Genomic DNA, 72089 nt, shown 5'->3' on the forward strand with positions numbered 1-72089 from the left:
CATATCCTGGAATGTCAGCAGTCCCTGAAATTAAAGGTACACATGCCATGTGGCCATGGGAAGAGTTCATAATGTGACCCAAGAAGAAAACAGCAAGTTAAGAGAACTGGTTTTAATTTAGAAGAGTGTTTTCAGTTATCCACTATATATATATATATATATATATATATATATATATATATACACTTATATACTTATCTGGAAAAGAAATGATAAAATGATGGTTTCAACACAGGCATATACATTTTGAGTGTTTTATTTATATGAAATTGGATAAAATGTGTGTATTTCTCAGACACAAAAGACATGTAGAGGTAGAAATGTACCTTTCAACTATTCTTGGGTACACAAGTACACTGGGGAGATTGTAGAAGTGCAGATTGTGATTCAGTAGGTCCGGTGGGCCTGAGTTCTATTTTTTTTCACAAGCTCATTTTTAACTAGTGATGCCACAGTCTCTGATTCATTAACGACAATTCTGAATAGCAGAGACATAATTAGAAAGGTAAAAATTCATATTTAATTTTGAACTTAAAGTGTTTTATGGATTTTACACGTTTAATAGAATAGTCAGCACAGCAGCAACAATCATTTGTGAATATTTACTATAGACCGTGTATTTTTCTAACTTTTTTGTGTAGGATTCCAGGAAAAAGGCCTGGGCTGCGGCTACAATGGGCGGGGCCCCCAGGCCGGGCCGCCCCTCCAGGACCCCCGACGGGGCCCTGCGCTCCTGGCGGCTCCCTCCCCCGGCGCCCCTTTCCCTCCCGGAAGGCCTCGTGGCAGAGCGGTCCCACCCCCTGCGCCAAGAACGGAGCCCGCGTTTCCGCAGAGCTGGAACTCGCGGCTCGGAGTCTCTTCCCTCTGCCGTCATGGAACTGTCCCGGAGCCTGAGGGGAGGGCGGCCTCACTGAGGCTGCCGGCTCTGCAGGGGCCCCGGCGGCCGAAGCCGCCACAGTCGTGGGGACGGCGGGCCGGGTAAGTGGGCGCCGACCCTCCGCCTGGTCCGCTGCCCGGGCGGCAGCGCAGGACCAGCTTCTGAGGGGCAGGGGTTCGCTGCCACCCGCCGCTGCTGTGCAGAAAGAGCGGTCCCCAGCGTCTGGCCCGGGAAACTTCGGTCCCTCCTCTCCCCCCTGCCCTTGGCCTGGCTTGCGGGGCCTGGGGGTCGTGGGAAGGGGGTCGGCCTGAGCGTCCTGAGGGGAAACGGGGCAAGGGAGGCACAGGGTCCGGCTGCAGCGTCAGCGCCCCTACTCCCGACTGCGGGGAAAGCGGCTGAAAACTCCTCCCAAGGCTCGCAGGCCCCTTATTCAGCTGAGTCCCTCTGCGCTCCTTCCTCCCTGAGCTAAAGTACCGAGGTGAGGTGGGGGGACAGGGCAGGGGGCTGACGCAGGTAATGGGGAACATCAAAAGGTGATTGTTAACTAAGGAAAACCTGCTCTCCCAACGTGAGGAATGTAGCGCTTTTCTTTGTATGCGAAGATGCCAGAGTCTGGGCTCCCTGAAATCCTTCCTTTGATATGCACCTCAGCTCCCTGGGGCCTGCCATCTGTATTTGCATATCCTGAGTACCTCAGGGCCCGCGGCTCACACTGGAGGGCTGCAAGTGCTGATGACTGTGACATCCTTTGTCTGCTGAGAAGAAATATTCCGTTTCTCACAGGCTTGAGGGGCAGACAATGAAACAGTGTCAGAGAATCTCATTCAGCTTGTACTTTAGTTTACATATAGATAATATTTATACGTAACTGTGTTAATAGAGGTTCTCAAGTCCAATCAACTTGTACTACTGCCCTCTATGTATTCATTTCATCAATATTCATAAGAAATGCCTATAGATTTGACTTAATCCATTTAAATAGGATAATGATTTTAAAGGAAACAATAGAAATAGAACAACAAAACCTTTACCACTAAAGGCTGGGTCTGCAACAACCTAAATAAATGTTCCATTGTTAAAATATTGAAAGATGTATTTCAGTAGAAATATCAGCAAAAATGACAAATAATAAGGGCAGCAGAATGTTGAAATGTTCTATCTTTATCATTAAAGTGGCAGAAAATCATTTATTAGTAGGCACTGGGGGCAGAAGATGCCTGATTTTATATCTTTGTCATATTTGTACAATTGTTTCAACAAGTTACTTAAAGACAAAATGGAAAAACAAGGAGGTTTGTGCCTGAGATCACGTTGATGTGAAACCGGGGGTGGCCACCTTGTGCCAGGTGAGTTAAGTTTACCTGGCAGGTAGACCGCAGAGCTCCTGAGAAGCAAGGGTTGGAATTTTTCCCCTGGGTGCCCCTTAGGTTCTGTGACTTGACTGATTGTGAGTCATGTTTCGGGAAAGACCTGATCACAGGAAAAGGGTGAGAATAGAGTGATTTGGGGAGCAGCTAACAACATTCATCACGGATCATGGCCTGAATGAATTTTAAAGAAACAGAAAAACAAATGCTTCTTATGGAATCAGAGAATGTGAGGGCTGGACAATCCCAGAAAATGAGGAACACCCGTCCCATTTTCCAGATGAGAAAACAGAGGCCCAGCAAGGTGAAATACCTCACCCAAGTTGCACCCGTCTCTCCTGTCCACTACGTGGTTCATGAAAGCAGGACTCTTCCTGTCGTGATCACTGCTGAACCCCAAAAAGGGCTAGGCATCTAGCATTTGCTCCACAAATTTTGGTTGGCTGTAAGAACAATGCTATTTCTTTCATTCTCACTCTTATTCAGGACTGTGCCAAGAACTCCCCAGTTTTCAATGTAATTCGATAAATGTAAATATGAATTGAGTTTTTTTGTGATGAGGACTTAGGCTTTGAAGGTAACAGACTTGGTTCAGATCTTGGTTCTGCGACTCAATAGCTGTTTGGCTTTGGGAAAATTACTAAACCTCTCTGAGCTTATTTCCTCCTTTGTAAATTGGGGATAAATGTATCTGAGCCAGCAGAGCACCTGCATGAGAGATGTGCACTAAATATTGGTCTTTCTCACTCTCCCATGCCATCTCTCTGTTCTTCCCAGAGAAGTTGTACAGACGGATATAGTACTTCTTTTAAAATAATTAATTAATTAATTAATTTTTGGCTGCGATGGGTCTTCGTTGCTATGCGCGGGCTTTCTCTAGTTGCAGCGAGCGGGGGTTACTCTTTGTTGCGGTGCGCGGGCTTCTCATTGTGGTGGCTTCTGTTGCTGTACCTGCTGTGGAGCACCGCCTCTGGGTGTGCGGGCTTCAGTAATTGTGGCCTGCAGGCTCACTAATTGTGGCACATGGGCATTGCTGCTCCGCGGCATGTGGGATCTTCCCTGACCAGGGCTTGAACCCATGTACCCTGCGTTGGCAGGCAGATTCTTAACCACTGAGCCACCATGGAAGTCCGATATAGTACTTTATAAAGAGGGGTTTTAATTTATTTCAGATAGTGTACATTTTTCTTCTTGTAGAAAAGATTATTCCACTATAGAAACATTAACATGCGATACCACTACAAATGCAGTATTCTATGGGCTAGATCTTATCAGTAAATTTTATAAGTAATTGTGCAAATGCCAAAGCACTAGGTACTGGGGATTAAGAAGACTCAAATATGGGGTGCCCCCCCACGTCAATTTTAAGAGCAGGGTGTGTTTTGCAAATCCATGTTTCATCTGGTCTTTGTTTCTCATCCATCCTCTGTGTCTGCCTTTCTCAAGAAGGCTCAGATCCTACACTTTCACACCCTCCCGGCTGGCTGTGCCCCAGCTCCCGTCCTGGACCCTCTGCATGCATGGGTGTGCCTGCTCTCCCTGTGCATCACCAGCTTTGCCAGGGAGCTGCTGTATCGTGCACTGCTCGCTGTACCCCAGGGTACCTAGACCCTTCTGGTACATGAAGTACACCCTCATCACCATGAGTGCACGCCCATCCCCTTACCTTATATCTTGCCTCTAAGCCAGGCTTGGGGGTGACTACAGTGTGCGTTCAGCTAGGTGAGCTGCTGGGATGAAAGCGAAGTTCCCAACTTTTGAAGTTGCAGGCTTGAGGGGCACAGAGTGATTTAAAGTCGGGTCACTTGACTTAAAGCGGGGGCTGATTGATTTAAAGCTAAGACAGCTGACTTAAACCCTGTGTCCCTCAGCTGCAGGACGAGACCAACTTTGGGGGTGCACGGGTTCGCTTCAAGCCAGCACTGCTGTTCAGGAAGAGCTTCCAGTAGCGCCTTAGTGCAGGGGGACTTGGTGCCTTGTCTTGGCCCTGCCCTCAGAGGGGGGCCACCGGCTCTTCTGGAGGAGAATCAGGGAGGGGGAAGTGCAGAGTCCCGGCTGGAGTTGAGGCACCCCTTGTCTGATGGCAGGGAAGGGGGGGCGGGGCTGTGTGGTGTCCTGGGGCTGGACTCACCAGGTCGACTCAGCTTCTCGGCCACCTAACCTACCCCCACACACCCCACAAGAGCTTCCAATAATATGTAATTGCGCCTTAGGTTCTCGGTCTTCAAACTCATACCCAGGCTCCCAGTTCGCTTGATTCATCCAATTCCTCTGTGCTCTTTCTTCTATTATATATGGTCCCAGAGGGAGGGGCTGGAGGATGGGACTGGAGGGACCCCGGCAGCACTTGGCTCAGCTGACTGAATAGATCTGTGGCCTGCGCTCTCACACATGTGTGAGGACCCTCAAGGCGGAATCGAGGGGGCCAGTTAGAGGCAGTCCTTGCTGCATCAAGTGAGTATGGATCACCGTTGGGTGGGGAGCACGCTGATCCCTGAGAAGTACTGTTAGGAGCATGTGTTCCTCTCTGGGCTTCAAGGACGTGGGTGGACTTCAGGGCTCCAGTTCCCCTCCAGGCCTCCAGGTCCGACTGCTCCCCAGCGGCCTTGCAGACCTGGCTTCCTGTCCCAGAACTTTCCAGGCTCCAGGAAGAATCCAGACTGCAGAGATGGTGCCTGAGGGCTCCCGCTTAAGAAGTGCTGCCCCTGGGGACCCAACAGTGGAGGGAGGAAGGCTGAAAGGAGTATGGGGGTGGGGTAGGGAGGGGTGGCTGCCCTGGGAGTTGTTGAGAGAGAAATATCGCCTTCCACAGCCCATGCCCCCTGCAACTGACGCACTGATGCCATAGGATCTCAGGGCCGTTTAGTCAGAGATGCCTCTGCTTCTTTACTCCTGTGTTCAAAACTATGCAAAACCAACTCTTCATCCTCTTGCTGCCTTGCCAGGACTTTTAAAGCACTGTTCTTTTGAAGCACTCATTCCCTAAACTGCAGTTTGGAGCTGTCCCAGTTATTTAAAAGCGTTCTCCTTAAACTGAGACTAAATCCTACTCTTTTGGCAAACCGACCTTCACTTCAGAGGAGATCGTCTTTTCTGCCCATTCCTTCCTTCTACTTCCCTCTTAAGAACCCCTGTGCTCAAAGAGCTTGGTGATTTATTTTTTGCTTGATGTCAAAAACAAACCTTCCCCATGCACCCCAAAAAGCTTTTCTGGAACATAGATGTTTCAAAACCATGACAGTGTTTTGCAGTTAGTATACACTGGGTAGACTGCCTAGCAATCCCTCCAAGAGCCAGAGGTGAGCGACACCTTTACTTATTTGATTGGCTGTCCTTCAAATTTAGGAAGGTCCCATTCTTATGCCCCAGCGGATAAGACAGAGCCCTGGATGGCTGTGGCTGTGATTAGATAATTTCTGATGATTTTATTTCCCTTACTGAGCTGCTGCTTCTAGGTTAAATTCATTTTATTACCTGTCCCTTTTTTTTTTTTTTTTTTTGCAATACACGGGCCTCTCACTGTTGTGGTCTCTCCAGTTGCAGTGCACAGGCTCTGGACGCTCAGGCTCAGCAGCCATGGCTCACAGGCCCAGCTGCTCTGCGGCATGTGGGATCCTCCCGGACCGGGGCACAAACCCGTGTCCTCCGCATCGGCAGGAGTACTCTCAACCACTGTGCTACCAGGGAAGCCCTACCTGTCCAGTTTTAAAGAATGACTGAGAAAGTCACTGTAATAGGTCAGGAGTCTGAGCTCAGGGTTGGTCAAAGGTACTCACAGGGAGGAAGGTCGATAAAAATAGGTGGGTAAAATAGGAGGGTTGGCAAGTACAGCCAGGACCACCGTGTTCACCGTGTGTACTAATAAAGGCCAGAATCTCCTCATTTATCTCTGGTGGGAAGCTCTGATGGTTTCACAGGATCAAACTCAAATCATATTCAAACTAGGGGGCTTCCCAGAGGGCGCTGAAGCACCGGCAGAGCCCACCTGCACTCCCACTTTGGCACTCCAGGGTCAGAGTTGGGTTTGGAGATGGGGTTGTTGTAACCCCAAGGAGGTGAGCAGAGAGGAGGAGTTGATTACCGGTCTCCTCTGACTCTGTGGCCCAAATTGCCTGGCTTCACAGGGGGGACAGGGTTTTGCTTTCAGCAACTGATGGGGCACTTCCAGGCTGGTGGGGTTGCCCAGTGGCCCGACAGCCTGACAGGCTGACTGCGCTGTGACCGCCCTTTGTTTCTCCAGAATCTGTACATCAGGTGCATGGCTGCGGGAGCCCATTCACTGCCCCCCCACAAGGGGGATGGCACCTTCCCTGGCTGTACCCTGTGATCACCAGGTAGAAATGAATGCAAGTTTTTTGAATTCAAGAAAGAGCTCACATAACCCCTTCTGCCTCATAATGTGTGGGATTTACTATAATGGAAGGACATTACAAAGAACAGGTAGAAAACTCACCTGTTGGTCTTCATGTAGGAGTTTATTTTGCACGAATCCCTCCTACATGAGTAGATAGCAGAGGTTTATTTTTGTTCCCGTGTGTGTAGTTGTGGCAGAGGATGTAGGTGTGGTGATTTGAAGCCCTCAAAGAAATATTTTCAGAATTCTTAAGACTTCTCTTGATTGGAATCGAGAGAGACCTGGAAAAGGAGGAAAAGAAAAGGAGGAGGGAGAACGAATGACTGTTTCTCAGTAAATTCACCTTCCTGGTTGATTGTTCTGTCTTCTCATTTCTTTTAACTTCTATGTATGTCTAATGGAATAATGTAGAAGATTTTACATCACAAAGAGACTAGAAGTGGCTAACAGAACTTATTCAAATCAATTTTACATAGAGACTTTGGTATTAAATTTGTATACTAAAATGGGTTAATCCAAATTTTCTCTTTCTTTTTGAGTGAAAATTTGTAACATATTTTTATAGATAATAATTTATCCTAGATATAGAAAATTATGTTAATGGGTACCATTTTTCTCCACTTAAATGAATAGGTTGTACACTTTAAATGCCAATGTTGTGTCTTACATGTTGTTTTTTAATTCCTTGATTTCCAAAACTTGTGTTTATTTAATTGATTTCTATCTAATAATCTGTCTCCCCTTTATTGTTTCTTACTTTATATTTTATTGATCTATAGTTAATTTACATTATTATATTAGTTTCAGAGGTACAACATAGTGATTCATAAATATTTAGGTTGTTCTCCATTTATATTTATTATAAAAGAGTGGCCCTATCCCCCATGCTATACAGTACGTCACTGTAGATTATTGATTTTATACATAGTGGATTCTTCCTCAGAATCTCCTACCATTATTTTGCTCCTCCACCCTGTCTCTCCCTGCTGGTAACCACTAGTCTGTTCTTTAATCTGGGAGTCTGTTTTGTTGTTGTTGTTGTTGTATTCAATTTTTTAGATGCCATGTGTAAGTGATGACCTACCAGGCTTGTTTTCTCTGCGGCTTATTTTACTAAGCATAATACCCTCCAAGTCCATCCATGTTCTTGCAAATGGCAAAATTTCATTTCTTGCTGAAGTCATCATAAAAAATCTTTTTTATCCCCTAACCTATTAATGAACACTTAGTTTAACTCTATATCTTGGCTATGACAAATAACACTGTTATGAACATTGGTGTGCAGTTATGTTTTTGAAATAGTGGTTTTGTTTTCTTCTGATATACCCAAGAGTGAAATTGCTGGATATTATGATAGTTCTATTTTTAGTTTCTTGTGGGAACTCCATTCTGCTTTCCACAGTAGTTGCACTACATCACATTCACATCAAGAGTGTACAAGAGGCGAAGACATGGGGGAGAAGCTGGAGCTGAGCCTGGAGTCGCTCTTGGGGACCTAGCCCGCCGTCTACCCGTGGCCGCTGCCGTTCTACATACACCAGAAATACATCTACACGTGGAACAACTCCTACAGAACACCTACTGAACGCTGGCAGAAGACCTCAGACCTCCCAAAAGGCAAGAAACTCCCCACGTACCTGGGTAGGGCAAAAGAAAAAAAAGAAAAAACAGAGACAAAAGAATAGGGATGGCACCTGCACCAGTGGGAGGGAGCTGTGAAGGAGGAAAAGTTTCCACACACTAGGAAGCCCCTTCGCGGGCGGAGCCTGCGGGGGGCGGAGGGGGGAGCTTCGGAGCCGCGGAGGAGTGCACAGCAACGGGTGCGGAGGGCAAAGCGGGGAGATTCCCGCACAGAGGATCGGTGCCGACCGGCACTCACCAGCCCGAGAGGCTTGTCTGCTCACGCGCCGGGGCGGGCGGGGCTGCGAGCTGAGGCTCTGAGACCCGGGATTCGGTCTCCGACGGAACGCAGGGAGAGGACTGGGGATGGCGGCTTGAACATAGCCTGAAGGGGTTAGTGCACCACGGCTAGCTGGGAGGGAGTCCGGGGAAAAGTCTGCACCTGCCAAAGAGGCAAGAGACTTTTTCTTCCCTCTTTGTTTCCTGGTGCGTGAGGAGAGGGGTTTAAGAACGCTGCTTAAAGGAGCTCCAGAGACGGGCGCGAGCCGCGGCTAAAAGCGCGGACCCCAGAGACGGGCGCGAGCCGCGGCTGAAAGCGCGGACCCCAGAGACGGGCGGGAGACGATAAGGCTGCTGCTGCCGCCACCGAGGGGCCTGTGTGCGAGCACAGGTCACTCTCCACACCCCTCTTCCGCGGAGCCTGTGCAGCGCGCCACTGCCAGGTTCCCGGGATCCAGGGACAACTTCCGCGGGAGAACGCACAGCGGGCCTCAGGCTGGTGCAAAGTCACGCAGGGCTTTGCCGCCGCAGGCCCGCCCCGCACTCCGTGCCCCTCCCTCCCCGCCGGCCTGAGTGCGCCAGAGCCCCCGAATCAGCGGCTCTTTTAACCCCGCCCTGTCTGAGCAAAAAACAGACACCCTCCAGCGACCTACACGCAGTGGCAGGGCCAAATCCAAAGCTGAGTCCCTGGGAGCTGTGAGAACAAAGAAGAGAAAGGGAAATCTCTCCCAGCAGCCTCAGAAGCAGCGGATTAAAGCTCCACAATCAACTTGATATACCCTGCATCTGTGGAATACCTGAATAGACAACCAATCATCCCAAATTAAGGAAGTGGACTTTAGGAGCAAGATCTATGATTTTTTTCCCTTTTCCTCTTTTTGTGAATATATATGTGTATGCTTCTGTGTGAGATCTTGTCTGTATAGTCTTGCTTCCACCATTTGTCCTAGGGTTCTATCCGTCCATGATTTTTTTTAAAAAATTTTTTTCTTAATAATCAATTTTAATTTTAATAACGTTATTATACTTTACTTTCTTTCTTTCTTTCTTTCTTTCTTTCTTTCTTTCTTTCTTTCTTTCTTTCTTTCTTTCTTCCTTTCTTTCTTTCTTCCTTTCTTTCTTTCCTTCCTTCCTTCCTTCCTTCCCTCCTTTAGACAACGAATCATCCCAAATTGAGGAGGTGGTCTCTGACAGCAAGATTTATGATTTTTCCCCCTTTACCTCTTTTAGTGAGGGTGTATGTGTACGCTTCTGTGTAAGATTTTGTCTGTATAGCTTTGCTTCCAACATTTGTCCTAAGGTTCTATCCGTCCCTTTTTTTTTTCTAAATAAGAATTTTTTAATTCAATAATTTTATTATACTTTATTTTATTTTTACTGTATCTTCTTTCTGTCTGTCTTTTTTCCTTCTTTCCCTCCTTCCTTCCTTCCTGTCTCCCTCCCTCCTTTCTTTCCTTCTTTCCTTCTTTGCTTCTTTCTTTCTTTCTTCCTTCCTTCCTTCCCTCCTTTCCTTCTTTCTTTCCTCATACTTCTACTAATTCCCTCTACTTTTTCTCCCTTTTATTCTGAGCCGTGTGGATGAAAAGCTCTTGGTGCTCCAGCCAGGAGTCAGGGCTCTGCCTCTGAGGTAGGAGAGCCAACTTCAGGACACTGGTCCACAAGAGACCTCCCAGCTCCACATAATATCAAACGGCGAAAATCTCCCAGAGACCTCCGTCTTAACACCAGCACCCAGCTTCACTCAACGACCAGCAAGCCACAGTGCTGGACAACCTAGGCCAAACAACTAGCAAGACAGGAACACAACCCCACCCATTAGCAGAGAGGCTGCCTAAAATAATAATAAGGCCACAGACACCCCAAACACACCACCAGACGTGAACCTGCCCACTAGAGAGACAAGATCCAGCCTCATCCACCACAACACAGGCACTAGTCCCCTCCACCAGGAAACCTACACAACCCACTGAACCAACCTTAGCCACTGGGGACAGACATCAAAAACAGCAGGAACTACGAACCTGCGGCCTGCAAAAAGGAGACCCCAAACACAGTAAGATAAGCAAAATGAGAAGACAGAAAAACACACAGCAGATAAAGGAGCAAGATAAAAATGCACCAGACCTAACAAATGAAGAGGAAATAGGCAGCTTACCTGAAAAAGAATTCAGAATAATGATAGTAAGGATGATCCGAAATCTTGGAGATAGAATGGACAATAGAATGGACAAAATGCAAGAATCAGTTAACAAGGACCTAGAAGAACTAAAGATGAAACAAGCAACGATGAACAACACAATAAATGAAATTAAAAGTACTCTAGATGGGATCAATAGCAGAATAACTGAGGCAGAAGAACGGATAAGTGACCTGGAAGATAAAATAGTGGAAATAACTACTGCAGAGCAGAATAAAGAAAAAAGAATGAAAAGAACTGAGGACAGTCTCAGAGACCTCTGGGACAACATTAAACGCACCAACATTCGAATTATAGGGGTTCCAGAAGAAGAAGAGAAAAAGAAAGGGACTGAGAAGATATTTGAAGAGATTATAGTTGAAAACTTCCCGAATATGGGAAAGGAAATAGTTAATCAAGTCCAGGAAGCACAGAGAGTCCCATACAGGATAAATACTAGGAGAAATACGCCAAGACACATATTAATCAAACTGTCAGAAATTAAATACAAAGAAAGCATATTAAAAGCAGCAAGGGAAAAACAACAAATAACACATAAGGGAATCCCCATAAGGTTAACAGCTGATCTCTCAGCAGAAACCCTACAAGCCAGAAGGGAGTGGCAGGACATACTGAAAGTGATGAAGGAGAAAAACCTGCAGCCAAGACTACTCTACCCAGCAAGGATCTCATTCAGATTTGATGGAGAAATTAAAACCTTTACAGACAAGCAAAAGCTGAGAGAGTTCAGCACCACCAAACCAGCTTTACAACAAATGCTAAAGGATCTTCTCTAGGCAAGAAACACAAGAGAAGGAAAAGACCTATAATAACGAACCCAAAACAATTTAGAAAATGGGAATAGGAACATACATATCGATAATTACCTTAAATGCAAATGGACTAAATGCTCCCACCAAAAGACACAGATTAGCTGAATGGATACAAAAACAAGACCCATATATATGCTGTCTACAAGAGACCCACTTCAGATCTAGAGACACATACAGACTGAAAGTAAGGGGATGGAAAAAGATATTCCATGCAAATGGAAACCAAAAGAAAGCTGGAGTAACAATTCTCATATCAGACAAAATAGACTTTAAAATAAGGACTATTAAAAGAGACAAAGAAGGACACTACATAATGATCAAGGGATCGATCCAAGAAGAAGATATTACAATTGTAAATATTTATGCACCCAACATAGGAGCACCTCAATACATAAGGCAGATACTAACAGCCATAAAAGGGGAAATCGACAGTAACACATTCATAGTAGGGGACTTAAACACCCCACTTTCACCCATGGACAGATCATCCAAAATGAAAATAAATAAGGAAACACAAGCTTTAAATGATACATTAAACAAGATGGACTTAATTGATATTTATAGGACACTCCATCCAAAAACAACAGAATACACATTTTTCTCAAGTGCTCATGGAACATTCTCCAGGATAGATCATATCTTGGGTCACAAATCAAGCCTTGGTAAATTTAAGAAAATTGAAATTGTATCAAGTATCTTTTCTGACCACAATGCCATGAGACTAGATATCAATTACAGGAAAAGATCTGTAAAAAATACAAACACATGGAGGCTAAACAATACACTACTTAATAATGAAGTGATCACTGAAGAAATCAAAGAGGAAATCAAAAAATACCTAGAAACAAATGACAATGGAGACACAACGACCCAAAACCTGTGGGATGCAGCAAAAGCAGTTCTAAGGGGGAAGTTTATAGCAATACAAGCCCACCTTAAGAAGCAGGAAACATCTAGAATAAACAACCTAACCTTGCACCTCAAGCAATTAGAGAAAGAAAAACAAAAAAACCCCAAAGCTAGCAGAAGGAAAGAAATCATAAAAATCAGATCAGAAATAAATGAAAAAGAAATGAAGGAAACAATAGCAAAGATCAATAAAACTAAAAGCTGGTTCTTTGAGAAGATAAACAAAATAGATAAACCACTAGCCAGACTCATCAAGAAAAAAAGGGAGAAGACTCAAATCAATAGAATTAGAAATGAAAAAGGAGAGGTAACAACTGACACTGCAGAAATAAAAGAGATCATGAGAGATTACTACAAGTAACTCTATGCCAATAAAATGGACAATCTGGAAGAAATGGACAAATTCTTAGAAATGCACAACCTGCCAAGACTGAATCAGGAAGAAATAGAAAATATGAACAGACCAATCACAAGCACTGAAATTGAAACTGTGATTAAAAATCTTCCAACAAAGAAAAGCCCAGGACCAGATGGCTTCACAGGCGAATTCTATCAAATATTTAGAGAAGAGCTAACACCTATCCTTCTCAAACTCTTCCAAAATATAGCAGAGGGAGGAACAGTCCCAAACTCCTTCTACGAGGCCACCATCACCTTGATACCGAAACCAGACAAGGATGTCACAAAGAAAGAAAACTACAGGCCAATATCACTGATGAACATAGATGCAAAAATCCTCAACAAAATACTAGCAAACAGAATCCAACAGCACATTAAAAGGATCATACACCATGATCAAGTGGGGTTTATTCCAGGAATGCAAGGATTCTTCAATATACGCAAATCTATCAATGTGATAAACCATATTAACAAATTGAAGGAGAAAAACCATATGATCATCTCAATAGATGCAGAAAAAGCTTTTGACAAAATTCAAAACCCATTTATGATAAAAACCCTGCAGAAAGTAGGCATAGAGGGAACTTTCCTCAACATAATAAAGGCCATATATGACAAGCCCACAGCAAACATCATCCTCAATGGTGAAAAACTGAAAGCATTTCCAGTAAGATCAGGAACAAGACAAGGTTGCCCACTCTCACCACTCTTATTCAACATAGTTTTGGAAGTTTTAGCCACAGCTATCAGAGAAGAAAAGGAAATAAAAGGAATCCAAATCGGAAAAGAAGAAGTAAAGCTGTCACTGTTTGCAGATGACGTGATCCTATACATAGAGAATCCTAAAGATGCTACCAGAAAACTACTAGAGCTAATCAATGAATTTGGTAAAGTGGCAGGATACAAAATTAATGCACAGAAATCTCTGGCATTCCTATATACTGATGATGAAAAATCTGAAAGTGAAATCAAGAAAACACTCCCATTTACCATTGCAACAAAAAGAATAAAATATCTAGGAATAAACCTACCTAAGGAGACAAAAGACCTGTATGCAGAAAATTATAAGACACTGATGAAAGAAATTAAAGATGATACAAATAGATGGAGACATATACCATGTTCTTGGATTGGAAGAATCAACATTGTGAAAATGACTCTACTACCCAAAGCAATCTATAGATTCAATGCAATCCCTATCAAACTACCACTGGCATTTTTCACAGAACTAGAACAAAAAATTTCACAATTTGTATGGAAACACAAAAGACCCCGAATAGCCAAAGCAATCTTGAGAACAAAAAAAGGAACTGGAGGAATCAGGCTCCCTGACTTCAGACTATACTACAAAGCTACAGTTATCAAGACGGTATGGTACTGGCACAAAAACAGAAATATAGATCAATGGAACAGGATAGAAAGCCCAGAGATAAACCCATGCACATATGGACACCTTATCTTTGATAAAGGTGGCAGGAATGTACAGTGGAGAAAGGACAGCCTCTTCAATAAGTGGTGCTGGGAAAACTGGACAGGTACATGTAAAAGTATGAGATTAGATCACTCCCTAACACCATACACAAAAATAAGCTCAAAATGGATTAAAGACCTAAATATAAGGCCAGAAACTATCAAACTCTTAGAGGAAAACATAGGCAGAACACTCTATGACATAAATCGCAGCAAGATCCTTTCTGACCCACCTTCTAGGGTAATGGAAATAAAAACAAAAATAAACAAATGGGACCTAATGAAACTTCAAAGCTTTTGCACAGCAAAGGAAACCATAAACAAGACCAAAAGACAACCCTCAGAATGGGAGAAAATACTTGCAAATGAAGTAACCGACAAAGGATTAATCTCCAAAATTTACAAGCAGCTCATGCAGCTCAATAACAAAAAAACAAACAACCCAATCCAAAAATGGGCAGAAGACCTAAATAGACATTTCTCCAAAGAAGATATACAGACTGCCAACAAACACATGAAAGAATGCTCAACATCATTAATCATTAGAGAAATGCAAATCAAAACTACAATGAGATATCATCTCACACCAGTCAGAATGGCCATCATCAAAAAATCTAGAAACAGTAAATGCTGGAGAGGGTGTGGAGAAAAGGGAACCCTCTTGCACTGCTGGTGGGAATGTGAATTGGTTCAGCCACTATGGAGAACAGTATGGAGGTTCCTTAAAAATCTACAAATAGAACTACCATATGACCCAGCAATCCCACTACTGGGCATATACCCTGAGAAAACCGAAATTCAAAAAGAGTCATGTACCAAAATGTTCATTGCAGCTCTATTTACAATAGCCCGGAGATGGAAACAACCTAAGTGCCCATCATCGGATGAATGGATAAAGAAGATGTGGCACATATATACAATGGAATATTACTCAGCCATAAAAAGAAACGAAATTGAGCTATTTGTAATGAGGTGGATAGACCTAGAGTCTGTCATACAGAGTGAAGTAAGTCAGAAAGAAAAAGACAAATACCGTATGCTAACACATATATATGGAATTTAAGAAAAAAAAATGTCATGAAGAACCTAGGGGTAAGGCAGGAATAAAGACGCAGACCTCCTAGACAACGGACTTGAGGTTATGGGGAGGGGGAAGGGTGAGCTGTGACAGGGCGAGAGAGAGTCATGGACATATACACAGTAACAAACGTAGTAAGGTAGATAGCTAGTTGGAAGCAGCCGCATGGCACAGGGATATTGGCTTGGTGCTTTGTGACAGCCTGGAGGGGTGGGATAGGGAGGGTGGGAGGGAGGGAGACGCAAGAGGGAAGAGATATGGGAACATATGTATATGTATAACTGATACACTTTGTTATAAAGCAGAAACTAACACACCATTGTAAAGCAATTATATCCCAATAAAGATGTTAAAAAAAAAAAAGAGTGTACAAGAGTTTCTCTTTCTCCAAATCTTCACTAACCTTTGTTATTTGTGACCTTTTTGATGACAGCCATTCTGACAAGACTGAGGTGATATATCTCATTGTTTTGATTTGCATTTTATTGCCAATGAGCTATGTTTAGCATCTTCGTGAGTTCTGGCTGTCTATCTGTATTTTCTCCTTGGAAAAATGTCTATTTAGGTCTTCCCATTTTTTAAAAAAAAGATTTAGGGTGTTTTTCTGATATTGAGTTTTATGTGCTGTTTCTGTAGTTTAGATATGAACCCTTGCTTGGTCATCTTTTTGGTGTTAACCTCTTATCATGTGCAAATATTGTGTCTCCTTCAGCAAGTTGTCTTTTCATTTTGTCTTTGGTTTCCTTTGCTGTGAAAAATCTTTTAAGTTTGGTGAAGTTCTATTAAATTTGGTGAAGTCCCATTTATTTTTGCTTTTGTTTCATTTGCCTTAGTAGACTGAACCTAAAAGTGTTGCTATCATTTATGTTGAAGAATGTTCTGTATTTTTCTCTAGGGGTTTTCGGGCCTACCTTTAGGTCTTTATTCAGTTTTGCATTTATTTTATATATGGTGTGCTAAAATATTCTAATTTTATTCTTTGCCATGTAGCTGACCAGTTTTCCCAATACCACTTAATGAAGAGACAGTTTTTTCTCCATATTGCCTGCTTTGTCATAAATCAAGTAAATATAAGTGTGTGGGCTTCTTTCTGGGATCTTTATTTTACACCAGTGATCTTTGTGTATATTTTGGCTGTGGCACAATTCTTTTTGATTACTGTCGCTTTGCAGTATAATCTGAAGTCAAGGTGCGTGAGGCCTCCAGCTCTGTTCTTTCTCAAGATTGTTTGGTTATTTGGGGTCTTTGTGTTTCTATACAAATTTTAAAATTACTTTTCCAACCTCTGTGAAAATGCTTTGGTATTCTGATAGGGAATGCATTAAATCTGTAGATTGTCTTTGGTAGTATGTTTATTTAAAGGCGACTCCAATCTACCACTTGAGATCTGTTTCCTGCAATTCTGCCTTGCTTTGAAATCCTCTACGTTGTCTTACTTCAATATATTTTGGGACGATAGCTGTCATTTCTAACTCTGCAGGTTTGTGAATTGCAGAGACCCTGAGCTCCATTTTTCAGCTCGCTTTTTTGTGAGCTAGCCGCAAAACTGCAGGATTGTTTCAGGCCCTATTCTGGTTCCGGGGTGGCAGGCTGAGCCTTTGATTAACTCTTCTTCCTAATGGGAAACTAGAGTGACATGTGCCCGTCCAAAACCCTACAGCTAGTCTCTCATTTGTTCCCCCTCTCCCTGTTCATCCTCCCCACTAATTGCAGACTGTGCGAAACAGGAGGTTAAAGGCACTGACTCTACAAGTGGGGAGATTGTTAGTAAAGCGGCTGGAATGCAAACCCGAGTACCAGGAGAGGAAAAATGAAGTGCGTTTTAGAAACCTTTCCTCATGACATGGTTTGCCATGCTCTGGGTTCCCCATGCATGTTTTAGCTGAAGGAAGATTCCCTTAAACGTGGAGAGTTGAGACCCATGGAATGGGTAGCACACAGATTGCTTTTAAAGGTCTGCATTTGCTCACACAACCTCACCAATCCTCTCAGCCCCAAGTGTCCAGCCTTATGTCTCATCCAGCTGTGTGTGTACAAGTGGTCAACCCAGGTGGCATCAGAGCCCCTGAACGAATTTTGTAAGAATTTCTCTCTCTTCCGCTGTCTCTGTGTTTTGTTTTTGAAATTTATTTTTATAATGGGGTTTAGCTGATTTTCACTGCTGTGTTTATGCCGCTCTACACACTCTTGATTCCCTTACAAAGACATATCAGTACATAGGTGTTAAGATCCTTATTAGTCAGATATATTCCTCTGCGGTGAATAGGCATGGTTGAGGCCATTTCGTTGGGCAAGCGGTAGGTCTTGTCTATTACATATTTGGCTTATGGAACGGTATCTGTGCTAATTTCAAACTCTGGTTTTATGCAGAACACCAACTCACCTTTCCCCTTAAGCAAGCATAAGTTGGTTTTCTACATTTGAGACCCTGTTCTGTTTTGTAATTCAGTTCCTGTGTAGCCAAGTTGACATTCCGTGTATTAGTGATACCTTATGATGTTTCTTTTTCTGTGTGACTTATTTCACTTAGAATCATCGTACCTGAATCCACTCATTATGCTGCTACGGGCCTGATGACATAGATTTCATTGCTGAGTGATATTGCATTGTACGTAAGTACCACAACTTCTTTTCCATTTTTCGCTTTCTGTGATATTGAACTTGTACCGTAAACGAGGTTCTTGTAAACAGACCCGTCCCAAACTTTGGGGTGGCTGTGTCTTTTTTATTTTAATTTCCCTAAGCTATAGGACCATAAGTGGAAGTGCCCTAGGCTCTGTTGCTTTGTGTTTTAGATGTTTCAGGAAACACCATACACTTCTCCAGAGTGGCTGTTGGCAATTTACATCCCGCCCATCAGCATAACAAGGTTCCAAGTTCTCCATGGCCTGTCCTGACTTTCTGGAGTTTATACTTTTTTCAGATGGTCCTTTTGACCAGGGGGAAGTGAGACTTCATTGTAGTGCAGATTTCCTTTGCAAGCTTGCTTGGTTGGCCAAAAAGGGCGTATGCGTTTTTTTCCTGAATATATTCAGGAAAAAACGCATACGCCCTTTTTGGCCAAGTGCATCATTGTGGACATTCTGCCTCTTTTCCTATGCTTTACATGCAATTCCAGTCTACCTCCTGAAATCGGTTTCCTGCAATTCTGCCGCGCTTTCAAGTCCTCTTGGCAGCCTTACTTCAATATATTTTTGGACGATAGCTGTCATTTATAACTCTGCAGGTTTGTGAATGACAGTGCCCTTGAGCTCCTTTCTTCAACACGCTTTCTTGTGAGCTGGCCGCAACACAACAGGATTGCTTCAGGCCCTAGTGTGGTTCCGGCATGGCAAGTTGACCCTTTGGTTAATTCCTCTTCCTGGTGGGAAATGAGAGTTAAATTTGCCCGTCCAGACACCTCCAGCTAGTCTCTCATTGGTCCTCACTATTCCTGTTCATCTTCCGCAGAAATTGCAAACTGGGCCAAACAGGAGGTTAAAGGCACTGACTCTCCAAGACGGGAGAGTGTTAGCAAAGCGTCTGGAATGTTGCACCCGAGTACCAGGAAACAAGAACTGAGACATATATGAACACGTCTCCTGATCACACGGTTGATCATACTCTGGGTTCCACATGCATGTTTTAACTGAAGGAAGAATCCCTTAAACCTGGAGAGTTGAGACCCGTGGAATGGGTACCATGCAATACGACTTCAAAGGGTCTTCATTTGCTCACCGAACCTCTCCAATCCTATCACTGCTGCGTTTATGCCCCTGTACACACGCTTGATTCTCTTTCGGAGACATAGCAATCCATAGGTTTTCAGATACTTACTACTCAGGTACATGCTTAGGCGTTTAATATGGGATGTTGAGTCCATTTTGTTGAGCAAGGAGTAGCTCTTGACTATTCCATATTTGGCTTAAGGAACTTTATCTGTGCTCATTTCAATCTCTGGTTTTATGCAGCACCCCAACTCACCTTTCCCCTTAAGCAAGCATAAGTTGGTTTTCTACATTTGAGACCCTGTTCTGTTTTGTAATCCAGTTCCTGTGTAGCCAAGTTTACATTCCGTGTACTAGTGTTATCTTATGATGTCTCTTTTTCTGTGTGACTTATTTCAGTTAGAATCATCATACCTGAATCCACTCATTATGCTGCTACGGGCCTGATGACATAGATTTCATTGCTGAGTGATATTGCATTGTACGTAAGTACCACAACTTCTTTATCCATTTTTCACTTTCTGCGATATTGACCTTGTACCGTAAACGAGGTTCTTGTAAACAGAGCCGTCCCAAACTTTGGGGTGGCTGTGTCTTTTTGATTTTAATTTCCCAAGGCTATAGGAACATAAGTGGAAGTGCCCTAGGCTCTGTTGCTTTGTTTTTTAGATGTTTCAGGAAACACCATACACTTCTCCCGAGTGGCTGTTGGCAGTTTACATCCCGCCCATCAGCATAACAAGGCTCCCAGTTCTCCATGGCCTGTCCTGCCTTTCTGGATTTTACACTTTTTTCAGATGGCCCTTTTGACCGGGGGGCAGAGAGACGTCATTGTAGTGCAGATTTCCTTTGCAAGCTTGCTTGGTTGGCCAAAAAGGGCGTATGCGTTTTTTCCTGAATATATTCAGGAAAAAACGCATACGCCCTTTTTGGCCAAGTGCATCATTGTGGACGTTCTGCCTCTTTTCCTATGCTTTACATGCAATTCCAGTCTACCTCCTGAAATCGGTTTCCTGCAATTCTGCCCCACTTTCAAGTCCTCTTGTCAGCCTTACTTCAATATATTTTTGGACGATAGCTGTCATTTATAACTCTGCAGGTTTGTGAATTACAGTGCCCCTGAGCTCCTTTCTTCAACCCGCTTTCTTGTGAGCTGGCCTCAACACTGCAGGATTGCTTCAGGCCCTAGTGTGGTTCCGGCACGGCACGCTGAGCCTTTGGTTAATTCCTCTTCCTGGTGGGAAATGAGAGTTCAATTTGCCCCTCCAGACACCTCCACCTAGTCTCTCATTGGTTCTCCCTATTCCTGTTCATCTTCCGCAGAAATTGCAAACTGGGCCAAACAGGAGGTTAAAGGCACTGACTCTCCAAGACGGGAGAGTGTTAGCAAAGCGTCTGGAATGTTGCACCCGAGTACCAGGGAACAAAAACTGAGACATATTTGACACGTCTCCTGATCACACGGTTGATCATACTCTGGGTTCCACATGCATGTTTTAGCTGAAGGAAGAATCCCTTAAACCTGGAGAGTTGAGACCCATGGAATGGTTACCATGCAATATAACTTCAAAGGGTCTGCATTTGCTCACCGAACCTCACCAATCCTATCACTGCTGCGTTTATGCCGCTGTACACACGCTTGATTCTCTTTCGGAGACATATAAATCCATAGGTTTTAAGATTCTTACTAGTCAGGTACATGCTTAGGCGTTTAATATGGGGTGTTGAGTCCACTTCGTTGAGCAAGGAGTAGCTCTTGTCTATTCCATATTTGGCTTATGGAACGGTATCTGTGCTAATTTCAATCTCTGGTTTTATGCAGCACCCCAACTCACCTTTTCCCTTAAGCAAGCATAAGTTGGCTTTCTACATTTGAGACCCTGTTCTGTTTTGTAATTCAGTTCCTGTGTAGCCAAGTTTACATTCCGTGTATTAGTGATATCTTATGATGTTTCTTTTCCTGTGTGACTTATTTCACTTAGAATCATCGTACCTGAATCCACTCATTATGCTGCTACGGGCCTGATGACATAGATTTCATTGCTGAGTGATATTGCATTGTACGTAAGTACCACAACTTCTTTATCCATTTTTCGCTTTCTGCGATATTGAACTTGTACTGTAAACGAGGTTCTTGTAAACAGAGCCGTCCCAAACTTTGGGGTGGCTGTGTCTTTTTGATTTTAATTTCCCTAAGCTATAGGACCATAAGTGGAAGTGCCCTAGGCTCTGTTGCTTTGTTTTTTAGATGTTTCAGGAAACACCATACACTGCTCCCCAGTGGCTGTTGGCAATTTACATCCCACCCATCAGCATAACAAGGCTCCCAGTTCTCCATGGCCTGTTCTGCCTTTCTGGATTTTACACTTTTTTCAGATGGCCCTTTTGACGGGGGTGGGGGGGGGGCAGTGAGACTTCATTGTAGTGCAGATTTCCTTTGCAAGCTTGCTTGGTTGGCCAAAAAGGACGTATGCGTTTTTTTCCTGAATATATTCAGGAAAAAACGCATACGCCCTTTTTGGCCAAGTGCATCATTGTGGACGTTCTGCCTCTTTTCCTATGCTTTACATGCAATTCCAGTCTACCTCCTGAAATCGGTTGCCTGCTATTCTGCCCCGCTTTCAAGTCCTCTTGGCAGCCTTACTTCAATGTATTTTTGGACGATAGCTGTCATTTATAACTCTGCAGGTTTGTGAATGACAGTGCCCCTGAGCTCCTTTCTTCAACACGCTTTCTTGTGAGCTGGCCGCAACACCGCAGGATTGCTTCAGGCCCTAGTGTGGTTCCGGCATGGCAAGTTGAGCCTTTGGTTAATTCCTCTTCCTGGTGGGAAATGAGAGTTAAATTTGCCCATCCAGACACCTCCAGCTAGTCTCTCATTGGTCCTCACTATTCCTATTCATCTTCCGCAGAAATTGCAAACTGGGCCAAACAGGAGGTTAAAGGCACTGACTCTCCAAGACGGGAGAGTGTTAGCAAAGCGTCTGGAATGTTGCACCCGAGTACCAGGGAACAAAAACTGAGACATATTTGACACGTCTCCTGATCACACGGTTGATCATACTCTGGGTTCCACATGCATGTTTTAGCTGAAGGAAGAATCCCTTAAACCTGGAGAGTTGAGATCCGTGGAATGGGTACCATGCAATACGACTTAAAAGGGTCTTCATTTGCTCACCGAACCTCTCCAATCCTATCACTGCTGCGTTTATGCCCCTGTACACACGCTTGATTCTCTTTCGGAGACATAGCAATCCATAGGTTTTAAGATACTTACTACTCAGGTACATGCTTAGGCGTTTAATATGGGGTGTTGAGTCCATTTCGTTGAGCAAGGAGTAGCTCTTGTCTATTCCATATTTGGCTTAAGGAACTTTATCTGTGCTCATTTCAATCTCTGGTTTTATGCAGCACCCCAACTCACCTTTCCCCTTAAGCAAGCATAAATTGGTTTTCTACATTTGAGACCCTGTTCTGTTTTGTAATCCAGTTCCTGTGTAGCCAAGTTTACATTCCGTGTACTAGTGTTATCTTATGATGTCTCTTTTTCTGTGTGACTTATTTCAGTTAGAATCATCATACCTGAATCCACTCATTATGCTGCTACGGGCCTGATGACATAGATTTCATTGCTGAGTGATATTGCATTGTACGTAAGTACCACAACTTCTTTATCCATTTTTCACTTTCTGCGATATTGACCTTGTACCGTAAACGAGGTTCTTGTAAACAGAGCCGTCCCAAACTTTGGGGTGGCTGTGTCTTTTTGATTTTAATTTCCCAAGGCTATAGGACCATAAGTGGAAGTGCCCTAGGCTCTGTTGCTTTGTTTTTTAGATGTTTCAGGAAACACCATACACTTCTCCCGAGTGGCTGTTGGCAGTTTACATCCCGCCCATCAGCATAACAAGGCTCCCAGTTCTCCATGGCCTGTCCTGCCTTTCTGGATTTTACACTTTTTTCAGATGGCCCTTTTGACCGGGGGGCAGAGAGACGTCATTGTAGTGCAGATTTCCTTTGCAAGCTTGCTTGGTTGGCCAAAAAGGGCGTATGCGTTTTTTCCTGAATATATTCAGGAAAAAACGCATACGCCCTTTTTGGCCAAGTGCATCATTGTGGACGTTCTGCCTCTTTTCCTATGCTTTACATGCAATTCCAGTCTACCTCCTGAAATCGGTTTCCTGCAATTCTGCCCCGATTTCAAGTCCTCTTGGCAGCCTTACTTCAATATATTTTTGGACGATAGCTGTCATTTATAACTCTGCAGGTTTGTGAATTACAGTGCCCCTGAGCTCCTTTCTTCAACTCGCTTTCTTGTGAGCTGGCCGCAACACAACAGGATTGCTTCAGGGCCCAGTGTGGTTCTGGCACGGCACGCTAAGCCTTTGGTTAATTCCTCTTCTTGGTGGGAAATGAGAGTTCAATTTGCCCGTCCAGACACCTCCAGCTAGTCTCTCATTGGTTCTCCCTATTCCTGTTCATCTTCCGCAGAAATTGCAAACTGGGCCAAACAGGAGGTTAAAGGCTCTGACTCTCCAAGTGGGGAGAGTGTTAGTAAAGCGTCTGGAATGTTGCACCCGAGTACCAGGGGACGAAAACTGAGACATATTGGAACACGTTTCCCGATCACACGGTGGATCATACTCTGGGTTCCACATGCATGTTTTAGCTGAAGGAAGAATCCCTTAAACCTGGAGAGTTGAGACCCATGGAATGGTTACCATGCAATATAACTTCAAAGGGTCTGCATTTGCTCACCGAACCTCACCAATCCTATCACTGCTGCGTTTATGCCTCTGTACACACGCTTGATTCTCTTTCGGAGACATATAAATCCATAGGTTTTAAGATTCTTACTAGTCAGGTATATTCTTAGGCGTTTAATATGGGGTGTTGAGTCCACTTCGTTGAGCAAGGAGTAGCTCTTGTCTATTCCATATTTGGCTTATGGAACGGTATCTGTGCTAATTTCAATCTCTGGTTTTATGCAGCACCCCAACTCACCTTTCCCCTTAAGCAAGCATAAGTTGGCTTTCTACATTTGAGACCCTGTTCTGTTTTGTAATTCAGTTCCTGTGTAGCCAAGTTTACATTCCGTGTATTAGTGATATCTTATGATGTTTCTTTTCCTGTGTGACTTATTTCACTTAGAATCATCGTACCTGAATCCACTCATTATGCTGCTACGGGCCTGATGACATAGATTTCATTGCTGAGTGATATTGCATTGTACGTAAGTACCACAACTTCTTTATCCATTTTTCGCTTTCTGCGATATTGAACTTGTACTGTAAACGAGGTTCTTGTAAACAGAGCCGTCCCAAACTTTGGGGTGGCTGTGTCTTTTTGATTTTAATTTCCCTAAGCTATAGGACCATAAGTGGAAGTGCCCTAGGCTCTGTTGCTTTGTTTTTTAGATGTTTCAGGAAACACCATACACTGCTCCCCAGTGGCTGTTGGCAATTTACATCCCGCCCATCAGCATAACAAGGCTCCCAGTTCTCCATGGCCTGTTCTGCCTTTCTGGATTTTACACTTTTTTCAGATGGCCCTTTTGACGGGGGTGGGGGGGGGCAGTGAGACTTCATTGTAGTGCAGATTTCCTTTGCAAGCTTGCTTGGTTGGCCAAAAAGGGCGTATGCGTTTTTTTCCTGAATATATTCAGGAAAAAACGCATACGCCCTTTTTGGCCAAGTGCATCATTGTGGACGTTCTGCCTCTTTTCCTATGCTTTACATGCAATTCCAGTCTACCTCCTGAAATCGGTTGCCTGCTATTCTGCCCCGCTTTCAAGTCCTCTTGGCAGCCTTACTTCAATGTATTTTTGGACGATAGCTGTCATTTATAACTCTGCAGGTTTGTGAATGACAGTGCCCCTGAGCTCCTTTCTTCAACACGCTTTCTTGTGAGCTGGCCGCAACACCGCAGGATTGCTTCAGGCCCTAGTGTGGTTCCGGCATGGCAAGTTGAGCCTTTGGTTAATTCCTCTTCCTGGTGGGAAATGAGAGTTAAATTTGCCCATCCAGACACCTCCAGCTAGTCTCTCATTGGTCCTCACTATTCCTGTTCATCTTCCGCAGAAATTGCAAACTGGGCCAAACAGGAGGTTAAAGGCACTGACTCTCCAAGACGGGAGAGTGTTAGCAAAGCGTCTGGAATGTTGCACCCGAGTACCAGGGAACAAAAACTGAGACATATTTGACACGTCTCCTGATCACACGGTTGATCATACTCTGGGTTCCACATGCATGTTTTAGCTGAAGGAAGAATCCCTTAAACCTGGAGAGTTGAGATCCGTGGAATGGGTACCATGCAATACGACTTCAAAGGGTCTTCATTTGCTCACCGAACCTCTCCAATCCTATCACTGCTGCGTTTATGCCCCTGTACACACGCTTGATTCTCTTTCGGAGACATAGCAATCCATAGGTTTTAAGATACTTACTACTCAGGTACATGCTTAGGCGTTTAATATGGGGTGTTGAGTCCATTTCGTTGAGCAAGGAGTAGCTCTTGTCTGTTACATATTAGGCTTAAGGAACTTTATCTGTGCTGATTTCAATCTCTGGTTTTATGCAGCACCCCAACTCACCTTTCCCCTTAAGCAAGCATAAGTTGGTTTTCTACATTTGAGACCCTGTTCTGTTTTGTAATCCAGTTCCTGTGTAGCCAAGTTTACATTCCGTGTACTAGTGTTATCTTATGATGTCTCTTTTTCTGTGTGACTTATTTCAGTTAGAATCATCATACCTGAATCCACTCATTATGCTGCTACGGGCCTGATGACATAGATTTCATTGCTGAGTGATATTGCATTGTACGTAAGTACCACAACTTCTTTATCCATTTTTCACTTTCTGCGATATTGACCTTGTACCGTAAACGAGGTTCTTGTAAACAGAGCCGTCCCAAACTTTGGGGTGGCTGTGTCTTTTTGATTTTAATTTCCCAAGGCTATAGGACCATAAGTGGAAGTGCCCTAGGCTCTGTTGCTTTGTTTTTTAGATGTTTCAGGAAACAGCATACACTTCTCCCGAGTGGCTGTTGGCAGTTTACATCCCGCCCATCAGCATAACAAGGCTCCCAGTTCTCCATGGCCTGTCCTGCCTTTCTGGATTTTACACTTTTTTCAGATGGCCCTTTTGACCGGGGGGCAGAGAGACGTCATTGTAGTGCAGATTTCCTTTGCAAGCTTGCTTGGTTGGCCAAAAAGGGCGTATGCGTTTTTTCCTGAATATATTCAGGAAAAAACGCATACGCCCTTTTTGGCCAAGTGCATCATTGTGGACGTTCTGCCTCTTTTCCTATGCTTTACATGCAATTCCAGTCTACCTCCTGAAATCGGTTTCCTGCAATTCTGCCCCACTTTCAAGTCCTCTTGTCAGCCTTACTTCAATATATTTTTGGACGATAGCTGTCATTTATAACTCTGCAGGTTTGTGAATTACAGTGCCCCTGAGCTCCTTTCTTCAACCCGCTTTCTTGTGAGCTGGCCTCAACACTGCAGGATTGCTTCAGGCCCTAGTGTGGTTCCGGCACGGCACGCTGAGCCTTTGGTTAATTCCTCTTCCTGGTGGGAAATGAGAGTTCAATTTGCCCCTCCAGACACCTCCACCTAGTCTCTCATTGGTTCTCCCTATTCCTGTTCATTTTCCGCAGAAATTGCAAACTGGGCCAAACAGGAGGTTAAAGGCACTGACTCTCCAAGTGGGGAGAGTGTTAGTAAAGCGTCTGGAATGTTGCACCCGAGTACCAGGGGACGAAAACTGAGACACATTTGAACACATTTCCCGATCACACGGTGGATCATACTCTGGGTTCCACATGCATGTTTTAGCTGAAGGAAGAATCCCTTAAACCTGGAGAGTTGAGACCCATGGAATGGTTACCATGCAATATAACTTCAAAGGGTCTGCATTTGCTCACCGAACCTCACCAATCCTATCACTGCTGCGTTTATGCCGCTGTACACACGCTTGATTCTCTTTCGGAGACATATAAATCCATAGGTTTTAAGATTCTTACTAGTCAGGTATATTCTTAGGCGTTTAATATGGGGTGTTGAGTCCACTTCGTTGAGCAAGGAGTAGCTCTTGTGTGTTACATATTAGGCTTAAGGAACTTTATCTGTGCTGATTTCAATCTCTGGTTTTATGCAGCACCCCAACTCACCTTTCCCCTTAAGCAAGCATAAGTTGGTTTTCTAAATTTGAGACCCTGTTCTGTTTTGTAATTCAGTTCCTCTGTAGCCAAGTTTACATTCCGTGTATTAGTGATATCTTATGATGTTTCTTTTTCTGTGTGACTTATTTCAGTTAGAATCATCATACCTGAATCCACTCATTATGCTGCTACGGGCCTGATGACATAGATGTCATTGCTGAGTGATATTGCATTGTACGTAAGTACCACAACTTCTTTTCCATTTTTCGCTTTCTGTGATATTGAACTTGTACCGTAAACGAGGTTCTTGTAAACAGAGCTGTCCCAAAGTTTGGGGTGGCTGTGTCTTTTTGATTTTAATTTCCCTAAGCTATAGGACCATAAGTGGAAGTGCCCTAGGCTCTGTTGGTTTGTTTTTTAGATGTTTCAGGAAACACCATACACTTCTCCAGAGTGGCTGTTGGCAATTTACATCCCGCCCATCAGCATAACAAGGCTCCCAGTTCTCCTTGGCCTATCCTGCCTTTCTGGAGTTTACACTTTTTTCAGATGGCCCTTTTGACGGGGCGGGGGGGGGGGGGCAGTGAGACTTCATTGTAGTGCAGATTTCCTTTGCAAGCTTGCTTGGTTGGCCAAAAAGGGCGTATGCGTTTTTTTCCTGAATATATTCAGGAAAAAACGCATACGCCCTTTTTGGCCAAGTGCATCATTGTGGACGTTCTGCCTCTTTTCCTATGCTTTACATGCAATTCCAGTCTACCTCCTGAAATCGGTTGCCTGCTATTCTGCCCCGCTTTCAAGTCCTCTTGGCAGCCTTACTTCAATGTATTTTTGGACGATAGCTGTCATTTATAACTCTGCAGGTTTGTGAATGACAGTGCCCCTGAGCTCCTTTCTTCAACACGCTTTCTTGTGAGCTGGCCGCAACACCGCAGGATTGCTTCAGGCCCTAGTGTGGTTCCGGCATGGCAAGTTGAGCCTTTGGTTAATTCCTCTTCCTGGTGGGAAATGAGAGTTAAATTTGCCCATCCAGACACCTCCAGCTAGTCTCTCATTGGTCCTCACTATTCCTGTTCATCTTCCGCAGAAATTGCAAACTGGGCCAAACAGGAGGTTAAAGGCACTGACTCTCCAAGACGGGAGAGTGTTAGCAAAGCGTCTGGAATGTTGCACCCGAGTACCAGGGAACAAAAACTGAGACATATTTGACACGTCTCCTGATCACACGGTTGATCATACTCTGGGTTCCACATGCATGTTTTAGCTGAAGGAAGAATCCCTTAAACCTGGAGAGTTGAGATCCGTGGAATGGGTACCATGCAATACGACTTCAAAGGGTCTTCATTTGCTCACCGAACCTCTCCAATCCTATCACTGCTGCGTTTATGCCCCTGTACACACGCTTGATTCTCTTTCGGAGACATAGCAATCCATAGGTTTTAAGATACTTACTACTCAGGTACATGCTTAGGCGTTTAATATGGGGTGTTGAGTCCATTTCGTTGAGCAAGGAGTAGCTCTTGTCTGTTACATATTAGGCTTAAGGAACTTTATCTGTGCTGATTTCAATCTCTGGTTTTATGCAGCACCCCAACTCACCTTTCCCCTTAAGCAAGCATAAGTTGGTTTTCTACATTTGAGACCCTGTTCTGTTTTGTAATCCAGTTCCTGTGTAGCCAAGTTTACATTCCGTGTACTAGTGTTATCTTATGATGTCTCTTTTTCTGTGTGACTTATTTCAGTTAGAATCATCATACCTGAATCCACTCATTATGCTGCTACGGGCCTGATGACATAGATTTCATTGCTGAGTGATATTGCATTGTACGTAAGTACCACAACTTCTTTATCCATTTTTCACTTTCTGCGATATTGACCTTGTACCGTAAACGAGGTTCTTGTAAACAGAGCCGTCCCAAACTTTGGGGTGGCTGTGTCTTTTTGATTTTAATTTCCCAAGGCTATAGGACCATAAGTGGAAGTGCCCTAGGCTCTGTTGCTTTGTTTTTTAGATGTTTCAGGAAACAGCATACACTTCTCCCGAGTGGCTGTTGGCAGTTTACATCCCGCCCATCAGCATAACAAGGCTCCCAGTTCTCCATGGCCTGTCCTGCCTTTCTGGATTTTACACTTTTTTCAGATGGCCCTTTTGACCGGGGGGCAGAGAGACGTCATTGTAGTGCAGATTTCCTTTGCAAGCTTGCTTGGTTGGCCAAAAAGGGCGTATGCGTTTTTTCCTGAATATATTCAGGAAAAAACGCATACGCCCTTTTTGGCCAAGTGCATCATTGTGGACGTTCTGCCTCTTTTCCTATGCTTTACATGCAATTCCAGTCTACCTCCTGAAATCGGTTTCCTGCAATTCTGCCCCACTTTCAAGTCCTCTTGTCAGCCTTACTTCAATATATTTTTGGACGATAGCTGTCATTTATAACTCTGCAGGTTTGTGAATTACAGTGCCCCTGAGCTCCTTTCTTCAACCCGCTTTCTTGTGAGCGGGCCTCAACACTGCAGGATTGCTTCAGGCCCTAGTGTGGTTCCGGCACGGCACGCTGAGCCTTTGGTTAATTCCTCTTCCTGGTGGGAAATGAGAGTTCAATTTGCCCCTCCAGACACCTCCACCTAGTCTCTCATTGGTTCTCCCTATTCCTGTTCATTTTCCGCAGAAATTGCAAACTGGGCCAAACAGGAGGTTAAAGGCACTGACTCTCCAAGTGGGGAGAGTGTTAGTAAAGCGTCTGGAATGTTGCACCCGAGTACCAGGGGACGAAAACTGAGACACATTTGAACACATTTCCCGATCACACGGTGGATCATACTCTGGGTTCCACATGCATGTTTTAGCTGAAGGAAGAATCCCTTAAACCTGGAGAGTTGAGACCCATGGAATGGTTACCATGCAATATAACTTCAAAGGGTCTGCATTTGCTCACCGAACCTCACCAATCCTATCACTGCTGCGTTTATGCCGCTGTACACACGCTTGATTCTCTTTCGGAGACATATAAATCCATAGGTTTTAAGATTCTTACTAGTCAGGTATATTCTTAGGCGTTTAATATGGGGTGTTGAGTCCACTTCGTTGAGCAAGGAGTAGCTCTTGTGTGTTACATATTAGGCTTAAGGAACTTTATCTGTGCTGATTTCAATCTCTGGTTTTATGCAGCACCCCAACTCACCTTTCCCCTTAAGCAAGCATAAGTTGGTTTTCTAAATTTGAGACCCTGTTCTGTTTTGTAATTCAGTTCCTCTGTAGCCAAGTTTACATTCCGTGTATTAGTGATATCTTATGATGTTTCTTTTTCTGTGTGACTTATTTCAGTTAGAATCATCATACCTGAATCCACTCATTATGCTGCTACGGGCCTGATGACATAGATGTCATTGCTGAGTGATATTGCATTGTACGTAAGTACCACAACTTCTTTTCCATTTTTCGCTTTCTGTGATATTGAACTTGTACCGTAAACGAGGTTCTTGTAAACAGAGCTGTCCCAAAGTTTGGGGTGGCTGTGTCTTTTTGATTTTAATTTCCCTAAGCTATAGGACCATAAGTGGAAGTGCCCTAGGCTCTGTTGGTTTGTTTTTTAGATGTTTCAGGAAACACCATACACTTCTCCAGAGTGGCTGTTGGCAATTTACATCCCGCCCATCAGCATAACAAGGCTCCCAGTTCTCCTTGGCCTATCCTGCCTTTCTGGAGTTTACACTTTTTTCAGATGGCCCTTTTGACGGGGGTGGGGGGGGGCAGTGAGACTTCATTGTAGTGCAGATTTCCTTTGCAAGCTTGCTTGGTTGGCCAAAAAGGGCGTATGCGTTTTTTTCCTGAATATATTCAGGAAAAAACGCATACGCCCTTTTTGGCCAAGTGCATCATTGTGGACGTTCTGCCTCTTTTCCTATGCTTTACATGCAATTCCAGTCTACCTCCTGAAATCGGTTGCCTGCTATTCTGCCCCGCTTTCAAGTCCTCTTGGCAGCCTTACTTCAATGTATTTTTGGACGATAGCTGTCATTTATAACTCTGCAGGTTTGTGAATGACAGTGCCCCTGAGCTCCTTTCTTCAACACGCTTTCTTGTGAGCTGGCCGCAACACCGCAGGATTGCTTCAGGCCCTAGTGTGGTTCCGGCATGGCAAGTTGAGCCTTTGGTTAATTCCTCTTCCTGGTGGGAAATGAGAGTTAAATTTGCCCATCCAGACACCTCCAGCTAGTCTCTCATTGGTCCTCACTATTCCTGTTCATCTTCCGCAGAAATTGCAAACTGGGCCAAACAGGAGGTTAAAGGCACTGACTCTCCAAGACGGGAGAGTGTTAGCAAAGCGTCTGGAATGTTGCACCCGAGTACCAGGGAACAAAAACTGAGACATATTTGACACGTCTCCTGATCACACGGTTGATCATACTCTGGGTTCCACATGCATGTTTTAGCTGAAGGAAGAATCCCTTAAACCTGGAGAGTTGAGATCCGTGGAATGGGTACCATGCAATACGACTTCAAAGGGTCTTCATTTGCTCACCGAACCTCTCCAATCCTATCACTGCTGCGTTTATGCCCCTGTACACACGCTTGATTCTCTTTCGGAGACATAGCAATCCATAGGTTTTAAGATACTTACTACTCAGGTACATGCTTAGGCGTTTAATATGGGGTGTTGAGTCCATTTCGTTGAGCAAGGAGTAGCTCTTGTCTGTTACATATTAGGCTTAAGGAACTTTATCTGTGCTGATTTCAATCTCTGGTTTTATGCAGCACCCCAACTCACCTTTCCCCTTAAGCAAGCATAAGTTGGTTTTCTACATTTGAGACCCTGTTCTGTTTTGTAATCCAGTTCCTGTGTAGCCAAGTTTACATTCCGTGTACTAGTGTTATCTTATGATGTCTCTTTTTCTGTGTGACTTATTTCAGTTAGAATCATCATACCTGAATCCACTCATTATGCTGCTACGGGCCTGATGACATAGATTTCATTGCTGAGTGATATTGCATTGTACGTAAGTACCACAACTTCTTTATCCATTTTTCACTTTCTGCGATATTGACCTTGTACCGTAAACGAGGTTCTTGTAAACAGAGCCGTCCCAAACTTTGGGGTGGCTGTGTCTTTTTGATTTTAATTTCCCAAGGCTATAGGACCATAAGTGGAAGTGCCCTAGGCTCTGTTGCTTTGTTTTTTAGATGTTTCAGGAAACAGCATACACTTCTCCCGAGTGGCTGTTGGCAGTTTACATCCCGCCCATCAGCATAACAAGGCTCCCAGTTCTCCATGGCCTGTCCTGCCTTTCTGGATTTTACACTTTTTTCAGATGGCCCTTTTGACCGGGGGGCAGAGAGACGTCATTGTAGTGCAGATTTCCTTTGCAAGCTTGCTTGGTTGGCCAAAAAGGGCGTATGCGTTTTTTCCTGAATATATTCAGGAAAAAACGCATACGCCCTTTTTGGCCAAGTGCATCATTGTGGACGTTCTGCCTCTTTTCCTATGCTTTACATGCAATTCCAGTCTACCTCCTGAAATCGGTTTCCTGCAATTCTGCCCCACTTTCAAGTCCTCTTGTCAGCCTTACTTCAATATATTTTTGGACGATAGCTGTCATTTATAACTCTGCAGGTTTGTGAATTACAGTGCCCCTGAGCTCCTTTCTTCAACCCGCTTTCTTGTGAGCTGGCCTCAACACTGCAGGATTGCTTCAGGCCCTAGTGTGGTTCCGGCACGGCACGCTGAGCCTTTGGTTAATTCCTCTTCCTGGTGGGAAATGAGAGTTCAATTTGCCCCTCCAGACACCTCCACCTAGTCTCTCATTGGTTCTCCCTATTCCTGTTCATTTTCCGCAGAAATTGCAAACTGGGCCAAACAGGAGGTTAAAGGCACTGACTCTCCAAGTGGGGAGAGTGTTAGTAAAGCGTCTGGAATGTTGCACCCGAGTACCAGGGGACGAAAACTGAGACACATTTGAACACGTTTCCCGATCACACGGTGGATCATACTCTAGGTTCCACATGCATGTTTTAGCTGAAGGAAGAATCCCTTAAACCTGGAGAGTTGAGACCCATGGAATGGTTACCATGCAATATAACTTCAAAGGGTCTGCATTTGCTCACCGAACCTCACCAATCCTATCACTGCTGCGTTTATGCCGCTGTACACACGCTTGATTCTCTTTCGGAGACATATAAATCCATAGGTTTTAAGATTCTTACTAGTCAGGTATATTCTTAGGCGTTTAATATGGGGTGTTGAGTCCACTTCGTTGAGCAAGGAGTAGCTCTTGTGTGTTACATATTAGGCTTAAGGAACTTTATCTGTGCTGATTTCAATCTCTGGTTTTATGCAGCACCCCAACTCACCTTTCCCCTTAAGCAAGCATAAGTTGGTTTTCTAAATTTGAGACCCTGTTCTGTTTTGTAATTCAGTTCCTCTGTAGCCAAGTTTACATTCCGTGTATTAGTGATATCTTATGATGTTTCTTTTTCTGTGTGACTTATTTCAGTTAGAATCATCATACCTGAATCCACTCATTATGCTGCTACGGGCCTGATGACATAGATGTCATTGCTGAGTGATATTGCATTGTACGTAAGTACCACAAGTTCTTTTCCATTTTTCGCTTTTTGTGATATTGAACTTGTACCGTAAACGAGGTTCTTGTAAACAGAGGCGTCCCAAACTTTGGGGTGGCTGTGTCTTTTTGATTTTAATTTCCCTAAGCTATAGGACCATAAGTGGAAGTGCCCTAGGCTCTGTTGGTTTGTTTTTTAGATGTTTCAGGAAACAGCATACACTTCTCCCGAGTGGCTGTTGGCAGTTTACATCCCGCCCATCAGCATAACAAGGCTCCCAGTTCTCCATGGCCTGTCCTGCCTTTCTGGATTTTACACTTTTTTCAGATGGCCCTTTTGACCGGGGGGCAGAGAGACTTCATTGTAGTGCAGATTTCCTTTGCAAGCTTGCTTGGTTGGCCAAAAAGGGCGTATGCGTTTTTTCCTGAATATATTCAGGAAAAAACGCATACGCCCTTTTTGGCCAAGTGCATCATTGTGGACGTTCTGCCTCTTTTCCTATGCTTTACATGCAATTCCAGTCTACCTCCTGAAATCGGTTTCCTGCAATTCTGCCCCGATTTCAAGTCCTCTTGGCAGCCTTACTTCAATATATTTTTGGACGATAGCTGTCATTTATAACTCTGCAGGTTTGTGAATTACAGTGCCCCTGAGCTCCTTTCTTCAACTCGCTTTCTTGTGAGCTGGCCGCAACACAACAGGATTGCTTCAGGGCCCAGTGTGGTTCTGGCACGGCATGCTAAGCCTTTGGTTAATTCCTCTTCTTGGTGGGAAATGAGAGTTCAATTTGCCCGTCCAGACACCTCCAGCTAGTCTCTCATTGGTTCTCCCTATTCCTGTTCATCTTCCGCAGAAATTGCAAACTGGGCCAAACAGGAGGTTAAAGGCTCTGACTCTCCAAGTGGGGAGAGTGTTAGTAAAGCGTCTGGAATGTTGCACCCGAGTACCAGGGGACGAAAACTGAGACATATTGGAACACGTTTCCCGATCACACGGTGGATCATACTCTGGGTTCCACATGCATGTTTTAGCTGAAGGAAGAATCCCTTAAACCTGGAGAGTTGAGACCCATGGAATGGTTACCATGCAATATAACTTCAAAGGGTCTGCATTTGCTCACCGAACCTCACCAATCCTATCACTGCTGCGTTTATGCCGCTGTACACACGCTTGATTCTCTTTCGGAGACATATAAATCCATAGGTTTTAAGATTCTTACTAGTCAGGTATATTCTTAGGCGTTTAATATGGGGTGTTGAGTCCACTTCGTTGAGCAAGGAGTAGCTCTTGTCTATTCCATATTTGGCTTATGGAACGGTATCTGTGCTAATTTCAATCTCTGGTTTTATGCAGCACCCAAACTCACCTTTCCCCTTAAGCAAGCATAAGTTGGTTTTCTAAATTTGAGACCCTGTTCTGTTTTGTAATCCAGTTCCTGTGTAGCCAAGTTTACATTCCGTGTATTAGTGATATCTTATGATGTTTCTTTTCCTGTGTGACTTATTTCACTTAGAATCATCGTACCTGAATCCACTCATTATGCTGCTACGGGCCTGATGACATAGATTTCATTGCTGAGTGATATTGCATTGTACGTAAGTACCACAACTTCTTTATCCATTTTTCGCTTTCTGCGATATTGAACTTGTACTGTAAACGAGGTTCTTGTAAACAGAGCCGTCCCAAACTTTGGGGTGGCTGTGTCTTTTTGATTTTAATTTCCCTAAGCTATAGGACCATAAGTGGAAGTGCCCTAGGCTCTGTTGGTTTGTTTTTTAGATGTTTCAGGAAACACCATACACTGCCCCCCAGTGGCTGTTGGCAATTTACATCCCGCCCATCAGCATAACAAGGCTCCCAGTTCTCCATGGCCTGTTCTGCCGTTCTGGATTTTACACTTTTTTCAGATGGCCCTTTTGACGGGGGTGGGGGGGGGCAGTGAGACTTCATTGTAGTGCAGATTTCCTTTGCAAGCTTGCTTGGTTGGCCAAAAAGGGCGTATGCGTTTTTTTCCTGAATATATTCAGGAAAAAACGCATACGCCCTTTTTGGCCAAGTGCATCATTGTGGACGTTCTGCCTCTTTTCCTATGCTTTACATGCAATTCCAGTCTACCTCCTGAAATCGGTTGCCTGCTATTCTGCCCCGCTTTCAAGTCCTCTTGGCAGCCTTACTTCAATGTATTTTTGGACGATAGCTGTCATTTATAACTCTGCAGGTTTGTGAATGACAGTGCCCCTGAGCTCCTTTCTTCAACACGCTTTCTTGTGAGCTGGCCGCAACACCGCAGGATTGCTTCAGGCCCTAGTGTGGTTCCGGCATGGCAAGTTGAGCCTTTGGTTAATTCCTCTTCCTGGTGGGAAATGAGAGTTAAATTTGCCCATCCAGACACCTCCAGCTAGTCTCTCATTGGTCCTCACTATTCCTGTTCATCTTCCGCAGAAATTGCAAACTGGGCCAAACAGGAGGTTAAAGGCACTGACTCTCCAAGACGGGAGAGTGTTAGCAAAGCGTCTGGAATGTTGCACCCGAGTACCAGGGAACAAAAACTGAGACATATTTGACACGTCTCCTGATCACACGGTTGATCATACTCTGGGTTCCACATGCATGTTTTAGCTGAAGGAAGAATCCCTTAAACCTGGAGAGTTGAGACCTGTGGAATGGTTACCATGCAATATGACTTCAAAGGGTCTGCATTTGCTCACCGAACCTCACCAATCCTATCACTGCTGCGTTTATGCCGCTGTACACACGCTTGATTCTCTTTCGGAGACATAGCAATCCATAGGTTTTAAGATTCTTACTAGTCAGGTATATTCTTAGGCGTTTAATATGGGGTGTTGAGTCCACTTCGTTGAGCAAGGAGTAGCTCTTGTCTGTTACATATTAGGCTTAAGGAACTTTATCTGTGCTGATTTCAATCTCTGGTTTTATGCAGCACCCCAACTCACCTTTCCCCTTAAGCAAGCATAAGTTGGTTTTCTAAATTTGAGACCCTGTTCTGTTTTGTAATTCAGTTCCTCTGTAGCCAAGTTTACATTCCGTGTATTAGTGATATCTTATGATGTTTCTTTTTCTGTGTGACTTATTTCAGTTAGAATCATCATACCTGAATCCACTCATTATGCTGCTACGGGCCTGATGACATAGATGTCATTGCTGAGTGATATTGCATTGTACGTAAGTACCACAACTTCTTTTCCATTTTTCGCTTTCTGTGATATTGAACTTGTACCGTAAACGAGGTTCTTGTAAACAGAGGCGTCCCAAACTTTGGGGTGGCTGTGTCTTTTTGATTTTAATTTCCCTAAGCTATAGGACCATAAGTGGAAGTGCCCTAGGCTCTGTTGCTTTGTTTTTTAGATGTTTCAGGAAACAGCATACACTTCTCCAGAGTGGCTGTTGGCAATTTACATCCCGCCCATCAGCATAACAAGGCTCCCAGTTCTCCATGGCCTGTCCTGCCTTTCTGGAGTTTACACTTTTTTCAGATGGCCCTTTTGACGGGGGTGGGGGTGGGGGGCAGTGAGACTTCATTGTAGTGCAGATTTCCTTTGCAAGCTTGCTTGGTTGGCCAAAAAGGGCGTATGCGTTTTTTCCTGAATATATTCAGGAAAAAACGCATACGCCCTTTTTGGCCAAGTGCATCATTGTGGACGTTCTGCCTCTTTTCCTATGCTTTACATGCAATTCCAGTCTACCTCCTGAAATCGGTTGCCTGCTATTCTGCCCCGCTTTCAAGTCCTCTTGGCAGCCTTACTTCAATGTATTTTTGGACGATAGCTGTCATTTATAACTCTGCAGGTTTGTGAATGACAGTGCCCCTGAGCTCCTTTCTTCAACTCGCTTTCTTGTGAGCTGGCCGCAACACCGCAGGATTGCTTCAGGCCCTAGTGTGGTTCCGGCATGGCAAGTTGAGCCTTTGGTTAATTCCTCTTCCTGGTGGGAAATGAGAGTTAAATTTGCCCATCCAGACACCTCCAGCTAGTCTCTCATTGGTCCTCACTATTCCTGTTCATCTTCCGCAGAAATTGCAAACTGGGCCAAACAGGAGGTTAAAGGCACTGACTCTCCAAGTGGGGAGAGTTTTAGTAAAGCGTCTGGAATGTTGCACCCGAGTACCAGGGGACGAAAACTGAGACATATTGGAACATGTCCCGATCACACGGTTGATCATATTCTGGGTTCCACATGCATGTTTTAGCTGAAGGAAGAATCCCTTAAACCTGGAGAGTTGAGATCCGTGGAATGGGTACCATGCAATATGACTTCAAAGGGTCTTCATTTGCTCACCGAACCTCTCCAATCCTATCACTGCTGCGTTTATGCCCCTGTACACACGCTTGATTCTCTTTCGGAGACATAGCAATCCATAGGTTTTAAGATTCTTACTAGTCAGGTACATTCTTAGGCGTTTAATATGGGGTGTTGAGTCCATTTCGTTGAGCAAGGAGTAGCTTTTGTCTGTTACATATTAGGCTTAAGGAACTTTATCTGTGCTGATTTCAATCTCTGGTTTTATGCAGCACCCCAACTCACCTTTCCCCTTAAGCAAGCATAAGTTGGTTTTCTAAACTTGAGACCCTGTTCTGTTTTGTAATTCAGTTCATGTGTAGCCAAGTTTACATTCCGTGCATTAGTGATACCTTATGATGTTTCTTTTTCTGTGTGACTTATTTCACTTAGAATCATCGTGCCTCAATCCACTCATTATGCTGGTACAGGCCTGGTGACACAGATTTCATTGCTGAGTGGTATTCTGTTGTACGTAAGTACCGCAACTTCTTTATCAATTATTTGTTCTCTGGGATATTTAACGTGTATTGTAGAAGAGGTTCCTGTAAACAGATCCGTCCCAAATTTTGGGGTGGCTGTGTTTTTGATTTTAATTTCCCTAAGCTATAGGACCATAAGTGGAAATACCCTAGACTCTGTTGCTTTGTTTTTCAGATGTATCAGGAAACACCATACACTTCTCCAGAGTGGCTGTTGGCAATTTACATCCTGCCCATCAGCATAACAAGGCTCCTTTTTCCCCATGGCCTGTCTTGCCTTTCTGGATTTTACACTTTTTTCAGATGGCCCTTTAGACCGGCGTGGGGGGGGGGGAAGTGACACTTCATAGTAGTTCGGATTTCCATTGCAAGCTTGCTTGGTTTGCCAAAACGGGCGTATGCGTTTTTTCCTGAATATATTCAGGAAGAAACTCATACGTCCTTTTTTGCCAAGTGCATCATTGTCGATGTTCTGCCTCTTTTCCTATGCTTTAAATGCAAATCCAGTCTACCTCCTGAAATCGGTTTCCTGAAATTCTGCCCCGCTTTGAAGTCCTCTTCGCAGCCTTACTTCAATATATTTTTGGACGTTATCTGTCATTTACAACTCTGCACGTTTGTGAATTACAGGGCCCCTGAGCTCCTTTCTTCAACTCGCTTTCTTGTGAGCTGGCCGCAAACCCGGAAGACTGCTTCAGGCCCTAATCTGCTTCTGGCAGGGCATGCTGAGCCTTTGGTTAATTCCTCTTCCTGGTGGGAAATGAGTGTTAAAAATGCCCGTCCAGACACCTACCTCACTCTCAACCCCTTGGTGATGTGGGTCCTCTGGTTTGTGGCCACCTTTGCTGGGTTCCTCACCTTTCGATAATGTGGCCCCACTAGTGTGAGGACACTCCTGCCTGGTTCCTATCCACGTGGTTATGTGGACCCCCTGGTGAGAGTCTGTTCCTGGCTGTGTTCCTCACCCTTCTGTGAGGGAGACCCTCTGCTGATAGGTCACTCCTGCATGGCTGGCACACATTGCCTTGGTGAAATCAGCCGTGTGGTGGCAGTTGGAGCGTGCTGGGAATCTCCTCCCCCCGGTGATGAGGGCCCTCTTGCGTCAGGCCCTAACTGCTGGGCTCACCAACTTTTCTTAGTGAGCCCAGTGATGCTTTGGCACTCCTCTTAGGATCCCATCTCCATGGGGATGTGGGCCTTCTGCTCTGAGGTCCCAACGGCCGGGTTGTTCACATTTTCATGATGTGGGCTCTCTGGTGTTAGTTCACAGAGGCCTGGATCCCATAGCCTCTGTGCTCTTGGCCGCCTGCTGGGAGGTTCCAACTGCTGGATTCCTCACTTTTTTAATTTTTTGGGCCCTCTGTTGTGAGGATCCTCCTGCCTGCCTCACTCCCAGCCCCTTCGTGATGTGTGTCGTCTGGTTTGAGGCCACATGTGCTGGGTTCCTCACCTTTCGATGATGTGGGACCAATGGTCTTAGGAGACTCCTGCCTGGTTCACATCCCCTTGGTGATGTGGGCCCTCTGTTGAGAGTCTGATCCTGGCTGGGTTCCTCACCCATCTGTGAGGTGGGCCGTCTGTTGTGAGGTCACTCCTGCCTGGCTTGCTCACCTCGCCTTGTGGACATGAGCCCTCTGGTGGCACTTGGAGCCTGCTGGGAGCCTCCTCCCCTCGGTGATGAGGGCCCTCTGGCGTCAGGCCCTAACTGCTGGGCTCCCCACATTTTGTGATGTGCGCCCAGTGGTGTGAGGACACTCCAGCCAGGTTCACATCCCCATTGGGATGTGGGCCTTCTGCTCTGAGGTCCCAACGCCTGGGTTGCTCACAGGTTCATGATGTGGGTTCTCTGCTGTGAGTTCACTCCTGCCTGCATCCCATAGCTTCTGTGCTCTCGGCCGCCTGCTGGGAGGTTCCAACTGCTGGATTCCTCCCCTTTCTTACTCTTTGGGCCCTCTGTTTTTAGGCTACTCCTGCCTGCCTCACTCCCATTCCCTTTGTGATATGTGTCCTCTGATTTGAGGCCACATGTGCTGGGTTCCGCACTTTTCGATGATGTGGCCCCACTGGAGGGAAGACAGTCCTGACTGGTTCCCATCCCCTTGCTGATGTGGGCCCTCAGGTGAGAGTCTGATCCTGGCTGGGTTCCTCACCCTTCTGTGAGGTGGGACCTCTGCTGTGAGGTCAATCATGCCTGTCTGGCACACGTCACCTTGGCGACGTGGGCCCTCTGGTGGCAGTTGGAGTGTGCTGGGATCCTCCTCCCCTCGGTGATGAGGGCCCTCTTGCCTTAGGCCATAACTGCTGGGCTCCCCACATTTTCTGATGTGCGCCAAGTGAGTGAGGACACTCTTGCCAGGTTCCCATCCCCATGGGGATATGGGCCTTCTGCTCTGAGGTCAAAACGGCTGGCTTGCTCACAGTACCATGATGTGGGCCCTCTGCTGTGAGTTCACTCCGGCAAGGATCCCTTATCATCGGTGCTCTGAGCCGCCTGCTGGGAGGTTCCAACTGCTGGATTCCTCAACTTCTTTATTCTATGTGCCCTCTGTTGTGAGGCTCCTCCTGCCTGCCTCACTGCCAGCCCCTTGGTGATGACTGTCCTATGGCTTGAGGCCACATGTGCTGCATTCCTCACCTTTCGATGATGTGGCCCCACTCGTGTGAGGACACTCCTGCCTGGTTCCCATCCCCTTGGTGAGGTGGGCCCTCTGGCGAGAGTCTAATCCTGGCTGGGTTCCTCAACGTTCTGTGAGGTGGGCCCTCTGCTGTGAGGTCACTCCTGCCTGGCTGGCACACGTCACCTTGGAGACGTGAGCCCTCTGGTGGCAGTTGGAGCGTGCAGGGTGCCTCCTCCTCTCGGTGATGACGGCTCTCTGGCGTCAGGCCCTAAATGGTGGGCTCCCCACATTTTCTGATGTGTGCCCAGTGGTGCGAGGACACTCCAGCCAGGTTCCCATTCCCATGGGGATGTGGGCCTTATGTGCTGAGGTCCCAATGCCTGGGTTGCTCACAGTTTTATGATGTGGGCCCTCTGCTGTGAGTTCACTGTGGCCTGGATCCCATAGCCTTGGTGTTCTGGGTGCTTGCTGGAAGGTCTAAATGCTGGAATCCTCACGTTTTTTATATTATGTGCCCTGTGTTGTGAGGCTACTCCTGCCTGCCTCACTCCAAGGCCCTTGGTGATGTGGGTCCTCTGGTTTGAGGACACATGTGCTGGGTTCCTCACCTTAAGATGATGAGGCCCCACTGGTGTGAGGGTAATCCTGACTGGTTCCCATCCCCTTTGTGATGTGGGCCCTCTGGTGAGAGTCTGATCCTGGCTGGGTTCCTCACCCATCTGTGAGGTGGGCCCTCTACTATCAGGTAACTCTTGCCTGGCTTGCTCACCTCGCCTTGTTGACATGAGCCCTCTGGTGGCACTTGGACCCTGCTGGGAGCCTCCTCACCTCTGTGATGAGGGCCCTCTGACGTCAGGCCCTAACTGCTGGGCTCCCCAACTTTTCTTAGTGAGCCCAGTGATGCTCGGGCACTCCTCTTAGGTTCCCATCTCCATGGGGATATGGGCCTTCTGCTCTGAGGTTCCAACGGCTGGGTTGATCACAATTTCATGATGTGGGCTCTCTGGTGTTAGTTCACTGTGGCCTGGATCCCATAGCCTCTGTGCTCTTGGCCGCCTGCTGGGAGGTTCCAACTGCGCGATTCCTCAACTTTTGTATTCTATGGGTCCTGTGTTGTGATGCTCCTCCTGCCTGCCTCACTCGCAACCCCTTCGTGATGTGGGTCTTCTGGTTTGAGGCCACATGTGCTGGGTTCCGCAACTTTCAATGATGTGGCCCCACTGGTGTGAGGACACTCCTGCCTGGTTCCCATCCCCTTGGTGATGTGGGCCTTCTGGTGACAGTCTTATCCTGGCTGGGTTCCTCACTCTTCTGTGAGGTAGGCCCTCTGCTGTGAGGTCAATCCTGCCTGACTTGCACACATCACCTTGGCGACGTGGGCCCTCTGTTGGCACATGGAACCTGCTGGGAGCCTCCTCCCCTCGGTGATGACGGCCCTCTAGCATCAGGCCCTAACTGCTGGGCTCCCCACGTTTTCTGATGTGAGCCCAGTGTTGCCAGGACACTCCTGTCAGGTTCCCATCCCCATGGGGATGTGGGCTTTCTGCTCTGAGGTCCCAACGCCTGGGTTGCTCACAGTTTCATGATGTGGGCTCTCTGGTGTTAGTTCACTCCTGCCTGCATCCCATAGCTTCTGTGCTCTCGGCCGCCTGCTGGGAGGTTCCAAATGCTGGATTCCTCACCTTTTTTATTCTTTGGGCCCTCTGTTTTTAGGCTACTCCTACCTGCCTCACTCCCATCCCCTTTGTGATGTATGTCCTCTGATATGAGGCCACATGTGCTGGGTTCCTCACCTTTCAATGATGTGGCCCCACTGGTGGGAGGACAGTCCTGACTGGTTCCCATCCCCTTGGTGTTGTGGGCCCTCTGGTGAGAGTCTCATCCTGCCTCAGTTCCTCACCCTTCTGTTTGATAGGCCCTCTGCTGTGAGGTCACTACTGCCTGGCTGGCGCATGCCACCTTGTAGACGTGGGCCCTCTGTTGTCAGTTGAAACCTGCTGGGAGTCTCCTCCCCTCAGTTATGAGGGCCCCCTGGCGTCAGGCCCTAACTGCCGGGCTCCTAACATTTTCTGATATGTGCTAAGTGGTGCGAAGCCACTCCTGCCAGGTTCCCATCCCAATGGGGATGTGGGCCTTCTGTTCTGAGGTCCCAACGGCTGGGCTGCTCACAGGTTCATGATGTGGGCCCTCTGCTGTGAGTTCACTGTGGCCTGGATCCCATAGCCTCGGTGCTCTGGGCCACTTGCTGGGAGGTTCCAACTGCTGGATTCCTCAACTTTTATATTCTATGGACCCTGTGTTGTGAGGCCGGTCCTGCCAGCCTCATTCCGAACCCCTTGGTGATGTGGTTCCTCTGGTTTGAGGCTACATGTGCTGGGATCCTCACCTTTCGATGATGTTGTCCCACTGGTGTGGGGACACTCCTGCCTGGTTCCCATCCCCTTGGTGATGTGGGCCCTCTGGTGAGAGTCTGATCCTGGCTGTGTTCCTCACCCTTCTGTGAGGTGGGCCCTCTGCTGTGAGGTCACTCCTGCCGGGCTGGCACACATCGCCTTGGCGACGTTGGCCCTCTGGTGGCAGCTGGAGCCTGCTGGGAGCCTCCTCCTCTCAGTGATGAGTGCCCTCTAGCGTCAGGCCCTAACTTCTGAGCACCCCACGTTTTCTGATGTGAGCCCAGTGATGCCAGGACACTCCTGTCATGTTCCCATCACCATGGGGATGTGGGCCTTCTGCTCTGAGGTCCCAATGTCTGGGTTGCTCACAGTTTCATGATGTGGGCTGTCTGGTGTTAGTTCACTCCGGCCTGGATCCCCTAGCCTCTGAGCGCTGGGCCGCCTGCTGGGAGGTTCCAAATGCTGGATTCCTCACCTTTCTTATTTTTGGGCCCTCTGTTATGAGGCTCCTCCTGCCTGCCTCACTCCCAGCGCCTTGGTGATGGGTGTCCTATGGTTTGAAGCCGCATGTTCTGGGTTCCTCACCTTTAGATGATGTGGCCCTACTCATGTGAGGACACTCCTGCCTGGTTCCAATCCATTTGGTGATGTGGGCCCTCTGGTGCGAGTCTGATCCTGACTGGGTTCGTCACACTTCTCTGAGGTGGGCCTTCTGCTGTGAGGTCATTCGTGCCTGGTTGGCACACATCACCTTGGCGACGTCAGCCCTCTGGTGGCAGTTGGAGCCTACTGGGAGCCTCCTTCCCTTGGTGATGAGGGTCCTCTGGCATCAGGCCCTAACTGCTGGTCTCCCAAAATTTTCTGATACGTTCTCAGTGGTGCGAGGACACTCCTACCAGATTTCCATCCCCATGGGGATGTGGGCCTCCTGCTCTGAGGTCCCAATGGCTGGGTTGCTCAGTTTCATGACATGGGCCCTCTTCTGTGAGTTCACTGTGGCCTGGATCCCATAGCCTCGGTGCTCTGGGCCGCCTGCTGGGAGGTTCCAACTGCTGGATTCGTCACTTTTTTATTCTATGGGCCCAGTGTTTTGAGGCTACTCCTGCCTGCCTCACTCCGAGGCCCTTGGTGATGTGGGTCCTCTGGTTTGAGGACACATGTGCTGAGTACCTCACCTTTAGATGATGTGGCCCCACTGGTGTGAAGACACTCCTGCCTGGTTCCCATCCCCTTGGTGATGTGGGCCCTCTGGTGAGAGTCTGATGTTGGCTGGGTTTCTCACCCTTCTGGGAGGTGGGACCTCTGCTGTGAGGTAACTCCTGCCTGGCTTGCTCACGTTGCCTTGGCAATGTGAGCCCTCAGGTGGCAGTTAAGCCTGCTGGGAATCTCCTCTCCTCAGTTATGAGAGCTCTGGATAAAACACATATGCCCTTTTTTGCCAAGTCCATTATTTTCCAAGTACTGTCTCTTTTCCTATGCTTTAAGAGCGACTCCCGTGTACCTTCTGAAATCGGTTTCCAGCAATTCTGCCCCGCATTCAAGTCCTCTTCGCAGCCTTACTTCAGTATAATTTTGGATGATAGCTGTCATTTATAACTCCGCAGGATTGTGAATTACAGTGTCCCTGAGCTCCTTTCTTCAACTCGATTTCTTGTGAGCTGGCCGCAAAACTGCAGGATCTCTTCAGGCCCTAATCTAGTTCCAGCACGGCACGCGGAGCCTTTGGTTCATTCGTCTTCCTGGTGGGAAATGAGAGTTCAATTTGCCCGTCCAGACACCTCCAGCTAGTCTCTCATTGGTTCTCCCTATTCCTGTTCATCTTCTGCAGAAATTGCAAACTGGGCCAAGCAGGAGTTTAAAGGCACTGACTCTCCAAGTGGGGAGAGTGTTAGTAAAGCGTCTGGAATATTGCACCCGAGTACCAGGGGACGAAAACTGAGACATATTTGAACACGTCTCCCGATCACATGGTTGATCATACTCTGGGTTCCACATGCATGTTTTAGCTGAAGGAAGAATCCCTTAAACCTGGAGAGTTGAGACCCGTGGAATGGGTACCATGCAATATGACTTCAAAGGGTCTTCATTTGCTCACCGAACCTCTCCAATCCTATCACTGCTGCGTTTATGCCCCTGTACACACGCTTGATTCTCTTTCGGAGACATAGCAATCCATAGGTTTTAAGATACTTACTAGTCAGGTACATTCTTAGGCGTTTAATATGGGGTGTTGAGTCCATTTCGTTGAGCAAGGAGTAGCTCTTGTCTATTCCATATTTGGCTTAAGGAACTTTATCTGTGCTCATTTCAATCTCTGGTTTTATGCAGCACCCCAACTCACCTTTCCCCTTAAGCAAGCATAAGTTGGTTTTCTACATTTGAGACCCTGTTCTGTTTTGCAATTCAGTTCCTGTGTAGCCAAGTTTACATTCCGTGTATTAGTGATATCTTATGATGTTTCTTTTTCTGTGTGACTTATTTCAGTTAGAATCATCATACCTGAATCCACTCATTATGCTGCTAAGGGCCTGATGACATAGATTTCATTGATGAGGGATATTGCATTGTACGTAAGTACCACAACTACTTTATCCATTTTTCACTTTCTGTGATATTGAACTTGTACCGTAAAGGAGGTTCTTGTAAACAGAGGCGTCCCAAACTTTGGGGTGGCTGTGTCTTTTTGATTTTCATTTCCCTAAGCTATAGGACCATAAGTGGAAGTGCCCTAGGCTCTGTTGCTTTGCTTTTTAGATGTTTCAGCAAACACCATACACTGCTCCCCAGTGGCTGTTGGCAATTTACATTCCGCCCATCAGCATAACAAGGCTCCCAGTTCTCCATGGCCTGTCCTGCCTTTCTGAATTTTACACTTTTTTCACATGGCCCTTTTGACCGGGGGGAAGTGAGACTTCATTGTACTGCAGATTTCCTTTGCAAGCTTGCTTGGTTGGCCAAAAAGGGCTTATGCGTTTTTTCCTGAATATATTCAGGAAAAAACGCATACGCCGTTTTTGGCCAAGTGCATCATTGTGGACGTTCTGCCTCTTTTCCTATGCTTTACATGCAATTCCAGTCTACCTCCTGAAATCGGTTTCCTGCAATTCTGCCCCGATTTCAAGTCCTCTTGGCAGCCTTACTTCAATATATTTTTGGACGATAGCTGTCATTTATAACTCTGCAGGTTTGTGAATTACAGTGCCCCTGAGCTCCTTTCTTCAACTCGCTTTCTTGTGAGCTGGCCGCAACACAACAGGATTGCTTCAGGGCCCAGTGTGGTTCTGGCACGGCACGCTAAGCCTTTGGTTAATTCCTCTTCTTGGTGGGAAATGAGAGTTCAATTTGCCCGTCCAGACACCTCCAGCTAGTCTCTCATTGGTTCTCCCTATTCCTGTTCATCTTCCGCAGAAATTGCAAACTGGGCCAAACAGGAGGTTAAAGGCTCTGACTCTCCAAGTGGGGAGAGTGTTAGTAAAGCGTCTGGAATGTTGCACCCGAGTACCAGGGGACGAAAACTGAGACATATTGGAACACGTTTCCCGATCACACGGTGGATCATACTCTGGGTTCCACATGCATGTTTTAGCTGAAGGAAGAATCCCTTAAACCTGGAGAGTTGAGACCCATGGAATGGTTACCATGCAATATAACTTCAAAGGGTCTGCATTTGCTCACCGAACCTCACCAATCCTATCACTGCTGCGTTTATGCCGCTGTACACACGCTTGATTCTCTTTCGGAGACATATAAATCCATAGGTTTTAAGATTCTTACTAGTCAGGTATATTCTTAGGCGTTTAATATGGGGTGTTGAGTCCACTTCGTTGAGCAAGGAGTAGCTCTTGTCTGTTACATATTAGGCTTAAGGAACTTTATCTGTGCTGATTTCAATCTCTGGTTTTATGCAGCACCCCAACTCACCTTTCCCCTTAAGCAAGCATAAGTTGGTTTTCTAAATTTGAGACCCTGTTCTGTTTTGTAATTCAGTTCCTGTGTAGCCAAGTTTACATTCCGTGTATTAGTGATATCTTATGATGTTTCTTTTCCTGTGTGACTTATTTCACTTAGAATCATCGTACCTGAATCCACTCATTATGCTGCTACGGGCCTGATGACATAGATTTCATTGCTGAGTGATATTGCATTGTATGTAAGTACCACAACTTCTTTATCCATTTTTCGCTTTCTGCGATATTGAACTTGTACTGTAAACGAGGTTCTTGTAAACAGAGCCGTCCCAAACTTTGGGGTGGCTGTGTCTTTTTGATTTTAATTTCCCTAAGCTATAGGACCATAAGTGGAAGTGCCCTAGGCTCTGTTGCTTTGTTTTTTAGATGTTTCAGGAAACACCATACACTGCTCCCCAGTGGCTGTTGGCAATTTACATCCCGCCCATCAGCATAACAAGGCTCCCAGTTCTCCATGGCCTGTTCTGCCTTTCTGGATTTTACACTTTTTTCAGATGGCCCTTTTGACGGGGGTGGGGGGGGGCAGTGAGACTTCATTGTAGTGCAGATTTCCTTTGCAAGCTTGCTTGGTTGGCCAAAAAGGGCGTATGCGTTTTTTTCCTGAATATATTCAGGAAAAAACGCATACGCCCTTTTTGGCCAAGTGCATCATTGTGGACGTTCTGCCTCTTTTCCTATGCTTTACATGCAATTCCAGTCTACCTCCTGAAATCGGTTGCCTGCTATTCTGCCCCGCTTTCAAGTCCTCTTGGCAGCCTTACTTCAATGTATTTTTGGACGATAGCTGTCATTTATAACTCTGCAGGTTTGTGAATGACAGTGCCCCTGAGCTCCTTTCTTCAACACGCTTTCTTGTGAGCTGGCCGCAACACCGCAGGATTGCTTCAGGCCCTAGTGTGGTTCCGGCATGGCAAGTTGAGCCTTTGGTTAATTCCTCTTCCTGGTGGGAAATGAGAGTTAAATTTGCCTATCCAGACACCTCCAGCTAGTCTCTCATTGGTCCTCACTATTCCTGTTCATCTTCCGCAGAAATTGCAAACTGGGCCAAACAGGAGGTTAAAGGCACTGACTCTCCAAGACGGGAGAGTGTTAGCAAAGCGTCTGGAATGTTGCACCCGAGTACCAGGGAACAAAAACTGAGACATATTTGACACGTCTCCTGATCACACGGTTGATCATACTCTGGGTTCCACATGCATGTTTTAGCTGAAGGAAGAATCCCTTAAACCTGGAGAGTTGAGATCCGTGGAATGGGTACCATGCAATACGACTTCAAAGGGTCTTCATTTGCTCACCGAACCTCTCCAATCCTATCACTGCTGCGTTTATGCCCCTGTACACACGCTTGATTCTCTTTCGGAGACATAGCAATCCATAGGTTTTAAGATACTTACTACTCAGGTACATGCTTAGGCGTTTAATATGGGGTGTTGAGTCCATTTCGTTGAGCAAGGAGTAGCTCTTGTCTGTTACATATTAGGCTTAAGGAACTTTATCTGTGCTGATTTCAATCTCTGGTTTTATGCAGCACCCCAACTCACCTTTCCCCTTAAGCAAGCATAAGTTGGTTTTCTACATTTGAGACCCTGTTCTGTTTTGTAATCCAGTTCCTGTGTAGCCAAGTTTACATTCCGTGTACTAGTGTTATCTTATGATGTCTCTTTTTCTGTGTGACTTATTTCAGTTAGAATCATCATACCTGAATCCACTCATTATGCTGCTACGGGCCTGATGACATAGATTTCATTGCTGAGTGATATTGCATTGTACGTAAGTACCACAACTTCTTTATCCATTTTTCACTTTCTGCGATATTGACCTTGTACCGTAAACGAGGTTCTTGTAAACAGAGCCGTCCCAAACTTTGGGGTGGCTGTGTCTTTTTGATTTTAATTTCCCAAGGCTATAGGACCATAAGTGGAAGTGCCCTAGGCTCTGTTGCTTTGTTTTTTAGATGTTTCAGGAAACAGCATACACTTCTCCCGAGTGGCTGTTGGCAGTTTACATCCCGCCCATCAGCATAACAAGGCTCCCAGTTCTCCATGGCCTGTCCTGCCTTTCTGGATTTTACACTTTTTTCAGATGGCCCTTTTGACCGGGGGGCAGAGAGACGTCATTGTAGTGCAGATTTCCTTTGCAAGCTTGCTTGGTTGGCCAAAAAGGGCGTATGCGTTTTTTCCTGAATATATTCAGGAAAAAACGCATACGCCCTTTTTGGCCAAGTGCATCATTGTGGACGTTCTGCCTCTTTTCCTATGCTTTACATGCAATTCCAGTCTACCTCCTGAAATCGGTTTCCTGCAATTCTGCCCCACTTTCAAGTCCTCTTGTCAGCCTTACTTCAATATATTTTTGGACGATAGCTGTCATTTATAACTCTGCAGGTTTGTGAATTACAGTGCCCCTGAGCTCCTTTCTTCAACCCGCTTTCTTGTGAGCTGGCCTCAACACTGCAGGATTGCTTCAGGCCCTAGTGTGGTTCCGGCACGGCACGCTGAGCCTTTGGTTAATTCCTCTTCCTGGTGGGAAATGAGAGTTCAATTTGCCCGTCCAGACACCTCCAGCTAGTCTCTCATTGGTTCTCCCTATTCCTGTTCATTTTCCGCAGAAATTGCAAACTGGGCCAAACAGGAGGTTAAAGGCACTGACTCTCCAAGTGGGGAGAGTGTTAGTAAAGCGTCTGGAATGTTGCACCCGAGTACCAGGGGACGAAAACTGAGACACATTTGAACACATTTCCCGATCACACGGTGGATCATATTCTGGGTTCCACATGCATGTTTTAGCTGAAGGAAGAATCCCTTAAACCTGGAGAGTTGAGACCCATGGAATGGTTACCATGCAATATAACTTCAAAGGGTCTGCATTTGCTCACCGAACCTCACCAATCCTATCACTGCTGCGTTTATGCCGCTGTACACACGCTTGATTCTCTTTCGGAGACATATAAATCCATAGGTTTTAAGATTCTTACTAGTCAGGTATATTCTTAGGCGTTTAATATGGGGTGTTGAGTCCACTTCGTTGAGCAAGGAGTAGCTCTTGTGTGTTACATATTAGGCTTAAGGAACTTTATCTGTGCTGATTTCAATCTCTGGTTTTATGCAGCACCCCAACTCACCTTTCCCCTTAAGCAAGCATAAGTTGGTTTTCTAAATTTGAGACCCTGTTCTGTTTTGTAATTCAGTTCCTCTGTAGCCAAGTTTACATTCCGTGTATTAGTGATATCTTATGATGTTTCTTTTTCTGTGTGACTTATTTCAGTTATAATCATCATACCTGAATCCACTCATTATGCTGCTACGGGCCTGATGACATAGATGTCATTGCTGAGTGATATTGCATTGTACGTAAGTACCACAACTTCTTTTCCATTTTTCGCTTTCTGTGATATTGAACTTGTACCGTAAACGAGGTTCTTGTAAACAGAGCTGTCCCAAAGTTTGGGGTGGCTGTGTCTTTTTGATTTTAATTTCCCTAAGCTATAGGACCATAAGTGGAAGTGCCCTAGGCTCTGTTGGTTTGTTTTTTAGATGTTTCAGGAAACACCATACACTTCTCCAGAGTGGCTGTTGGCAATTTACATCCCGCCCATCAGCATAACAAGGCTCCCAGTTCTCCTTGGCCTATCCTGCCTTTCTGGAGTTTACACTTTTTTCAGATGGCCCTTTTGACGGGGCGGGGGGGAAAGTGAGATTTCATTGTAGTGCAGATTTCCTTTGCAAGCTTGTTTGGTTGGCCAAAAAGGGCGTATGCGTTTTTTCCTGAATATATTCAGGAAAAAACGCATACGCCCTTTTTGGCCAAGTGCATCATTGTGGACGTTCTGCCTCTTATCCTATGCTTTACATGCAATTCCAGTCTACCTCCTGAAATCGGTTGCCTGCTATTCTGCCCCGGTTTCAAGTCCTCTTGGCAGCCTTACTTCAATGTATTTTTGGACGATAGCTGTCATTTATAACTCTGCAGGTTTGTGAATGACAGTGCCCCTGAGCTCCTTTCTTCAACACGCTTTCTTGTGAGCTGGCCGCAACACCGCAGGATTGCTTCAGGCCCTAGTGTGGTTCCGGCATGGCAAGTTGAGCCTTTGGTTAATTCCTCTTCCTGGTGGGAAATGAGAGTTAAATTTGCCCATCCAGACACCTCCAGCTAGTCTCTCATTGGTCCTCACTATTCCTGTTCATCTTCCGCAGAAATTGCAAACTGGGCCAAACAGGAGGTTAAAGGCACTGACTCTCCAAGACGGGAGAGTGTTAGCAAAGCGTCTGGAATGTTGCACCCGAGTACCAGGGAACAAAAACTGAGACATATTTGACACGTCTCCTGATCACACGGTTGATCATACTCTGGGTTCCACATGCATGTTTTAGCTGAAGGATGAATCCCTTAAACCTGGAGAGTTGAGATCCGTGGAATGGGTACCATGCAATACGACTTCAAAGGGTCTTCATTTGCTCACCGAACCTCTCCAATCCTATCACTGCTGCGTTTATGCCCCTGTACACACGCTTGATTCTCTTTCGGAGACATAGCAATCCATAGGTTTTAAGATACTTACTACTCAGGTACATGCTTAGGCGTTTAATATGGGGTGTTGAGTCCATTTCGTTGAGCAAGGAGTAGCTCTTGTCTATTCCATATTTGGCTTAAGGAACTTTATCTGTGCTCATTTCAATCTCTGGTTTTATGCAGCACCCCAACTCACCTTTCCCCTTAAGCAAGCATAAGTTGGTTTTCTACATTTGAGACCCTGTTCTGTTTTGTAATCCAGTTCCTGTGTAGCCAAGTTTACATTCCGTGTACTAGTGTTATCTTATGATGTCTCTTTTTCTGTGTGACTTATTTCAGTTAGAATCATCATACCTGAATCCACTCATTATGCTGCTACGGGCCTGATGACATAGATTTCATTGCTGAGTGATATTGCATTGTACGTAAGTACCACAACTTCTTTATCCATTTTTCACTTTCTGCGATATTGACCTTGTACCGTAAACGAGGTTCTTGTAAACAGAGCCGTCCCAAACTTTGGGGTGGCTGTGTCTTTTTGATTTTAATTTCCCAAGGCTATAGGACCATAAGTGGAAGTGCCCTAGGCTCTGTTGCTTTGTTTTTTAGATGTTTCAGGAAACAGCATACACTTCTCCCGTGTGGCTGTTGGCAGTTTACATCCCGCCCATCAGCATAACAAGGCTCCCAGTTCTCCATGGCCTGTCCTGCCTTTCTGGATTTTACACTTTTTTCAGATGGCCCTTTTGACCGGGGGGCAGAGAGACGTCATTGTAGTGCAGATTTCCTTTGCAAGCTTGCTTGGTTGGCCAAAAAGGGCGTATGCGTTTTTTCCTGAATATATTCAGGAAAAAACGCATACGCCCTTTTTGGCCAAGTGCATCATTGTGGACGTTCTGCCTCTTTTCCTATGCTTTACATGCAATTCCAGTCTACCTCCTGAAATCGGTTTCCTGCAATTCTGCCCCACTTTCAAGTCCTCTTGTCAGCCTTACTTCAATATATTTTTGGACGATAGCTGTCATTTATAACTCTGCAGGTTTGTGAATTACAGTGCCCCTGAGCTCCTTTCTTCAACCCGCTTTCTTGTGAGCTGGCCTCAACACTGCAGGATTGCTTCAGGCCCTAGTGTGGTTCCGGCACGGCACGCTGAGCCTTTGGTTAATTCCTCTTCCTGGTGGGAAATGAGAGTTCAATTTGCCCCTCCAGACACCTCCACCTAGTCTCTCATTGGTTCTCCCTATTCCTGTTCATTTTCCGCAGAAATTGCAAACTGGGCCAAACAGGAGGTTAAAGGCACTGACTCTCCAAGTGGGGAGAGTGTTAGTAAAGCGTCTGGAATGTTGCACCCGAGTACCAGGGGACGAAAACTGAGACACATTTGAACACGTTTCCCGATCACACGGTGGATCATACTCTAGGTTCCACATGCATGTTTTAGCTGAAGGAAGAATCCCTTAAACCTGGAGAGTTGAGACCCATGGAATGGTTACCATGCAATATAACTTCAAAGGGTCTGCATTTGCTCACCGAACCTCACCAATCCTATCACTGCTGCGTTTATGCCGCTGTACACACGCTTGATTCTCTTTCGGAGACATATAAATCCATAGGTTTTAAGATTCTTACTAGTCAGGTATATTCTTAGGCGTTTAATATGGGGTGTTGAGTCCACTTCGTTGAGCAAGGAGTAGCTCTTGTCTGTTACATATTAGGCTTAAGGAACTTTATCTGTGCTGATTTCAATCTCTGGTTTTATGCAGCACCCCAACTCACCTTTCCCCTTAAGCAAGCATAAGTTGGTTTTCTAAATTTGAGACCCTGTTCTGTTTTGTAATTCAGTTCCTCTGTAGCCAAGTTTACATTCCGTGTATTAGTGATATCTTATGATGTTTCTTTTTCTGTGTGACTTATTTCAGTTAGAATCATCATACCTGAATCCACTCATTATGCTGCTACGGGCCTGATGACATAGATGTCATTGCTGAGTGATATTGCATTGTACGTAAGTACCACAACTTCTTTTCCATTTTTCGCTTTCTGTGATATTGAACTTGTACCGTAAACGAGGTTCTTGTAAACAGAGGCGTCCCAAACTTTGGGGTGGCTGTGTCTTTTTTATTTTAATTTCCCTAAGCTATAGGACCATAAGTGGAAGTGCCCTAGGCTCTGTTGCTTTGTTTTTTAGATGTTTCAGGAAACACCATACACTTCTCCAGAGTGGCTGTTGGCAATTTACATCCCGCCCATCAGCATAACAAGGCTCCCAGTTCTCCATGGCCTGTCCTGCCTTTCTGGATTTTACACTTTTTTCAGATGGCCCTTTTGACCGGGGGGCAGAGAGACTTCATTGTAGTGCAGATTTCCTTTGCAAGCTTGCTTGGTTGGCCAAAAAGGGCGTATGCGTTTTTTCCTGAATATATTCAGGAAAAAACGCATACGCCCTTTTTGGCCAAGTGCATCATTGTGGACGTTCTGCCTCTTTTCCTATGCTTTACATGCAATTCCAGTCTACCTCCTGAAATCGGTTGCCTGCTATTCTGCCCCGCTTTCAAGTCCTCTTGGCAGCCTTACTTCAATGTATTTTTGGACGATAGCTGTCATTTATAACTCTGCAGGTTTGTGAATGACAGTGCCCCTGAGCTCCTTTCTTCAACTCGCTTTCTTGTGAGCTGGCCGCAACACCGCAGGATTGCTTCAGGCCCTAGTGTGGTTCCGGCATGGCAAGTTGAGCCTTTGGTTAATTCCTCTTCCTGGTGGGAAATGAGAGTTAAATTTGCCCATCCAGACACCTCCAGCTAGTCTCTCATTGGTCCTCACTATTCCTGTTCATCTTCCGCAGAAATTGCAAACTGGGCCAAACAGGAGGTTAAAGGCACTGACTCTCCAAGTGGGGAGAGTTTTAGTAAAGCGTCTGGAATGTTGCACCCGAGTACCAGGGGACGAAAACTGAGACATATTGGAACATGTCCCGATCACACGGTTGATCATATTCTGGGTTCCACATGCATGTTTTAGCTGAAGGAAGAATCCCTTAAACCTGGAGAGTTGAGATCCGTGGAATGGGTACCATGCAATATGACTTCAAAGGGTCTTCATTTGCTCACCGAACCTCTCCAATCCTATCACTGCTGCGTTTATGCCCCTGTACACACGCTTGATTCTCTTTCGGAGACATAGCAATCCATAGGTTTTAAGATTCTTACTAGTCAGGTACATTCTTAGGCGTTTAATATGGGGTGTTGAGTCCATTTCGTTGAGCAAGGAGTAGCTTTTGTCTGTTACATATTAGGCTTAAGGAACTTTATCTGTGCTGATTTCAATCTCTGGTTTTATGCAGCACCCCAACTCACCTTTCCCCTTAAGCAAGCATAAGTTGGTTTTCTAAACTTGAGACCCTGTTCTGTTTTTTAATTCAGTTCATGTGTAGCCAAGTTTACATTCCGTGCATTAGTGATACCTTATGATGTTTCTTTTTCTGTGTGACTTATTTCACTTAGAATCATCGTGCCTCAATCCACTCATTATGCTGGTACAGGCCTGGTGACACAGATTTCATTGCTGAGTGGTATTCTGTTGTACGTAAGTACCGCAACTTCTTTATCAATTATTTGTTCTCTGGGATATTTAACGTGTATTGTAGAAGAGGTTCCTGTAAACAGATCCGTCCCAAATTTTGGGGTGGCTGTGTTTTTGATTTTAATTTCCCTAAGCTATAGGACCATAAGTGGAAATACCCTAGACTCTGTTGCTTTGTTTTTCAGATGTATCAGGAAACACCATACACTTCTCCAGAGTGGCTGTTGGCAATTTACATCCTGCCCATCAGCATAACAAGGCTCCTTTTTCCCCATGGCCTGTCTTGCCTTTCTGGATTTTACACTTTTTTCAGATGGCCCTTTAGACCGGCGTGGGGGGGGGGGAAGTGACACTTCATAGTACTTCGGATTTCCATTGCAAGCTTGCTTGGTTTGCCAAAACGGGCGTATGCGTTTTTTCCTGAATATATTCAGGAAGAAACTCATACGTCCTTTTTTGCCAAGTGCATCATTGTCGATGTTCTGCCTCTTTTCCTATGCTTTAAATGCAAATCCAGTCTACCTCCTGAAATCGGTTTCCTGAAATTCTGCCCCGCTTTGAAGTCCTCTTCGCAGCCTTACTTCAATATATTTTTGGACGTTATCTGTCATTTACAACTCTGCACGTTTGTGAATTACAGGGCCCCTGAGCTCCTTTCTTCAACTCGCTTTCTTGTGAGCTGGCCGCAAACCCGGAAGACTGCTTCAGGCCCTAATCTGCTTCTGGCAGGGCATGCTGAGCCTTTGGTTAATTCCTCTTCCTGGTGGGAAATGAGTGTTAAAAATGCCCGTCCAGACACCTACCTCACTCTCAACCCCTTGGTGATGTGGGTCCTCTGGTTTGTGGCCACCTTTGCTGGGTTCCTCACCTTTCGATAATGTGGCCCCACTAGTGTGAGGACACTCCTGCCTGGTTCCTATCCACGTGGTTATGTGGACCCCCTGGTGAGAGTCTGTTCCTGGCTGTGTTCCTCACCCTTCTGTGAGGGAGACCCTCTGCTGATAGGTCACTCCTGCATGGCTGGCACACATTGCCTTGGTGAAATCAGCCGTGTGGTGGCAGTTGGAGCGTGCTGGGAATCTCCTCCCCCCGGTGATGAGGGCCCTCTTGCGTCAGGCCCTAACTGCTGGGCTCACCAACTTTTCTTAGTGAGCCCAGTGATGCTTTGGCACTCCTCTTAGGATCCCATCTCCATGGGGATGTGGGCCTTCTGCTCTGAGGTCCCAACGGCCGGGTTGTTCACATTTTCATGATGTGGGCTCTCTGGTGTTAGTTCACAGAGGCCTGGATCCCATAGCCTCTGTGCTCTTGGCCGCCTGCTGGGAGGTTCCAACTGCTGGATTCCTCACTTTTTTAATTTTTTGGGCCCTCTGTTGTGAGGATCCTCCTGCCTGCCTCACTCCCAGCCCCTTCGTGATGTGTGTCGTCTGGTTTGAGGCCACATGTGCTGGGTTCCTCACCTTTCGATGATGTGGGACCAATGGTCTTAGGAGACTCCTGCCTGGTTCACATCCCCTTGGTGATGTGGGCCCTCTGTTGAGAGTCTGATCCTGGCTGGGTTCCTCACCCATCTGTGAGGTGGGCCGTCTGTTGTGAGGTCACTCCTGCCTGGCTTGCTCACCTCGCCTTGTGGACATGAGCCCTCTGGTGGCACTTGGAGCCTGCTGGGAGCCTCCTCCCCTCGGTGATGAGGGCCCTCTGGCGTCAGGCCCTAACTGCTGGGCTCCCCACATTTTGTGATGTGCGCCCAGTGGTGTGAGGACACTCCAGCCAGGTTCACATCCCCATTGGGATGTGGGCCTTCTGCTCTGAGGTCCCAACGCCTGGGTTGCTCACAGGTTCATGATGTGGGTTCTCTGCTGTGAGTTCACTCCTGCCTGCATCCCATAGCTTCTGTGCTCTCGGCCGCCTGCTGGGAGGTTCCAACTGCTGGATTCCTCCCCTTTCTTATTCTTTGGGCCCTCTGTTTTTAGGCTACTCCTGCCTGCCTCACTCCCATTCCCTTTGTGATATGTGTCCTCTGATTTGAGGCCACATGTGCTGGGTTCCGCACTTTTCGATGATGTGGCCCCACTGGAGGGAAGACAGTCCTGACTGGTTCCCATCCCCTTGCTGATGTGGGCCCTCAGGTGAGAGTCTGATCCTGGCTGGGTTCCTCACCCTTCTGTGAGGTGGGACCTCTGCTGTGAGGTCAATCATGCCTGTCTGGCACACGTCACCTTGGCGACGTGGGCCCTCTGGTGGCAGTTGGAGTGTGCTGGGATCCTCCTCCCCTCGGTGATGAGGGCCCTCTTGCCTTAGGCCATAACTGCTGGGCTCCCCACATTTTCTGATGTGCGCCAAGTGAGTGAGGACACTCTTGCCAGGTTCCCATCCCCATGGGGATATGGGCCTTCTGCTCTGAGGTCAAAACGGCTGGCTTGCTCACAGTACCATGATGTGGGCCCTCTGCTGTGAGTTCACTCCGGCAAGGATCCCTTATCATCGGTGCTCTGAGCCGCCTGCTGGGAGGTTCCAACTGCTGGATTCCTCAACTTCTTTATTCTATGTGCCCTCTGTTGTGAGGCTCCTCCTGCCTGCCTCACTGCCAGCCCCTTGGTGATGACTGTCCTATGGCTTGAGGCCACATGTGCTGCATTCCTCACCTTTCGATGATGTGGCCCCACTCGTGTGAGGACACTCCTGCCTGGTTCCCATCCCCTTGGTGAGGTGGGCCCTCTGGCGAGAGTCTAATCCTGGCTGGGTTCCTCAACGTTCTGTGAGGTGGGCCCTCTGCTGTGAGGTCACTCCTGCCTGGCTGGCACACGTCACCTTGGAGACGTGAGCCCTCTGGTGGCAGTTGGAGCGTGCAGGGTGCCTCCTCCTCTCGGTGATGACGGCTCTCTGGCGTCAGGCCCTAAATGGTGGGCTCCCCACATTTTCTGATGTGTGCCCAGTGGTGCGAGGACACTCCAGCCAGGTTCCCATTCCCATGGGGATGTGGGCCTTATGTGCTGAGGTCCCAATGCCTGGGTTGCTCACAGTTTTATGATGTGGGCCCTCTGCTGTGAGTTCACTGTGGCCTGGATCCCATAGCCTTGGTGTTCTGGGTGCTTGCTGGAAGGTCTAAATGCTGGAATCCTCACGTTTTTTATATTATGTGCCCTGTGTTGTGAGGCTACTCCTGCCTGCCTCACTCCAAGGCCCTTGGTGATGTGGGTCCTCTGGTTTGAGGACACATGTGCTGGGTTCCTCACCTTAAGATGATGAGGCCCCACTGGTGTGAGGGTAATCCTGACTGGTTCCCATCCCCTTTGTGATGTGGGCCCTCTGGTGAGAGTCTGATCCTGGCTGGGTTCCTCACCCATCTGTGAGGTGGGCCCTCTACTATCAGGTAACTCTTGCCTGGCTTGCTCACCTCGCCTTGTTGACATGAGCCCTCTGGTGGCACTTGGACCCTGCTGGGAGCCTCCTCACCTCTGTGATGAGGGCCCTCTGACGTCAGGCCCTAACTGCTGGGCTCCCCAACTTTTCTTAGTGAGCCCAGTGATGCTCGGGCACTCCTCTTAGGTTCCCATCTCCATGGGGATATGGGCCTTCTGCTCTGAGGTTCCAACGGCTGGGTTGATCACAATTTCATGATGTGGGCTCTCTGGTGTTAGTTCACTGTGGCCTGGATCCCATAGCCTCTGTGCTCTTGGCCGCCTGCTGGGAGGTTCCAACTGCGCGATTCCTCAACTTTTGTATTCTATGGGTCCTGTGTTGTGATGCTCCTCCTGCCTGCCTCACTCGCAACCCCTTCGTGATGTGGGTCTTCTGGTTTGAGGCCACATGTGCTGGGTTCCGCAACTTTCAATGATGTGGCCCCACTGGTGTGAGGACACTCCTGCCTGGTTCCCATCCCCTTGGTGATGTGGGCCTTCTGGTGACAGTCTTATCCTGGCTGGGTTCCTCACTCTTCTGTGAGGTAGGCCCTCTGCTGTGAGGTCAATCCTGCCTGACTTGCACACATCACCTTGGCGACGTGGGCCCTCTGTTGGCACATGGAACCTGCTGGGAGCCTCCTCCCCTCGGTGATGACGGCCCTCTAGCATCAGGCCCTAACTGCTGGGCTCCCCACGTTTTCTGATGTGAGCCCAGTGTTGCCAGGACACTCCTGTCAGGTTCCCATCCCCATGGGGATGTGGGCTTTCTGCTCTGAGGTCCCAACGCCTGGGTTGCTCACAGTTTCATGATGTGGGCTCTCTGGTGTTAGTTCACTCCTGCCTGCATCCCATAGCTTCTGTGCTCTCGGCCGCCTGCTGGGAGGTTCCAAATGCTGGATTCCTCACCTTTTTTATTCTTTGGGCCCTCTGTTTTTAGGCTACTCCTACCTGCCTCACTCCCATCCCCTTTGTGATGTATGTCCTCTGATATGAGGCCACATGTGCTGGGTTCCTCACCTTTCAATGATGTGGCCCCACTGGTGGGAGGACAGTCCTGACTGGTTCCCATCCCCTTGGTGTTGTGGGCCCTCTGGTGAGAGTCTCATCCTGCCTCAGTTCCTCACCCTTCTGTTTGATAGGCCCTCTGCTGTGAGGTCACTACTGCCTGGCTGGCGCATGCCACCTTGTAGACGTGGGCCCTCTGTTGTCAGTTGAAACCTGCTGGGAGTCTCCTCCCCTCAGTTATGAGGGCCCCCTGGCGTCAGGCCCTAACTGCCGGGCTCCTAACATTTTCTGATATGTGCTAAGTGGTGCGAAGCCACTCCTGCCAGGTTCCCATCCCAATGGGGATGTGGGCCTTCTGTTCTGAGGTCCCAACGGCTGGGCTGCTCACAGGTTCATGATGTGGGCCCTCTGCTGTGAGTTCACTGTGGCCTGGATCCCATAGCCTCGGTGCTCTGGGCCACTTGCTGGGAGGTTCCAACTGCTGGATTCCCCAACTTTTATATTCTATGGACCCTGTGTTGTGAGGCCGGTCCTGCCAGCCTCATTCCGAACCCCTTGGTGATGTGGTTCCTCTGGTTTGAGGCTACATGTGCTGGGATCCTCACCTTTCGATGATGTTGTCCCACTGGTGTGGGGACACTCCTGCCTGGTTCCCATCCCCTTGGTGATGTGGGCCCTCTGGTGAGAGTCTGATCCTGGCTGTGTTCCTCACCCTTCTGTGAGGTGGGCCCTCTGCTGTGAGGTCACTCCTGCCGGGCTGGCACACATCGCCTTGGCGACGTTGGCCCTCTGGTGGCAGCTGGAGCCTGCTGGGAGCCTCCTCCTCTCAGTGATGAGTGCCCTCTAGCGTCAGGCCCTAACTTCTGAGCACCCCACGTTTTCTGATGTGAGCCCAGTGATGCCAGGACACTCCTGTCATGTTCCCATCACCATGGGGATGTGGGCCTTCTGCTCTGAGGTCCCAATGTCTGGGTTGCTCACAGTTTCATGATGTGGGCTGTCTGGTGTTAGTTCACTCCGGCCTGGATCCCCTAGCCTCTGAGCGCTGGGCCGCCTGCTGGGAGGTTCCAAATGCTGGATTCCTCACCTTTCTTATTTTTGGGCCCTCTGTTATGAGGCTCCTCCTGCCTGCCTCACTCCCAGCGCCTTGGTGATGGGTGTCCTATGGTTTGAAGCCGCATGTTCTGGGTTCCTCACCTTTAGATGATGTGGCCCTACTCATGTGAGGACACTCCTGCCTGGTTCCAATCCATTTGGTGATGTGGGCCCTCTGGTGCGAGTCTGATCCTGACTGGGTTCGTCACACTTCTCTGAGGTGGGCCTTCTGCTGTGAGGTCATTCGTGCCTGGTTGGCACACATCACCTTGGCGACGTCAGCCCTCTGGTGGCAGTTGGAGCCTACTGGGAGCCTCCTTCCCTTGGTGATGAGGGTCCTCTGGCATCAGGCCCTAACTGCTGGTCTCCCAAAATTTTCTGATACGTTCTCAGTGGTGCGAGGACACTCCTACCAGATTTCCATCCCCATGGGGATGTGGGCCTCCTGCTCTGAGGTCCCAATGGCTGGGTTGCTCAGTTTCATGACATGGGCCCTCTTCTGTGAGTTCACTGTGGCCTGGATCCCATAGCCTCGGTGCTCTGGGCCGCCTGCTGGGAGGTTCCAACTGCTGGATTCGTCACTTTTTTATTCTATGGGCCCAGTGTTTTGAGGCTACTCCTGCCTGCCTCACTCCGAGGCCCTTGGTGATGTGGGTCCTCTGGTTTGAGGACACATGTGCTGAGTACCTCACCTTTAGATGATGTGGCCCCACTGGTGTGAAGACACTCCTGCCTGGTTCCCATCCCCTTGGTGATGTGGGCCCTCTGGTGAGAGTCTGATGTTGGCTGGGTTTCTCACCCTTCTGGGAGGTGGGACCTCTGCTGTGAGGTAACTCCTGCCTGGCTTGCTCACGTTGCCTTGGCAATGTGAGCCCTCAGGTGGCAGTTAAGCCTGCTGGGAATCTCCTCTCCTCAGTTATGAGAGCTCTGGATAAAACACATATGCCCTTTTTTGCCAAGTCCATTATTTTCCAAGTACTGTCTCTTTTCCTATGCTTTAAGAGCGACTCCCGTGTACCTTCTGAAATCGGTTTCCAGCAATTCTGCCCCGCATTCAAGTCCTCTTCGCAGCCTTACTTCAGTATAATTTTGGATGATAGCTGTCATTTATAACTCCGCAGGATTGTGAATTACAGTGTCCCTGAGCTCCTTTCTTCAACTCGATTTCTTGTGAGCTGGCCGCAAAACTGCAGGATCTCTTCAGGCCCTAATCTAGTTCCAGCACGGCACGCGGAGCCTTTGGTTCATTCGTCTTCCTGGTGGGAAATGAGAGTTCAATTTGCCCGTCCAGACACCTCCAGCTAGTCTCTCATTGGTTCTCCCTATTCCTGTTCATCTTCTGCAGAAATTGCAAACTGGGCCAAGCAGGAGTTTAAAGGCACTGACTCTCCAAGTGGGGAGAGTGTTAGTAAAGCGTCTGGAATATTTCACCCGAGTACCAGGGGACGAAAACTGAGACATATTTGAACACGTCTCCCGATCACATGGTTGATCATACTCTGGGTTCCACATGCATGTTTTAGCTGAAGGAAGAATCCCTTAAACCTGGAGAGTTGAGATCCGTGGAATGGGTACCATGCAATACGACTTCAAAGGGTCTTCATTTGCTCACCGAACCTCTCCAATCCTATCACTGCTGCGTTTATGCCCCTGTACACACGCTTGATTCTCTTTCGGAGACATAGCAATCCATAGGTTTTAAGATACTTACTACTCAGGTACATGCTTAGGCGTTTAATATGGGGTGTTGAGTCCATTTCGTTGAGCAAGGAGTAGCTCTTGACTATTCCATATTTGGCTTAAGGAACTTTATCTGTGCTCATTTCAATCTCTGGTTTTATGCAGCACCCGAACTCACCTTTCCCCTTAAGCAAGCATAAGTTGGTTTTCTACATTTGAGACCCTGTTCTGTTTTGTAATCCAGTTCCTGTGTAGCCAAGTTTACATTCCGTGTACTAGTGTTATCTTATGATGTTTCTTTTTCTGTGTGACTTATTTCAGTTAGAATCATCATACCTGAATCCACTCATTATGCTGCTACGGGCCTGATGACATAGATTTCATTGCTGAGTGATATTGCATTGTACGTAAGTACCACAACTTCTTTATCCATTTTTCGCTTTCTGCGATATTGAACTTGTACTGTAAACGAGGTTCTTGTAAACAGAGCCGTCCCAAACTTTGGGGTGGCTGTGTCTTTTTGATTTTAATTTCCCTAAGCTATAGGACCATAAGTGGAAGTGCCCTAGGCTCTGTTGCTTTGTTTTTTAGATGTTTCAGGAAACACCATACACTTCTCCAGAGTGGCTGTTGGCAATTTACATCCCGCCCATCAGCATAACAAGTCTCCCAGTTCTCCATGGCCTGTCCTGCCTTTCTGGATTTTACACTTTTTTCAGATGGCCCTTTTGACCGGGGGGCAGAGAGACTTCATTGTAGTGCAGATTTCCTTTGCAAGCTTGCTTGGTTGGCCAAAAAGGGCGTATGCGTTTTTTCCTGAATATATTCAGGAAAAAACGCATACGCCCTTTTTGGCCAAGTGCATCATTGTGGACGTTCTGCCTCTTTTCCTATGCTTTACATGCAATTCCAGTCTACCTCCTGAAATGGGTTGCCTGCTATTCTGCCCCGCTTTCAAGTCCTCTTGGCAGCCTTACTTCAGTATATTTTTGGACGATAGCTGTCATTTATAACTCTGCAGGTTTGTGAATGACAGTGCCCCTGAGCGCCTTTCTTCAACACGCTTTCTTGTGAGCTGGCCGCAACACCGCAGGATTGCTTCAGGCCCTAGTGTGGTTCCGGCATGGCAAGTTGAGCCTTTGGTTAATTCCTCTTCCTGGTGGGAAATGAGAGTTAAATTTGCCCATCCAGACACCTCCAGCTAGTCTCTCATTGGTCCTCACTATTCCTGTTCATCTTCCGCAGAAATTGCAAACTGGGCCAAACAGGAGGTTAAAGGCACTGACTCTCCAAGACGGGAGAGTGTTAGCAAAGCGTCTGGAATGTTGCACCCGAGTACCAGGGAACAAAAACTGAGACATATTTGACACGTCTCCTGATCACACGGTTGATCATACTCTGGGTTCCACATGCATGTTTTAGCTGAAGGAAGAATCCCTTAAACCTGGAGAGTTGAGACCCATGGAATGGTTACCATGCAATATAACTTCAAAGGGTCTGCATTTGCTCACCGAACCTCACCAATCCTATCACTGCTGCGTTTATGCCGCTGTACACACGCTTGATTCTCTTTCGGAGACATATAAATCCATAGGTTTTAAGATTCTTACTAGTCAGGTATATTCTTAGGCGTTTAATATGGTGTGTTGAGTCCACTTCGTTGAGCAAGGAGTAGCTCTTGTCTGTTACATATTAGGCTTAAGGAACTTTATCTGTGCTGATTTCAATCTCTGGTTTTATGCAGCACCCCAACTCACCTTTCCCCTTAAGCAAGCATAAGTTGGTTTTCTAAATTTGAGACACTGTTCTGTTTTGTAATTCAGTTCCTCTGTAGCCAAGTTTACATTCCGTGTATTAGTGATATCTTATGATGTTTCTTTTTCTGTGTGACTTATTTCAGTTAGAATCATCATACCTGAATCCACTCATTATGCTGCTACGGGCCTGATGACATAGATGTCATTGCTGAGTGATATTGCATTGTACGTAAGTACCACAACTTCTTTTCCATTTTTCGCTTTCTGTGATACTGAACTTGTACCGTAAACGAGGTTCTTGTAAACAGAGGCGTCCCAAACTTTGGGGTGGCTGTGTCTTTTTGATTTTAATTTCCCTAAGCTATAGGACCATAAGTGGAAGTGCCCTAGGCTCTGTTGCTTTGTTTTTTAGATGTTTCAGGGAACACCATACACTTCTCCAGAGTGGCTGTTGGCAATTTACATCCCGCCCATCAGCATAACAAGGCTCCCAGTTCTCCATGGCCTGTCCTGCCTTTCTGGATTTTACACTTTTTTCAGATGGCCCTTTTGACCGGGGGGCAGAGAGACTTCATTGTAGTGCAGATTTCCTTTGCAAGCTTGCTTGGTTGGCCAAAAAGGGCGTATGCGTTTTTTCCTGAATATATTCAGGAAAAAACGCATACGCCCTTTTTGGCCAAGTGCATCATTGTGGACGTTCTGCCTCTTTTCCTATGCTTTACATGCAATTCCAGTCTACCTCCTGAAATCGGTTGCCTGCTATTCTGCCCCGCTTTCAAGTCCTCTTGGCAGCCTTACTTCAATGTATTTTTGGACGATAGCTGTCATTTATAACTCTGCAGGTTTGTGAATGACAGTGCCCCTGAGCTCCTTTCTTCAACACGCTTTCTTGTGAGCTGGCCGCAACACCGCAGGATTGATTCAGGCCCTAGTGTGGTTCCGGCATGGCAAGTTGAGCCTTTGGTTAATTCCTCTTCCTGGTGGGAAATGAGAGTTAAATTTGCCCATCCAGACACCTCCAGCTAGTCTCTCATTGGTCCTCACTATTCCTGTTCATCTTCCGCAGAAATTGCAAACTGGGCCAAACAGGAGGTTAAAGGCACTGACTCTCCAAGACGGGAGAGTGTTAGCAAAGCGTCTGGAATGTTGCACCCGAGTACCAGGGAACAAAAACTGAGACATATTTGACACGTCTCCTGATCACACGGTTGATCATACTCTGGGTTCCACATGCATGTTTTAGCTGAAGGAAGAATCCCTTAAACCTGGAGAGTTGAGATCCGTGGAATGGGTACCATGCAATACGACTTCAAAGGGTCTTCATTTGCTCACCGAACCTCTCCAATCCTATCACTGCTCCGTTTATGCCCCTGTACACACGCTTGATTCTCTTTCGGAGACATAGCAATCCATAGGTTTTAAGATACTTACTAGTCAGATACATTCTTACACGTTTAATATGGGGTGTTGAGTCCATTTCGTTGAGCAAGGAGTAGCTCTTGACTATTCCATATTTGGCTTAAGGAACTTTATCTGTGCTGATTTCAATCTCTGGTTTTATGCAGCACCCCAACTCACCTTTCCCCTTAAGCAAGCATAAGTTGGTTTTCTACATTTGAGACCCTGTTCTGTTTTGTAATCCAGTTCCTGTGTAGCCAAGTTTACATTCCGTGTACTAGTGTTATCTTATGATGTTTCTTTTTCTGTGTGACTTATTTCAGTTAGAATCATCATACCTGAATCCACTCATTATGCTGCTACGGGCCTGATGACATAGATTTCATTGCTGAGTGATATTGCATTGTACGTAAGTACCACAACTTCTTTATCCATTTTTCACTTTCTGCGATATTGACCTTGTACCGTAAACGAGGTTCTTGTAAACAGAGCCGTCCCAAACTTTGGGGTGGCCGTGTCTTTTTGATTTTAATTTCCCAAGGCTATAGGACCATAAGTGGAAGTGCCCTAGGCTCTGTTGCTTTGTTTTTTAGATGTTTCAGGAAACACCATACACTTCTCCCGAGTGGCTGTTGGCAGTTTACATCCCGCCCATCAGCATAACAAGGCTCCCAGTTCTCCATGGCCTGTCCTGCCTTTCTGGATTTTACACTTTTTTCAGATGGCCCTTTTGACCGGGGGGCAGAGAGACGTCATTGTAGTGCAGATTTCCTTTGCAAGCTTGCTTGGTTGGCCAAAAAGGGCGTATGCGTTTTTTCCTGAATATATTCAGGAAAAAACGCATACGCCCTTTTTGGCCAAGTGCATCATTGTGGACGTTCTGCCTCTTTTCCTATGCTTTACATGCAATTCCAGTCTACCTCCTGAAATCGGTTTCCTGCAATTCTGCCCCACTTTCAAGTCCTCTTGTCAGCCTTACTTCAATATATTTTTGGACGATAGCTGTCATTTATAACTCTGCAGGTTTGTGAATGACAGTGCCCCTGAGCTCCTTTCTTCAACCCGCTTTCTTGTGAGCTGGCCTCAACACTGCAGGATTGCTTCAGGCCCTAGTGTGGTTCCGGCACGGCACGCTGAGCCTTTGGTTAATTCCTCTTCCTGGTGGGAAATGAGAGTTCAATTTGCCCCTCCAGACACCTCCACCTAGTCTCTCATTGGTTCTCCCTATTCCTGTTCATTTTCCGCAGAAATTGCAAACTGGGCCAAACAGGAGGTTAAAGGCACTGACTCTCCAAGTGGGGAGAGTGTTAGTAAAGCGTCTGGAATGTTGCACCCGAGTACCAGGGGATGAAAACTGAGACACATTTGAACACGTTTCCCGATCACACGGTGGATCATACTCTGGGTTCCACATGCATGTTTTAGCTGAAGGAAGAATCCCTTAAACCTGGAGAGTTGAGACCCATGGAATGGTTACCATGCAATATAACTTCAAAGGGTCTGCATTTGCTCACCGAACCTCACCAATCCTATCACTGCTGCGTTTATGCCGCTGTACACACGCTTGATTCTCTTTCGGAGACATATAAATCCATAGGTTTTAAGATTCTTACTAGTCAGGTATATTCTTAGGCGTTTAATATGGGGTGTTGAGTCCACTTCGTTGAGCAAGGAGTAGCTCTTGTCTGTTACATATTAGGCTTAAGGAACTTTATCTGTGCTGATTTCAATCTCTGGTTTTATGCAGCACCCCAACTCACCTTTCCCCTTAAGCAAGCATAAGTTGGTTTTCTAAATTTGAGACCCTGTTCTGTTTTGTAATTCAGTTCCTGTGTAGCCAAGTTTACATTCCGTGTATTAGTGATATCTTATGATGTTTCTTTTTCTGTGTGACTTATTTCAGTTAGAATCATCATACCTGAATCCACTCATTATGCTGCTACGGGCCTGATGACATAGATGTCATTGCTGAGTGATATTGCATTGTACGTAAGTACCACAACTTCTTTTCCATTTTTCGCTTTCTGTGATATTGAACTTGTACCGTAAACGAGGTTCTTGTAAACAGAGGCGTCCCAAACTTTGGGGTGGCTGTGTCTTTTTGATTTTAATTTCCCTAAGCTATAGGACCATAAGTGGAAGTGCCCTAGGCTCTGTTGCTTTGTTTTTTAGATGTTTCAGGAAACACCATACACTTCTCCAGAGTGGCTGTTGGCAATTTACATCCCGCCCATCAGCATAACAAGGCTCCCAGTTCTCCATGGCCTGTCCTGCCTTTCTGGATTTTACACTTTTTTCAGATGGCCCTTTTGACCGGGGGGCAGAGAGACTTCATTGTAGTGCAGATTTCCTTTGCAAGCTTGCTTGGTTGGACAAAAAGGGCGTATGCGTTTTTTCCTGAATATATTCAGGAAAAAACGCATACGCCCTTTTTGGCCAAGTGCATCATTGTGGACGTTCTGCCTCTTTTCCTATGCTTTACATGCAGTTCCAGTCTACCTCCTGAAATCGGTTTCCTGCAATTCTGCCCCGATTTCAAGTCCTCTTGGCAGCCTTACTTCAATATATTTTTGGACGATAGCTGTCATTTATAACTCTGCAGGTTTGTGAATGACAGTGCCCCTGAGCTCCTTTCTTCAACTCGCTTTCTTGTGAGCTGGCCGCAACACAACAGGATTGCTTCAGGGCCCAGTGTGGTTCTGGCACGGCACGCTAAGCCTTTGGTTAATTCCTCTTCTTGGTGGGAAATGAGAGTTCAATTTGCCCGTCCAGACACCTCCAGCTAGTCCCTCATTGGTTCTCCCTATTCCTGTTCATCTTCTGTAGAAATTGCAAACTGGGCCAAGCAGGAGTTTAAAGGCACTGACTCTCCAAGTGGGGAGAGTGTTAGTAAAGCGTCTGGAATGTTGCACCCGAGTACCAGGGGACGAAAACTGAGACATATTGGAACACGTTTCCCGATCACACGGTGGATCATACTCTGGGTTCCACATGCATGTTTTAGCTGAAGGAAGAATCCCTTAAACCTGGAGAGTTGAGACCCATGGAATGGTTACCATGCAATATAACTTCAAAGGGTCTGCATTTGCTCACCGAACCTCACCAATCCTATCACTGCTGCGTTTATGCCGCTGTACACACGCTTGATTCTCTTTCGGAGACATATAAATCCATAGGTTTTAAGATTCTTACCAGTCAGGTATATTCTTAGGCGTTTAATATGGGGTGTTGAGTCCACTTCGTTGAGCAAGGAGTAGCTCTTGTCTATTACATATTTGGCTTATGGAACGGTATCTGTGCTAATTTCAATCTCTGGTTTTATGCAGCACCCCAACTCACCTTTCCCCTTAAGCAAGCATAAGTTGGCTTTCTACATTTGAGACCCTGTTCTGTTTTGTAATTCAGTTCCTGTGTAGCCAAGTTTACATTCCGTGTATTAGTGATATCTTATGATGTTTCTTTTCCTGTGTGACTTATTTCACTTAGAATCATCGTACCTGAATCCACTCATTATGCTGCTACGGGCCTGATGACATAGATTTCATTGCTGAGTGATATTGCATTGTACGTAAGTACCACAACTTCTTTATCCATTTTCGCTTTCTGCGATATTGAACTTGTACTGTAAACGAGGTTCTTGTAAACAGAGCCGTCCCAAACTTTGGGGTGGCTGTGTCTTTTTGATTTTAATTTCCCTAAGCTATAGGACCATAAGTGGAAGTGCCCTAGGCTCTGTTGCTTTGTTTTTTAGATGTTTCAGGAAACACCATACACTGCTCCCCAGTGGCTGTTGGCAATTTACATCCCGCCCATCAGCATAACAAGGCTCCCAGTTCTCCATGGCCTGTTCTGCCTTTCTGGATTTTACACTTTTTTCAGATGGCCCTTTTGTCGGGGGTGGGGGGGGGCAGTGAGACTTCATTGTAGTGCAGATTTCCTTTGCAAGCTTGCTTGGTTGGCCAAAAAGGGCGTATGCGTTTTTTTCCTGAATATATTCAGGAAAAAACGCATACGCCCTTTTTGGCCAAGTGCATCATTGTGGACGTTCTGCCTCTTTTCCTATGCTTTACATGCAATTCCAGTCTACCTCCTGAAATCGGTTGCCTGCTATTCTGCCCCGCTTTCAAGTCCTCTTGGCAGCCTTACTTCAATGTATTTTTGGACGATAGCTGTCATTTATAACTCTGCAGGTTTGTGAATGACAGTGCCCCTGAGCTCCTTTCTTCAACACGCTTTCTTGTGAGCTGGCCGCAACACCGCAGGATTGCTTCAGGCCCTAGTGTGGTTCCGGCATGGCAAGTTGAGCCTTTGGTTAATTCCTCTTCCTGGTGGGAAATGAGAGTTAAATTTGCCCATCCAGACACCTCCAGCTAGTCTCTCATTGGTCCTCACTATTCCTGTTCATCTTCCGCAGAAATTGCAAACTGGGCCAAACAGGAGGTTAAAGGCACTGACTCTCCACGACGGGAGAGTGTTAGCAAAGCGTCTGGAATGTTGCACCCGAGTACCAGGGAACAAAAACTGAGACATATTTGACATGTCTCCTGATCACACGGTTGATCATACTCTGGGTTCCACATGCATGTTTTAGCTGAAGGAAGAATCTCTTAAACCTGGAGAGTTGAGATCCGTGGAATGGGTACCATGCAATACGACTTCAAAGGGTCTTCATTTGCTCACCGAACCTCTCCAATCCTATCACTGCTGCGTTTATGCCCCTGTACACACGCTTGATTCTCTTTCGGAGAAATAGCAATCCATAGGTTTTAAGATACTTACTACTCAGGTACATGCTTAGGCGTTTAATATGGGGTGTTGAGTCCACTTCGTTGAGCAAGGAGTAGCTCTTGTCTATTCCATATTTGGCTTAAGGAACTTTATCTGTGCTCATTTCAATCTCTGGTTTTATGCAGCACCCCAACTCACCTTTCCCCTTAAGCAAGCATAAGTTGGTTTTCTACATTTGAGACCCTGTTCTGTTTTGTAATCCAGTTCCTGTGTAGCCAAGTTTACATTCCGTGTACTAGTGTTATCTTATGATGTTTCTTTTTCTGTGTGACTTATTTCAGTTAGAATCATCATACCTGAATCCACTCATTATGCTGCTACGGGCCTGATGACATAGATTTCATTGCTGAGTGATATTGCATTGTACGTAAGTACCACAACTTCTTTATCCATTTTTCACTTTCTGCGATATTGAACTTGGACCATAAATGAGGTTCTTGTAAACAGAGCCGTTTCAAACTTTGGGGTGGCTGTGTCTTTTTGATTGTAATTTCCCTAAGCTATAGGACCATAAGTGGAAGTGCCCTAGGCTCTGTTGCTTTGTTTTTTAGATGTTTCAGGAAACACCATACACTTCTCCCGAGTGGCTGTTGGCAATTTACATCCCACCGATCAGCATAACAAGGCTCCCAGTTCTCCATGGCCTGTCCTGCATTTCTGGATTTTACACTTTTTTCAGATGGCCCTTTTGACTGGGGGGAAGTGAGACTTCATTGTAGTGCAGATTTCCTTTGCAAGCTTGCTTGTTTGGCCAAAAAGGGCGTATGCGTTTTTTCCTGAATATATTCAGGAAAAAACGCATACGCCCTTTTTGGCCAAGTGCATCATTGTGGACGTTCTGCCTCTTTTCCTATGCTTTACATGCAATTCCAGTCTACCTCCTGAAATCGGTTTCCTGCAATTCTGCCCCGCTTTCAAGTCCTCTTGGCAGCCTTACTTCAGTATATTTTTGGACGATAGCTGTCATTTATAAGTCTGCAGGTTTGTGAATTACAGTGCCCCTGAGCTCCTTTCTTCAAATCGCTTTCTTGTGAGCTGGCCGCAACACCACAGGATTACTTCAGGCCCTAATCTGCTTCCGGCACGGCACGCTGAGCCTTTGGTTAATTCCTCTTCCTGGTGGGAAATGAGAGTTCAATTTGCCCGTCCAGACACCTCCAGCTAGTCTCTCATTGGTTCTCCCTATTCCTGTTCATCTTCCGCAGAAATTGCAAACTGGGCCAAACAGGAGGTTAAAGGCTCTGACTCTCCAAGCGGGGAGAGTGTTAGTAAAGCGTCTGGAATGTTGCACCCGAGTACCAGGGGACGAAAACTGAGACATATTTG

The sequence above is a fragment of the Stenella coeruleoalba genome (genome assembly GCF_951394435.1).
Source record: "Stenella coeruleoalba genome assembly, chromosome: 1".
In the NCBI taxonomy this organism is placed as follows: Eukaryota; Metazoa; Chordata; class Mammalia; order Artiodactyla; family Delphinidae; genus Stenella; species Stenella coeruleoalba.